The sequence below is a fragment of the Nuphar pumila genome, chromosome 16, assembly GCF_984573655.1.
Source record: "Nuphar pumila chromosome 16, dmNupPumi1.hap1.1, whole genome shotgun sequence".
Classification (NCBI taxonomy): domain Eukaryota; kingdom Viridiplantae; phylum Streptophyta; class Magnoliopsida; order Nymphaeales; family Nymphaeaceae; genus Nuphar; species Nuphar pumila.
Window position 1 is genome coordinate 77,110,829 of NC_143264.1, and position 72,089 is coordinate 77,182,917.

General features: G+C 36.6%; 2 protein-coding genes, 1 long non-coding RNA gene and 1 pseudogene across 6 annotated transcripts; 1 reads left to right on the plus strand and 3 right to left on the minus strand.

The window, feature by feature from the left end:
* Window positions 1–5,957: 5,957 nt before the first annotated feature.
* Window positions 5,958–6,505, plus strand: LOC149813702 (mitochondrial import receptor subunit TOM9-2 pseudogene; annotated as a pseudogene).
* Window positions 6,506–12,636: 6,131 nt separating this feature from the next.
* Window positions 12,637–19,639, minus strand: LOC149813703 (uncharacterized). 4 transcript variants are annotated; one of them, XR_016428251.1, is made up of 5 exons: window positions 18,709–19,639; window positions 17,881–18,053; window positions 17,649–17,810; window positions 14,500–14,613; window positions 12,637–12,823 (listed from the first exon to the last, which is right to left on the minus strand). XR_016428251.1 is itself a non-coding variant. In XM_089991456.1 (4 exons), the coding sequence occupies exons 1-3, from the start codon at window positions 19,576–19,578 to the stop codon at window positions 17,675–17,677; spliced, it is 1,179 nt and encodes a 392-aa protein (XP_089847582.1). In that variant the 5' UTR covers window positions 19,579–19,639; the 3' UTR covers window positions 12,637–12,823; window positions 17,649–17,674. The 4 variants fall into 4 exon arrangements, 2 of the variants coding, with proteins under 2 accessions (XP_089847582.1, XP_089847583.1); XR_016428252.1 differs by having other exon boundaries at window positions 12,637–12,875; XM_089991456.1 differs by lacking the exon at window positions 14,500–14,613.
* Window positions 19,640–30,608: 10,969 nt separating this feature from the next.
* LOC149813704 (pre-mRNA-processing factor 39-1-like) lies at window positions 30,609–48,397 on the minus strand. The gene is made up of 14 exons (XM_089991879.1): window positions 48,262–48,397; window positions 47,038–47,504; window positions 46,632–46,735; window positions 45,544–45,773; window positions 44,719–44,887; window positions 37,687–38,049; window positions 35,963–36,106; window positions 35,488–35,640; window positions 35,288–35,404; window positions 34,261–34,341; window positions 33,999–34,148; window positions 32,764–33,075; window positions 32,213–32,320; window positions 30,609–31,396 (listed from the first exon to the last, which is right to left on the minus strand). The coding sequence occupies exons 2-14, from the start codon at window positions 47,486–47,488 to the stop codon at window positions 31,313–31,315; spliced, it is 2,466 nt and encodes an 821-aa protein (XP_089848005.1). The 5' UTR covers window positions 47,489–47,504; window positions 48,262–48,397; the 3' UTR covers window positions 30,609–31,312.
* Window positions 48,398–64,648: 16,251 nt separating this feature from the next.
* On the minus strand, window positions 64,649–65,550 carry LOC149813705 (uncharacterized). Its single transcript, XR_016428358.1, has 2 exons — window positions 65,287–65,550; window positions 64,649–65,176 (listed from the first exon to the last, which is right to left on the minus strand). It is a non-coding gene; the product is annotated as an uncharacterized LOC149813705 (long non-coding RNA).
* Between the last annotated feature and the right edge of the window lie 6,539 nt (window positions 65,551–72,089).

A 72,089-nucleotide genomic window follows, 5' to 3' on the forward strand; every position in this document is an offset into this window, starting at 1 on the left:
GCCCTACTTTTTCGAACTTGTTAAGGCTCTTGACAACTTCGGTTCGAACAAGGGGGAGACCTACAACACCTGTGAACCTATTCTAGCAACCTTACCCATAACCGACTGCCTGTCTACCCCTCAAACCAATCAAAATCCAACAAACCAATTCGAGTCTACCATTCACAGCCACACTGAGCCACTTCCTTCAACTAATGTCCAAACCAATGAAGTTCAGACCGAACCAGAATACCCCACTAGACGTTCAAACCATACTATCAGAACCCCAGCAAGACTGAGTGACTTCTACATATACTTGGCCTCAACTTCAACCTCATACTCCATAGAAAACCAAGTCGATTTAAACAAATTGTCTCAAGCCTACCTGTCATGCCTATCCAAAGTATATTCTCAAACTGAACCATCATCCTACCAAGAAGCCCAACTCGACCCTCCATGGAGAGAAGCCATGCAAGAAGAATTCAAAGCCCTCGAGAAGAACCACACATAGAATATCGTGAAACTGCCTCAAGGAAAGAAGCATGTGGGATGTAAGTGGACATATAGAATAAAGTACCACAACAATGGAACCATAGAAAGATTCGAAGCTCATCTTGTAGCCAAGGGATACACTCAAGTGGAAGGAATTGACTATTCTGAAACATTTTCCCCGTACCAAAAATGAGCTACATCTGCATCCTTCTATCTGTAGCCACCAACCACTACAAGAAATTTGTGGATTAGCGATTGCTGCAATCCGTCGTTGTAGAGTTTAGCGACGGATTAGCGACGACTAACTTTTATCGCAAATTTCTAGTTGCTAATTAGCGATGAAACATATATGTCGCTACTTCCGTCGCTAAATTGTGATGAATTAGCGAATGCTATGATTCGTCGCAAGGCCGTTGTTAATCTACAAAGATTTGGGTTTGCGACAGATATGAATTCGTCGCTAATTTTGTCATTATTGTAACAACGGAATTGCGACATATTAAAATCCAACGCACAACATCAGCCGATTCAGTTTTAAGATGGTTAAATATCCATTCTTGATCCATCGCTAAATTGGAGGCCGATACTAATTAGCAACGAATAAAATTTGTCGCTAATCCGTCGCAAAAAATTAAAAAAAAATTAAAAAAAAATTGTTTAAAATATAAATATCGAGAAAAAAATCTTGTGATACAATTTACATATCGTGTGTAAAAAAAATAAAGTATATATAAAAAATACATATACAAAGCAACTAAAATAATTTATCGATCCACTATAATCCTCGCCAAGTTCTAATTATTTACAAGTGAACATTTACAAAGAGTTTCTTTTGAAACAACAAGAAGGTACAACAAATTCAACACATGAATCTAATCATCGTCAAGATTATGTGTGTCATCTTCTTCATTGTCTTGATCTGCCCCTTCAGCTCCTTTACGCTAATTATCTCCAGCATCCTACAAGAGAAAAGAAAGGTTAGTATTGATAAACAAAATATAATGAAATAAATTATATGCAATGCACCTAAGCTAAGGCAATCAATGTAACATGAGTGAATTACACAGTCTAGCTAGCAATAAAGTGAAGGATATTAATAGAATTCAGATGTGTTCTAAGGCTGACAAAAAAAATCATAATGATTCAATCATGCAAATATGTGTTCTAAGTTTGTCAAAAAAACTCTCATAGTGATTCAATCATGCATATATATGTTCTAAGGTAGTGAAAAAACTTTCATAGTGACGAAATCATGCTTATATGTGTTCTAATATAGTCAAAAAAATTTAATAGTGATGAAATCATGCAAATATGTGTTATAAGGCAGTCAAAAACTTTCATAGTGATGAAATCATGCTCATATGTGATGAAATCGTGTATATACTAGCTTGAAATCTAACGACATGAAACAAATAATATGAAACTTTCACACCTGACAGGCATCTGCAGACGAAGTTTCCCTGTCCCGAAAAAAGTTGCACAACTCATTACGGACAACGTCGGAAATTGCTTCATATAAATAGTCACGCATTGTGTCCTTAACAAGCTGGTGGACACCATCCCAAGAATTAGGCGGGTCAGTCGGATGCTTGAAGCTGATGCTCGCAGAAAAACTCTGAGAGTCGTGACTGAAGGAGGCAACAACTGGTGAGGTGTTCATATTGCTCCTAAACTCGAATACACGACCTTTTTTGGGTTCATCTGTTGCAGTCATTCATGCTGCAATATCAAAAGGCGGATGCTGAGTGGAGTCATCGTCATATCGCTCTACCATCTGTTGCTTGTATGACTCCTACAAAGTAATGATTGTAGTGTGGATTAATAATTAAGAATTCTAATGTTTATAATAACTTATATATTATAATGTTTATTAATACAATAAATACATACCGTTGTCGTTCTCGCCTTCTCTAATACGAACTCTCCTGTGGTCTTACGTTTATGTGTTTCAACAAATATATCATTGTATGGCACAATGCCTCCTTTTTTATGCTTCCTGTGAAGTTAAATGATAAAAAATTTATCAACAATACTTATAAATTTGACAATATATATTGATGAGTTACCATTTTCTTCATGTGGCTCCCAAAAGTCCTAGATCTACCTGTGTGTAGATGGGCATCGGGCATCTTTGCTCGGTTTTATGCAGCCTTCGTTGAGCGGTTTTTAAATTCATGTGTCGCCCACTTCTCGCACATTTCATCCTAAAAATCTGCCCTGATAGTAGGAGGGTCATGGCCCTCCCACTGCAGTGAATCATCTATCATGTCAGATGCTTTTCTTGTTGCAGTCTTCATATTGTGCAGCATATCTGCAAATCGATTGGTAGTCACCTTGTGCCACACATTTCTTGCGTTCTGCTTCTCTATCGTAGTTGCGAAGCAATTCGAAACCTACAAATAATTTCAAAAAGGTAGTAGACATGACTATAACAAAAAATTAAATATGAAACACATTAACTATAAGAAACGATTATATACCATGAATGAGGACCACAATCTGTCAAACACATCCTTCGAGTACTCTTTTCATTGAGTGACTGATCCTGGTAGATGTTGAACTAGTGACTGCCTAATCTCTCGTATTACTTCTTGTGTCTCGAACCTCGCATTGCACATGAATTGGTACACATTAACTATCAATATACAATATTTATAGGATAAGTATAGGATAAGTGAAAATGAAATACTTACGGTCGATTATCGATATACACTATTTGAATGAGTCATCGTGTGTCAGACTGAGAAGACCATGCATCCGACGTTGTCTCGAGAATTGTATGAATACCTGGTGTAGGTGGGTCATGTGTAGGCGAAACATTATCTATAGAAAAATGAGTTACAAATTCACACAATATGCATTTAAACTAATCATCCAGACCTTTCCAACGAACTAAAATTTGAAATTTTCTAAGTTTTCTATGAAGCTCTACAAATTTTGAATTTTAGAAATTGTATGAGTTATTGAATGAACTAAATTTTCCACTATTCTACAGCAGCAGCAAAGATTGATGTTTTTGAGATAGTTAAACGAAGATTCAGCTAAGACTCCGAACATGAAAGTTTTAGATATAGGTTATAGATTTCCACATAATCAAACAAAATAAATTTTCACACAGAGAAACTCCAGATAATTGAAAAATACCGAGCACCACTAGGAGTCTTCTGAAACAAACAAGTGACAGTGGATTCCTGTTAGTCTGAGACTTTTATAGCACTTTTCAGGGACTCAAACGGTCGATTCACTAAATGGCCTCAACTACAAAGTTATAGAAAATTGTTTTAGCTTTTTGGGAAGCTAAAAACGCTAAAAATTGACCAGTATTGAGGCCAATACGATTGTTTCTTTAAAGTCATTTCTGACAATTCGAGATTCAGGAATCCGAGTTATATAATAACCAATAAAACTAGATATTTTATGAATAATAAAATCACTTCTTAATGAAAATACTTCAAAATTTTATTTCAATCAAATAGCAAATGGTTTACTAACAACTTTCACGCAAATTGTAACAAAGGAGATAAAATAACACAAATGAAACATATGAACCAGTGAATAATATCTGAATGAATATGGTAATGGATGTTGTTGAGAAGCAGCCAACACTGGAATGACGATTCATAAACAGCCACTTGAATCAACCACCAACTTGAACCACGAACATTTGCTTCAGCTCGCAAGGTCGATCTTGACAAGATCACCTTCACGCCCAAGAAGAAAATCGATTTCTCTCCACCGAATTTTCAACCACACATGAAAATATTTTTTTTCAAATAAAGCAGCCCCCTCTCCCTTGGTCCACTCCCTCATCATAAAGGCTCTGGAGCATGGGGAAGAGCCACATTAAAGAGGCAAATGACCTTCTCAAGCCATGCTCCAAAATTGGGTTTGAATTATGCTAATTTTGGTCATGGGCATTAAAAGGTCCAACAACTATATTTGACTTGGACCAGTCAAGACTGATATTTTGAATGAGGTCCAAGATGATCCACTCCAAAATGGTGCCAACTGGGACCCTCTTTGAAAACGGATCTTGATTCAGATCCAAAACAGGCAGTGAACTGGATCTTGCACAAAACGCATTAAAAAATTACAAATACGAAAAAATAAAAACTACCCACATTCCCCATACACCCTCTAGTACCACAAAAGAATCTTAAAGGGCACCATAACTATCTGAGTCCGTAGAATCCGGCTTCTAAAAAAAAGATTACAAATAAAAACATATTTAACGTGATTCCTCACTTGCCAAAATGGAATTGAATAATAAAAATACAATATCTGAGAAAGATGCAAAATATCTCAAATATTGTAGCACGATAATCAAAATGGATCTGGATTAGCAGAGATCCAATTGAACCCTGATAGTCCTGTATGATTGGATTTGCCATGGATCGCATTCTGGATTGGATCTTGAGAATTGGATTTGGATCCAATTCGTCTTCAAAGCTCGGATATTCAGGATGCTATGCATCAATGGTAGTGCAACAGTACACTAAAAGTGTGCAATCACATCGCAGTGGACCTTCGAGGCTTTATCAGCAGAGACCTATGTTAGGACCCGTTGTGTTGACAACAATCCTTGTCACAGCCGATGCGAGTCGAGTTTTCCTTTGGTTTAGCCGTGCGCACACACACACAAAGCATGAAATATGAGTGGACAAGCTGGATCGAGGGTGGATCAGGTGTTGTGATTGCATACTTTTAGTGTACCGCAGCACCTGATCACCCTTCATCTTTTCTTGGGCCTCGCAACTGACAGGCCTTATCTCCAAGATGGAGGGTGATCATGTCCTCAAAATAAAAGTGTGCAATCACATTGCAACTGATCTTTTTTCAGCTAGACCTAGCATGTATGCAAAGTGCAATATGGACTCAACTAGCACATAGACCAACCAGATTCAATTTAAGATCCAAAATTAGCCTACTAATCCAGTTTCAAATATGCAGTTGAATCAATTCAGCTTGTTGGATGACTTGCATTGGATCATTCATGTAGGAAAAAGTACACTTATCCTAGACTCAGGAATATTACACCCGCAGGTAGGTTCGATCCATTTAGGCCATATATCTTGTGGGTCAGACTTGACTGGTTTGGATATCGGACCTTCCTACAGTACTGAACCCAGGCCTGAAATCTAAAGATCTTAATTTTGTACGTAGCCAAACTAGCTAACCCATCAGACACTTGAGTTTGAGCCCTATCCCAGGTCCACGCGATTCACTCATTTTGACTTGGTTCTAGCTTGACCTCAAGCCAAAAGTCAATCCAGTTTGCTACAAGCGAAAGGCTTTATTAGACTTTGAAGAAGCAAAAGCTATGGTCCGGTTGGAGCTTGATCATGTGTCCAAGCCAACCCAATCTGACTCGGACCCACTAGTTATGGTCCGGATCAGGGTTGAGATGACCAAACCGGACCACCCTTGCTGAGCCGACTACAAATAACCAGGTCCAGGTTGGGATGGAAAACTTTTGGTGCCCTAACGTTAACTGTTACAGAAGGAGGAGCGATGGCGCAGAGTCGACAGGGAGGAGGAGGGTCGAGGTTGAGCAGCCCGAACGAAGAAGGGGTGGTGGCGAAGGTCTCGGGATCGATACGCCGGTCGCCGGCGTTCCGGAGGGGGAAGGAAGCGTCGTGGAAGCTCCTTCGCAGCACCGGAAAGGCCGCGTGGATCGCTGGAACCACCTTCCTGGTCCTCGTCGTGCCGCTCATCATCGAGATGGATCGGGATCAGCAGATGAACGAGCTCGAGATGCAGCAGGCCAGCCTCCTCGGCACCCCTCCCCCTTCCTCCATCATGCTCCACCCCAATTGATCTCTCTCTGTCACTCTCTCTTTCTTCGGATCCCTCTCATAGGGTTTTGCTTTTTTTTTCCTTTTTCATAGGATTTAGGGTTTAGTTTGGTGAAGATGCTTTTTTGGTCTTTGGGTTTCTCGGGGTATAGGGTTTAATAAAGGCTAAAGCTTTGGAGAAAATGATATATGGGTTTATTGTATGGATACGATTGTTAAGACATGTTTGTTTCTGTTTCTTTAGTGAAAACATGCGATTGATCGTTTCTTCGAGGTTGTTTCTTTAGTGAAATCGTGCCAACGATCTGCCTCTTTAGTGAAATCATGCAATCGATCATTTCTTCCAAGTTTACCACTTTCCCTCCTCTTCTCTTTTTAATTATTTGGGGCATTCTGTTTGCTTTTTTTTTCAGGGCTCGGTTTTGATATGGAATTGTGGATGATGACAGATTAACTTGCTTATCTCATGGAATAGGTGTGATATGAATTGCTTGTGGATGTAACAAAGTCTCATACCAATTTGTGATTTCAAATGTGTCATGAAGTGCTGCGCTGTGCATTAGAAATGGTAGCAAGTTGAGGCAAATAGTAGTTCCGTAAAACATGACACATGATCATTGCTGTTCAATCCCGTTCCGCCTGCTACCATTGAGATTATTGATAGCTGCATTATTTTGAATCTATTGATAAAATTGATCTTGGCAGCTCATCAAATAGCTATCTGCAGGCAAACTTATAAGAGGTGTATTTCGATCTTTTGTCACACTGTAGATTAGAGAGAGAAAGAAGGGGGGGGGGGGGGGGGTAGTGCCCTATTTGAATCAACCACACCCTTGTTCATGATTACGCGATCCTGAAAGTCCCTTAGATTTTCTGGTATTCGAGCTCAAAAACAGTCTGTAGCTTTCTTTTGGATAATAAAGCTGGGGTAATGCTCTTCATATCAGTAATAAATCTTCAATTTCACATGTTACACTTTTGGATAAGAAATGCTAACCAATATAATGGACTCGTCCAAGCTGACCCACCTCCGGTATCATGGGCTACGTCGCAAACATCTCTTAGACTTTTGTTCTAAGGTTTTGGTGATAACCAAAAAAGTACCCGAGTTTTGAATATTATTAAAAACTCACATAAATTTATACCCTGGTAATCATAAACACATTTCCCTCATATTAACCTTGGTTATCATTAGCTCAAGTTGAGTTAATTGGTTAAAATGATTAAAATAACCTAAAATCTGCCTTTTCTCTTTACATTGACATTTTTTTTTTTGAAAGGCAAGTTGGGGTTAGGCGGACCCCATACCAGGACAACAACCGCCCCATTTTACAGAGGGATTCGGTCCTGGGCCTTCAGCTTGACACAGGACCTCGCTTACCACATGTCTAGTCAATTTTAAGGGGTCGTTATTCCATCACCTAAGCATGTTCCTCAACAGAGCACTTTAGAAAGTGAATCTCATTTAAACAGTACCCCAAAAGCAATCAAACATATAAAAAAAATGAGTTGATACATACCTCAAATGTGAGATTTAGAAAGTGAATCTCATTTGTGTCGTGAGGTCTCATGAGATTTGAAATCTCGTGGGATTTTGAAAGTGAATCTCATGTAAGTTCTTTGTGTGTAAAAAGGTAATTTTACTGTGCATTTGATAGCCCACTTGATGGAAAGAAAACTATGAAACTTTTTAATTAACCATAAAAAAATTAGTGAGATGTTCTTAATAAAATTCAAAACTTAAGTGTGTTTTTTATCATGGCCAAAACTTTAGGGGTGTTTTTGAAAATTTCCCTAGTTTTTTTAAATAAATGGTACACTAGTACATATTGGCTTATACATGTTCTTTGGGCTACTCGATGTGTGGACCAGTGACTAATTATTTGAGATGTGGATCCCACCAAAATATGAAGATAGTTTATCTCATTGGATTTCAAAGTTTGAGATGACTGCACTAGAGACCCGAAAAATCCCCATTGATGTGGCCACGGTTTACAATCAATACCATTCTGACTCCTGATGCAGGAGCCGAGCAATGCATATTCAGGTCCATTTCATTTATTGGATAATTAGAGATCCATATTATTTAGTTTAGGTATTTTAATATATATAGATCATTTTGTAATGGATCTCTTTTTAAGAGTTTATCAGTTTAAGTAGTTTAATTGGATTGAAATTTGGAAGACCTCGTCTATAAAATAATGGAAACCTTACGTAGTTCACATTTGAGAGTTAAAGTTGATTTGATACTATTAAATTGAGTTATTTCTTATTTTTCAGTTTTTTCTTAATAATTTTTTGCTTTTTTTTATTTTCGTGCATAGAAGTAGGGTAATGTAGTTTTATTATTTTTAGGTTCGCTTCATTTATTGGATCATTAGAGATCCCTATTATTTAGTTTAGATATTTTCATATTTATATTATTTTGTAATGGATCTTTGATCCAATACTTATATTTAATTAGATTAAGATAATTAAGATGAGTTTTATCTTTTTAAGAGTTTTATCAATTTAAGTAGTTTATTTGGATTGAAATTCGGAAGACCTCGTTTATAAAATAATGGAAACCCTTGTAGTTCACATTTGAGAGTTGAAGTTGATTTGATACCATTAAATTGAGTTATATATTATTTTTTAGTTCTTTCTCAATTATTTTCTGCTTTTTTCTGATTTTCGTGCATAAGAGTAAGGCAATGTAGTTTTATCATAAATCGAGCTCTCTCATATTACATGAACAAGAATCATGCTTGGGAAAGTAGTTGAGTTGCTAGGCCAATAGCTTTATATTCTCATTATTGTTGTTTTCTTGGGGTGTTGGGGGGATGTGACCCATTTTAAGGGGGCTGAAACAAACATTTTCATGAGAAATACGTTGTGGGCTCACATATTAAATTTAAAAAGACCTCTTTTCTATCAAAATGGGGGCACACCTCCCTTCATGGGAAAGCACTTGCCAGACTGAGCGTCCCTTTCTTAGGAAAGTTGCTTCTCACGGGTGGGGTTGTAAGTCATATCTGACACCACCAGAGTGCAAAACTTGATGAAGGGACAAAGAGTGTGTGTGTGTGCGCACATCATAGGTCGAACTATTGGCTTCTAAATTTGTACTTTGGTAGTTTCTGAACTAAGAATGCTATAATTTTAATTGTTATAACATAAACATTGATTTGTTTAGAAAGAAATATACTATATGAAGGATGATCTAATTTCCTATTTTCAAAGAGCAAAAACAAAAAAATTGCCTATTTTCAAGGAATGATGAGAAAAAAGAATGAGTAGTTTTAACAATTAGTTTCCTGTTTTAAATATTTAGTTGTCAGCTCAACTACGCTAATTTGTAAAATATATGCAGAGATCACAGCATGTCTGTGACATCAGGCTATATTTGACATCAGATAGAATATGACCAAGTTCGTGAACTGGATGGGTTTCTGCTAGTCTGGTGTCCCCTTGATGTGAACAGTGGCCCATAAGTAAAATTGTGAAATAAACAGCATTGGGAATTGTATATATGTCATTGTTTATAACAATGAAAAATCCTGTGATCGTACACAAAATGAAAGACAATATTTTTATGCTGGGTTTGTTTTTCATATTAAGTGAAAAGAATTTTATTTGGAGGTAAGTGTTGTGATTTTAGAGCCCGTGCCTAGGATCACACACTAGGTCGAATCTGATATTGATGTTATTAGAGACCACAAACAATAACAATAAAACCAACAAATAACCACAAGATAGGAGGATTTTATGTGGTTCGATAAAATCGTTTATATCCATGAGAAGAGTATCGAGAGTTTTTATTAATATAATTAATTATTAATACAATAAAGAATAAATAATGTCACAAAAAAGAACAATCGCACATGTTGTTCGACCCACCAAGAGTATCAATGCATGCAACACAAACCTTCATCTTTATCACAAAGAAGTCATCACATTCTCTCTCATACTTCTTTCAAAATTCAAAAGAAGCCCCACGCATCGAAGAACCACCAAGAGAATGAAACCACCATCTTTTTTTTTCTCTCTCTCAAGGCAAGAAGTACATTTTCACCTTACCAAAAAAAAGCACACCCTTTATTTATAATTCTCAAATGTAGAGTTCGTATTCATCAATGAACTTCATATGATTCATATTTTTCGTATTATATGATATTCTAAACAAAAGTCCAAAGGGGGCTTCTTTATGTAGCAAGGTAAGTTCTAGTCCAATAAGAACTCATTCAAGCCACAATCAATATTCTCCGATGCTTTTCAACAAACTTTTTTTAAACACCTTCTAAAGTTAGTTACTTGAGAAGATCTTTTATGCTCCACCTTCAATCAAGTTTCTTTTGTTTTTTCTTGCTTTATAAATATCATGTTAGATCAAGAGATCATTAACTCTTCTTTGTTATAATGCAAAGTCCTCTTTTACTATCAAATTTTTTTACCTCAAACTTAATATTCATAACCCTTGAGGTCATACCTGATCTTTTCTACAACCAATAGTTTTGATGCCACTTGTGATTTTGGGGCTTGTGCCTAAGATCACACTATGTCGAATTTGATATTGATGTAATTAGATAACATAAACAATAATAATAAAACTAGCAAAAAGCAAAATAACTAAAAGACAAGAGCATTTTACATTATTCGACAAAACCGCTTATATCTATGGGAGAGTATCAAAAGCTTTTATTAATATAATCAATTACCGATACAAAAGAGAATAAATAAAATCACAAATAAGAATAATTGCATGTGTTATTCGACCCACCAAGAAGATTGATGCATGCATCTCAAACCTTCCTCATTGTCACCAAGAAGTCATTACATTTTCTCTCACACTTCTCTTAAAATCTAAGAGAATCCTCAAGCATCGGAGAATTGTCCAAGAGAAGAAAACTATCATTTTTCAACACCAAACGAGAGACTATTTTTTCTTCATCTTTCAAGCCAAAAAGTATACCTCCACCTTTTCAAAAGACAACACATCATTTATTTGTAATTCTTAGAGGCAGAATTCTTATCCATCAAGAATCTTATATAATTTATATTTTTCATATCATATGAGATTCTAAACAATAGTCCAAAAAGAACTTTATGTGGCAAGGTAAGTCCTAATTCAATAAGAACTCATTCAAGTCATAATCTACAATAAGAACTCCCAATCAAAGTGATCTTCATGGGTTTTCATAGCTTGTTTCCAAAGCACATGCTTAGTAGAAATGGCAGTTCAAAAAAAGAAAGAGAACTGTCAATTTTGCAGTAGAATATCTCACAACTGCAAGTTCAAAATTTTGAATGCCCAAGAGCAAAGCCGACACATGACACAACTTATTAACAGAATTTATATTTACAAAAACTTCATCTTTTATTTAAACTGAATATTTGTGAAACCATATTTTTGGTTTGTGCATGTGAATATACATGATTTCATCATCAAATGTTTGACATTCGCTTTTAATATTCTTAAATCAATCAAATCTTAAAAAACAATTGATTAACATTTTTAATTATCAATTTCTCATTAAAACTATGAAAAATGTGAGCAACTCCAACAACCCTAAAGGCATGTTTGAAAGCAAGAAAGATGTAGGAAAAGTTATGCAAAATGAAAATTTCATACAAATTTTTTGACCCTTCCAAACGAAAGACTTTTTTATTGGGAGAGTTTTTCTAAAAAGTACATTTTTTTATAGGAAACATTCTTTCATGAGGTGTGGTGGAGAAATGTTTCATACTAAGAGAAAATTTATTTTTACATTCCCCCATCACCCATCTCACCACCATCATTAATTTCTATACTTTTTTCACCTATTTTATGATTTTGTCATGTACATAAGTTACCAACTTGTAAATATAATTTAGAGGGTTATAAATGAATGAGTTACATCACACTTCTGTTGCGTACTCTGATAAAATATTTACCCTCAAAGATTAATATTTATCCCCTCAAAAAAAATATTTATTTAAGTTTCAAGATCCTATAGTCAGGTCTGCCATATGAGGTCCCTAGCATGTGTCTAAGTTCTCGCATTACACTACAATTTTTCAAGTAATATTAAATCAAACAATCAAAACCAAGTTGGCTCATACTTACAGTAATGTTGGAGTGCTCGACGTGTCAAAAGTCACAACTTCTTTTCTTAAGCTTTGATATTAAGTCTATCTTTTCTAAAGACAATTTGGTATCCCCAAAAAATCTTAACCCTAAGCTCTTGTACCAAGTCTTCAACGCCCCAATTTTTTAAACCAAAAATTTAGAGAATTTTTTTTTAATCTCTTTACATGATTTTCAAGAAAAATAGAGAAAACTCTTTTTAAACACGATTCAAGTCTTGGGCGGGTTATAGTTTTCAACTCACACATGCAAGACTAGAAATAATTGAATCAAACCATGAACTGAATTGAAATAAATCAAAGTAATAGTCTCACTTAATCATAGTTTACAAGTTTAAAGAATTCAAATCATAATTAAAAAATATTTCAAGTTCTCTGAAAAGCTCTACAGGAATCTAACTCTCTTGATATCACCTCGAGCCTCTCATCATCATCAGTCAGCTTGCTCATTACTTGAAAATATTAAAAGTAGGGGCATTAACAACGGCTCTAGTAGAAAATACCCTACAATATAGGCATAGAAAGAATACAAACACATAAAGCATACATCTTTTCCCAAACAGATAATTCATAGCATGTCATTAATATAACATATAAGCACAACGAGGATCATGATTACAACAATGATAAATATAAGCATAAAGGATTTCACAATTAATCATTCTTACCATCAAGTAATAAACTTGCATATGCATCATTAGTAATCAAGATCACAACAAGACAAAGTCATATATGCCAACATATACATGAACTCAAAATCATACATGACATGCATAGACATTTTTGCCAACATTCAATGAAATACTTAAACACTTGTGAACTCCATCTAATGCATTATTACATTGTTACTTTTTTTTTATCATATAAAGGTACACTCTCAAGAACCTACTCAAACTCAACAATCAAATGATGGGCCCTCTCATCATTACCACCACCTACCATCTCGTCATCACTCACCACCATCACCACCCTCCTCCTCTTTCCAGTTTTTCACATTTTTCTACTTTGTTTTTTCCATGTTACACAAACAAGGGAAAAACTTTCTTTTTGAAAACTTCTCATGTCAAAAACTCTCGTAGGCAAAACTTTCTTTAATTATGAGAGTTTTACTCTCTTTCAAATAAAGTGAGAAACATATAAAAAAAGTGAAGCAAGGTTGAAAAAATGTAAGGTCTTTCTGACCTTTCCAAACCAGAAAAAATATTTCTCTATGAAACATTTTCTAAAAAGTATTGTTTTTATTGGAAAGATTCCTAACAAAAACTTTTTGAGCCGGGGCAAAGCCCTTCTCGGCCCTCTTATTTGTTTTTCTGCAACCACAGCGACCCAATGACCTTCCTCCTCTATCACTTGTTCCATGCTCGTTCGCTTTAAACTCAAAGCTCAAGGTAACCCAGGGACCTTCTTTCTCCATTTTCAGTTTTTTAGTAGATCTTTCATGTTCTTTTTGTTATGTTCTTGACCTGTCTTTTTTTAATTACTGTGATGGTTGAGATTCTTCTAGGTGTCTTCTTTTATTGATTGAAAGGGACTCTCCTGTTTTGAATCTGTATCTTGATGCAGTTTTAACATCTTGCTTCCTTTCGGTAAGGAAAATGATTGTAAGAGTATGGGTTTCTTTCGTAGATATGTGAATCTTTCCCTTTTCTTTGAAATTGAGGGGGACATGTGAACTCAAAATTTTGTGGATATGCAAATGCGTTTAGACAGACTTCTGAATGATATTCGTGGTAGCACACTGTTTTTGCAGAAACTCAAGGGTAATTTAGTAAGTCGAGAAAGTTGTCTTCTCCAAGGAGTCTGTACTGATTTTGCCCTTTGAGTTTAAATTTAGTTCTTAATAGTAAAGTTGCTCAGAGCTTGTGATTTTTTATGTATTTCTGTTAAGCATTATGCTTTTAATCAATTTGGGAAGGTAGGAATCGTGAAAAAGGTGAAGATTAATGAAAAAGCCAGTATTTGTAACTTTGTTGTTATTAAGCTTTTGCTACTTGAAAGGATCTTGTTTAACAAAAACCTAACATGCTCAAAGACATAAGATGAAATGAAACATGATGTTAACAAAAACCTACAAAGAGTGAATATAATTTCCAATGAGCAGAGCAACCGCAAAGCATCGATGGCTTACTGGGCTTTTATTGAGCATGCAGCCAAGTTTGAGCTCAGGTTGTTTATTGAGTAACAGGCTCAAACTGAAACATTTTTAAGCTGATGTTTATTAACTATCCATTCCAGTTTGTCCCTGCAATACAAAAATATAAATGTCTGCAATAAAAGACATTGTTGAAAATGAATGTCTGCATGAAATTGAGAATCAAGGGGCATGATCAAACAAAAACAAAGAAGAAACAAATTTTTCTTTTTATCTATGCTCACACAAAATACTCTTGGAACCAGTCATCCACAGCAATGTAGTAGGCAAGCCAACACACATTTAGTCAAAGTGATGACCAATAGGATTGTGGGCTGACAAGAAACAAGAAGCAAGATAGAGTAACAATGAAGAGCCTGCTCAAGAAAGAAGTTTTAGTGGTTTGTCAGAAAGGCGCCCCATGCAGAATGTGCTGCCACCTTAGGTAGTTCTTACAATCAAGGAGTTGCCAAAACCATTGACTTGGTACTGGTTGAGATGTGTATTGATAAATGTTTGTGGTTCTTAATCATAACCAGTGCATTATAAATGCAATAAGACATCCTTTTTTAAAAACATAAAATGATAAACTCTACAAATGACACGACTTTAACTTCAATGACTTGTACTTGATCTGTGTGAAGGCACAGATTCTATCTAAGTCACTGAGTATCTGAAAACAAGAAATAAGGCAACTGACTGAAGCTAACAACCACATACTACTACAAGAAAACTCGAGAAAAAGCAACTCCACTCAGAACGTGAAAAAAATACAAAAAAAACAGTAATTAGCTAGAATTGAAATTATTTCATGTTCAGAAACAACCACACTAATTATGAGAAAGGTAAAACAGAGCACAAGTTCCACTATTAAAGAAGTGTTAGATGCCCTATTAGACACCTCAAAGCCTTCTGACCTTATCCAGGATTTCTATTGATAAGGTTCTACTCCACTCATTTTGACATGAATGGTCAACTAAAAGAACCAACTAACATCCTATTGAGCTTTTGGATGCTACACGAAGTCCCGTAGGTAAGTACTGCCTTGTACATGCAAGTTATCCCAATATAACTGGATTCCTAGCATCATTTAGAAAAAACAGAGACCATTTGCAAGAATACACAAATCCTAGAGCTCATCCACCCAAAAAATAAGGAAGAAATATTCAATTGTCGACATGCATCATTGAGGAATGTCGTGGAGTGCACATTTGGTTTATTGAAAGCTCATTTTCCTATGCCTAAAACACCTCAACAATACAAGTATGAGACACAAGTAAATATTGTGCTTGTAGCGTACGTGCTTCACAATTTTATTCTTTAACAAGACCCAAATGCTAACCAATTTGAACCAGATGATGTCACAAGTAACAAAAACATAAGTCATCATCCCGATGAAGAAACTGAAATCATCTCACGAAGTGTCAAGCAAGGAAGCAACAAAGTTCTTCGTTTACGAATTGCAAACATGCTTTGGAGAGAATATTGTCGCTTTAAGTTACTTGATTTATAAGAAATACACTTATGAGAAACTATGATTGTAATGCTAAGACCATGGATGTTAAACTTTTATAATTGTCTAAGTTTGTATGACTATGATTTTAATGTTTGGACTACATATGTGCTATAGGATGAATTAGATATTTTTTTCTTTTCCATTTTTCTTCCACTTGGTTGGTGGGGTGAATTTTTGGATGATGGGTGGAGTTTCATTATTGCATGCAACCATCAAAATTTTATTAGTGCATATTTTGTTTTGTTAGCAATATTGTAGGAGAATAACTACCATTTGTTAGCACTTGATATAAGAGGAAAAAATTTTCATGCACCAACAAACAAGTGAAAAAAAAAATCTCGTATTATTTTCTCATGCTATACAAACAAGCGAAAACATTTCTAAAAGGAAAAGTTATCATATCAAAACTTCTCATAGGCAAAATTTTCTTTTCCTATGAGAGTTTTTCTTGCTTGCAAAAGTGCCCTAAATAATCAATTAAGAATTCTAATTTCTAAAACAAGCATAAGACATTTTATATTGTCGAAACATATTAATGCTGAGCTTAATAATGTTCTCTTTATTAATTCAATTCAGTCACATGCAATATTGAATCGCATAAATGCACTTCTGCAGGTATTCATATTTTTTCTATGATATTTTTTTTCGAGAGAGAATGAAATCTGGGGTTAGGCAGACCTCTACCAGTTATACAAGCATACCATTTGGGGTTCGAACTTGCAATGTCTCAACACAAGGTGATGTGCACTAACTGCTCCTGCCAGACAAGCGGAGCCCCTGTTGGTTTCTCTATGATAAAATTTATAGAAGAACACATCACCTTCTTCATGAATTAGTGAATGAATTCCAGTATATAGACTTAATGTGTACCCTGATGCATTGAATGTCATTCTTTGCAGTAATTAGGAGATTTTAAGGGAAGCCTTCATGACTAAAGATACAGAAGCACCCACCCCTACACTTTAAAACCTTAAGTTTCTTGTCAGCGGTGAAAGAAATTATCCATGCTAAATATAATTCATGGATTTGCTAATGCTTTATTACATTCTATCTAGAATATACTAGTTAGGTAGACCTTTTCATTTTGAAAGGACTGTGTCTTCTTCCTCAAAGGCATGTTTGGTGATCAAGGTTCTTCAATTGGCTTGGGTGATAAAACTGAATATGGCAACCAACATGTTGAAAATCAGCATGTTCAATTCTCCTATTTTTCTTCAAACACATGCAATTTCTAAATTTTTAATGGCCTCACAAGTTTATCACGCTATAATCGGTGCCATTTTATTTCTTTACTACTTCCATGTTTGATTGCCACATCTATGATACTGGTACTGACATGAGTGATTTCTATAAACTTGGCTCAGATGATTACCCATTCTCAAGTAAAATTCACAAAACACATTTAATTCTTCTGCAAATTTTGTCAAAAAGTAACTGTTACAATTACAAGGATAGAGCAAGAACTGGATGGCGATCCATTTACAAAAAACTCTGTCAATATCAAAACAGTAATTATTTCAACCATTTCTATTATGATTAGCACTAATTCAGGAGAAAACAGCCTTGCTAATTCAACTGAGTTGACGATCTAGGCAACCCAAAGAACAGGAAAAAAACTATGAAAACTCACGATTTCCCCCAGGGCAGAAGCCATGATCAAGTATTTGTAGAAGCAACTGCTGCTCCATGATAATTAGGCAATTGTGAGAAATCCTTCAACTGATGCTCCTCTTCCCCATCCCCACTCTCTTCAGTTTCCCACAGGAAGCTGGCATAAGCTGCAAGAACATGGCTGCGCTAACAAAAAAACTATCTTCAGTAAAAGATCAGAAATAAAAAAGAGAGGTGGAAATTTTACAAACCTATCTTCTGGAGCAGCTTGAACTGCTTGCTCGAAGTAGCTTTCTGCCCTGTCATGATTGTGATGGACCTCCCAGATTAATTTAGCATATTGTGAGAGGATTTCTCCATCCCCAGAATCTGCTAGTATCGCACGAGAGTAGAATTCATCAGCCTTCTGATAATCTCTCTTGGTCTGTTACCGAATCAGGAGAAAACATAGAAGTGATTTGGTAAGTCTGTTCCTTGTATGCATTGAAAGAAGAGAAAATGGAAAAGAAATTATACATCCAGGCTAGTTATTTTCCTGGATGACAATTGATTATTCTTGAGGAAAGTGTTATGTTTATTCATAAAGAAGTTCAAGAATGGCCTCAAATCTTCAAATTTGCCAGATATATGGCAAATCACCTTCGCAAACTTATCTGAGGTATCAGTCAAAGATAAACTGTAGCTAAGCCAACACCACCACTTGAGTGGCGTGGATTTGCACCTCATCTTTTTCCGTTTTTTGAGAGAACCAAACCATTGTAAGAAGGGAATGAGACGGTACCAAGGTTAGCGTTTTTCATAACTTTGCAATAACAAGTATGAGTTATTGTCCTATTAGCTTCAAAAATCTCCATCTAGTTTAATAAAAAATCAAAGAATCTCCCCCTAGTTTAAAGAAAAATCAGTCAAGGACGACTGAAAATTAATGGTGTAGAACTGTTACAGTGTAAACCAAACAAATTGCACGGCACAAGAATCCTAAAAGCTAAACAATCAACACAAACCAACAAAATTTTTCAAGCATTTTTGGTTAAAATTATTCAAATGATACTAAAAAAGACACCTGGTTGGGACCTCACTTTGTACAAATACTGAGCATAATTCCTCAAGAACAAAGGATTAGAAGGATTTTCAGCAAGCATTTTCTGGTAATATTTCTCAATGTCCCCCTCATCTCCACCACCACCACCACCGCCACCAGAGAGCGGCAGGCGAAAGTTGTTCCCATCATCTCCACCAGTCATTGCTGCAGCAGGATCACCAACTTCAATCCCCACTCCTTTAGTCAGAAACAGGGGTATAGCATCACTCCTTCCTTCCTTATCTTGCCCTTCCATGTACTGAACATGAGATGTCACCATAGGAGTCTTCTCACTTTCTATAACTTTATCGAACTCCTGATCCCCACTGGGAAAACTGAAACTTCCTTCAATAGACATAATTCCATGACCAAATGTTATGGTCCTATCTATAGAAGAAAAAACATGATCACCACCATCTCCTTCCTCCCCCTCCTCCTCTTCTTCTTCTTCTCCCATGTTTCCATTATTATAAGTCGAAAAGGAAAGAATTGGCTTCAATTTGGAACTGGGGCGTCTCCCTGACCTTAAGGATATGCAGTTATGGAAATCATCAGCCTCTCCTTCCATCCCCACAAGTCCCCGCAAGTTGCCATCCGATCGAGCACGCTGGACGCTTCTCCGGCCCCTCGTTTTGCCTTCGAACTCGCTGTCGCGGTCGGAGATCGGCCAATCCGCAGGATGGTTGATTGGGGAAGAGTTGCAGGAGAATCCATGGAAATTGTGGTGGCCACCACCATGGAAGGAGAGCTTCTTGAGGCCCTCTGAGCAAGAGTGCTTCATGGTGCTGCTGTCAAAAGCATCAGGACTAGCCGAAAAGGAAGATAAGAGGGATCCCAAGATGGGGGTGGAGGAGCTCCTAAGCAACATGGTGGTTTCAGTTTCTTGGATCTCTCACAGAGGAAGATCTGGAAGAAAACCAAACGAAAATGAGCTCAAAGTATCTGGATTTACCAAGAAAACAGGAACAAGTGGCAGAAAAGCGATAGGCTTTCATCACCGTCCATCTCAAGTGACCAACGGTCCAAATTTTGACATTTGGATACGTTGGTTCCTCAGCCTACAAGAAGGTCGCTTGACTTGAGAGTGCAAGCATCTCTTCCATGTGGCAGCAAAATCGAAAAATATTTTAATCTACCAAATGGGTCTGTCCGGGTCGAATTTCTCAGACCCAATTTCCTGTCAGGTTTAAAAATTAAGCCCAAACCCAAAACCAATATGAATCGGGTTCGGACTTGATTTCTATATCCCATTTATGTCAGACCCATATCTATCGTCGGGCTGGACAGTGGACAACATGAAAAAGAATTTTAACAAATGCCAGATTTAATGATATTGACAGCATTTTGTTTAACTTTATAAAATTAGGTATATGTTTCAGACTATAAGGTAGCAGCCTACACCAATCCATGCTCACCTCAGCCTACCAGTATTTTGAAAGGTTTTTTGATCTTTTTTCTTAAATCTGGATTGTACAGATGCTTTAGGAATCAACTCTTACATCATCAGATTCAGATGGGTGGATAAGTTTCTATGAGGTTTGAAAATCAAGGGTGTAAAATTTTTTATAAATATCATAAATATCCAAAGCTAAATAATCACATTTTTTTTATTAAAAACACTATCCAAGTGCCATTTTATAGCAAATCGACCATGTCAAATGCATCTGATAGGTAAGATTTACCGAAAACAATCTGAAACCCCTTCGCTCGCAGTAGACTGCAGTAGGCACGAAACGAAGTAGGTAGCTACCCTCTACTCTATGTTTGAACCTTAAATGGGATTAGATTGGTTTAGGAATAAATTGATTTGGTTTGGTTTTCTATCCTTTAGAGATTGAACTGGTTCAGGTTATCCTCCTGCTCGTGGGCCTCATTTTCCATTAATTCAAAACCGGATCTCAGAGGTCCTACCAAGACCTCACCAGGGCCCAGGTATGATATCCACCACTCGGCCAGGTCGCAGCATGACCACATAAACCAACGGCCCATAACCATATCGATGGGGCAGTATCGCTGCGGATCGCCCGAAATTTGGGTCCCTACACCACCCCGTGCAAGACTTTATCCATCACCAGCACATCACATCGCACGTGCCGCAGTGGTGTCTTGGTGACACGTGAGTTGCGCGTGGAGCCCGCACCCACGCAAACGCAGGACAGACAGGAAACTGCACTATGAGATACGTTTTGGTATCCAGGAAAGACCAGCCTTCTCCCAAACCTAGGCCCGAAGATGAAGCCCGTGTGCATCAAAGTAAAATTGAAAAATAACAAAAGAAAATAAATTAGTAGACTATGTTAACATAGAATTCAAATTGGTGTTTTATATATATAATTAAATCAAAAACATTAATACAAACCTTAATCAAAGAAAAAACTAATCAAATTAAATATAAAAACCCTAATTAAAAAAAAATTGATTCAAAGACCTAATCAAAGAAAATTCTTATTTTTTATATTTAATTCAAAGCCTAAATCAAAAGGCCCTAATTTGAAACCCTAAATAAAAAATCCCTAAATCAAAAGGCCTTAATTCAAAACCCTAAATAAAAAAGCCTTAATTAATAAGAGAAAGAAAGAACAAAGAAAAAGAAGAGAAAGAAAGAGAAACGAGAAAGAAGATTAAGAAAGAAAACAAAGGAGAGAGAGAGAGTTGGGGTATAACCCCTTGGCCCTGACCTTTTTTTTCAAAAGTTACGATCCCACCGTTATAAGGGGTGGTGTGGGAGTGAAACTCTTAAACAGCATTCTTAGATCGTCCAGTGTTTCGTGTGATGTGTTGAACTTGCCCTAAAGGATGGTGTAACGACTCCAACTCATACCCATGAAAAAATAGTTAATTTTTTTTTAAAAACAAGTGCGAAAACATTCTCAGAGACTCGAGGCCTTTACAGTTAAACACAACCACCACCACAAGGGATCTTATACTCATCTTTCAAACCAAACCAAACTTTATTTAATTAAATGCATAGAGTCTGAGACATAAGCAAAAAGAAGAGTCACGTTGTCCAAAAAAATCTGTCAGGCAGTCATATAGTCCTCTCATGACTTCTCTCAAAAGCAAGTCGCCTCACTAGGCATATGAGACTGCAAAAAACATAAAAGTAGGATATCAGAATTTAAAGAATCATGTGTATGAATTCCTATAATGAAACAAACAAGTAAAAAGAACATAAATAAGATTCGTGCAATATTTTAGAAGAATACAATTATAACAAATTCATAACTCAATTAACTATTCATGCAATAGGACACAATTATTTAGTAAGAGAGAACAATTTAATAAACAACAGAGACCACAAATTCAGTCATAAAGATATTTAACATGCATTAGGAAATAAATATCATGCATTCACCAATATATTATAATTAAGAAAATAAGTAATTATGCATGATCTAATGCATAGCAGGAATATGCATGATTTTAGTATAATGCAAGAATAAGTTATTATCTTTTATCAGAGTTTTCTTTGCATAAGCATGTCTCTATTAAATTCACATAATTTAATTTCTTTTTTTTAATTATCATTGCTCGCGGATACTCCAAACGGGTAAAATCTCCGAGGTCAAGTAGGGTTCACAGGATAACTTAGCACACAAGTTGTATTTTATTACTAGGTTTCAAATTTAGCTCTCGACCGAAACAGCCTTTGAAACATTAGACATTCAAATTTAATGTCGGGAACACCAGGGACATCCAAATCTACAAGTGTCTCTTTCTTGGTATACCAAAACAATATTTGTGTCTACGCACCACCCCAAAGCAAAGTGGTGGATTCTCCCTAAAACCGTGGCCAAGAAAAGAACCTCAATATCGGGTTCAGTGGTAACAGCAAATGCGCACGAAGTTTTAGTATCCTTACGGTTCCCCAAAATTGCTAAGCTCAAGATTCCCTTTCTACAAAAGGAACATCAAGGGAACGTAAATTATATTGTTCTTTTTATTTATCTTGTTATTAATATCAGTTTTCATTATTTGCAATTCACCCTACAAAATTAATAATATAAGTTTGCATATCCACATGCGAAGCTCTTCACGATCCACTCGTGACATCAATAGAACAATGTTGTTAGAATCACAATGTCAAATGACATCTTTGCAATGCATAAACAAGTAAAGTAAGGAGCACCTTGGCTCAAGGCTTCCACATCCCATGATGATCCATCTTAATCATCTATGCATTCATATGCAAAAATCTTAAGGAGCATGCCAATGCATTCTTTTCATATTACATGTCTTTCGATGCACAATCATGAATGCTAATTTAGAGATGTGCATGAAATAATAACATTCGTATGCATGAGCTCACATACTCATGTCAAATGCATGCTTTCATTCATGAATCATTTAAAACTAACACATGTGAACACTCATGCAATTGCATATTGGCAAAAATACATAATGCTTTCGGTATGCACAATTCACACATATATTAAACAAAGATGTGCATAGATAACACTTTCATAGGCGTCTACTTACATATTCATGCAAGATACATGTCTCTTTCATAAGTCCTTTCATGTCAAAATGCAAATGAACTTGTAATTGTATATAAGTAAAACAACCAAAAATTTGAAACCCTTGCACATGGCAGCAAGATGTACAAGTAGACAACATTACATTAGGGACATGGTCATGCATAACTAATTCCTCATAAGCATGCAAACAACAACATTCATACAACTATTTACATGCAAAAACATATTTATTTCATTTATGCTCATGCACATAAAAGCTACTCTGCAATTAATATTTTGATCAAACACAATGCATCCAGCCAAGCATGAGAAACCTTTCACTCTTAACGTGCATAGAACTAGATTTGTTATCTTGAGTAAATCTGAAAATTTGCAAACCAACTGAAAATATTTTTCTCCCCTTTTTTTTAAAAAAAACTGCTCAACTGATGCAGTCGGCTATGGCTAAACCAAAGGAATAACATCGCCCAAAAGATACAAGTTTGTCCAAGAGCAACAGTAAATGGCAGAAACAATAACCCAAGAGCCCAAGTAAATCGAAGGCCAACCGAGCTGACAACAACAAATTGAAAAAATATAAACTATGCATACCCTGACCAAGAGTACGCTGAAGTAGACAATAATGCTATATAATGAATGCAGGTCCCAAAAGCTAAGCAACATAAGATGTTTTAATAACATTACCAGTTGACTAGTAAGTAATTTGAGAATGGATAAAAGTATTAGAAAGTTTCCAACAGTGAAGGAAAGTGAAAAACTCAAATTTGATGGTGTAAATGATGATAAGTAGATGTCAACATTTCAATGAAAATTTGACTTCCAATAGGTGTGGTTACTCTATACCTTCCAAAAAAAATGATAGTTAAAAATACAATATGAATCATAATAAGAGGATGGAACAAGGCCTTGGAAAATATATACACCAAATAAGATCTTGCAAGGAATTCTAGGGTGGTGGTAGCTCAACTCATATAATTCCAGTGAAGGACACCCTTGTAAAACTTAAAGCGGCGCCAAGAACCAGAAATATTTAGAAACATTACTTGGGAGAATAATTGTGTCCATGAAACTAGAGAAACAAATATGGGTATCAATCATAGACAAAAAAATGAGTTATGAATCTAGTGAACATGCTATCCAGCAGAGTTCTTAATTTACCTGATAATTAATGAGAAAGGTTTTAAAGATAAAAACTAGGGGTTTTATAGTCTAAGGACGGCCATACAGTTTTTTTCTGTTTTAAATCTGCCCAGTTGACCTGCGCTCGTCTGTGCTTGACAGAATATGCATCTGCTCAGCAGAGCCACAGTTCGACTTGGCCTAAACAGGTTATGAATCGGCCCAGTAGACCAGCACTTGGATGGGCTTTAACGAGCTGAGAGTCTGCCCAGCCAACTGCAGGTCGGTTGGGCTTATTTGTGAATACAACTGCCCAGCTGATAGTGGCTCGGTTGGGCTTGACAGATTTTTAAAATTTGCCCAATCGATCTGCAGTCGGTTGGGCTCATCCAAAAGCCCCACTTGCTTATAAAGATCCCACCCTATTTTCTTTAAAACTCACAACGGATTAATCCCAGTCCAAGAAAGGCATTATAAACAGAAATCTGAAATAAAATCCAGCATATATGTGCATGCTTTGTGTATGAACATAACATCTTGTATATATATATATATATATATATATATATATATATATATATATATATATAGGCATTGACATACCTACGTACATATGTATATATATACATATATATCCATTGATTATGAATAACATATGATTTTATTATGACATCAAATTCTAAATCTGAAATACATAAACAACCTTTCATAAATCGATTTGTTCATAAGTTAAACATGGGAAAAACAAATTTGATTCATGGGTTCCTTAAAAAACATTACCTAAATCAAATTTAGGCTCTTTTTCTCATTCAAACCAAAAGAAAAACTTGTACCTCACGTGTAGATCGAAAAGAAATATGAATTTAATGGTGGAAACGACGGATGATTGAAGAATGTAGCATTTTCTTCTTCCTCGTCCTCTCTTTTCTTCTAATTTTTCCTCTTTCTCTCTCTTTCTCTCTTTTTTTCGTTCTCTTTCTCTTTCTTCTTTTTTTTATCTATTTATAGAGCTCTAGATGGGCTGGAGAAGAGAGTGCAGCCCCAGCTGAAACTCTCTTCTCTCTTAGAGTTCCAAAAATTTTGAAACTCTAAGTTGACTTTTTTTCAAAGTTTTATTTCATTTGGAACTCTATGTTTCTTAAACCTTCTTATATGCTTCTAGGTGTGTTTATGGGTTCTATTAAGAATCCTAAACACTTTAAATATATATATATATATATATATCAGAATTAATTAAATTTATTTATTTATTATTTATTTATTATTTATTAATAAATAAATAAATACCTAGAAGCTTCCAAAAATTATATTATTGAACTAAAACACTTATAAAGTAATTTTATATGGGTTTAAAGGCTCTACTTAGAGTCTTAAACAATTATCAAATTAAATTCTTATAATTAATTAATTAATTAATTAATATAAAAAATAAATAAATTTTAAGAAGCTTCCAAAAATTACCAAATTAACTTGGAAGGCTTCTTAACATTAATTAACTTCAATTTAAAGGTTTCAAATGAATTTAAAGTTGAAAAAAATCATTGGGCATGGATTTGGATCTGGATTCAAGATCCAAATTCATCTCAAAAATCTAGATGGGTCTTGAGTTGGATCAATACTAGATTAATATGAGTCTTGGATAGAGTCCAGATCCATATTAATTTGGATCAAATCTAGCAGACTCGGTCTGATCCAAATTCAGATCTGAACCGACAAATTGCTCAATTTTTTGAAAAAATGCAATTTTCCGGTCAACTGTAGCCCGAATCAAAGAAAATAAAATATTGTTATTCTCAAAATTTTGAGACGCATCCAACGATATATAACTTAAATTTTGCTTCCGAAATTCGTCCGAAAATAACTTGAATTTTGCTTGAATTTAAAGGTAAAAAGTAAAACTTTTTCTCACGTTTTGATTGGCTTGTTTAGGCCTTGACAATAAGACTTGGGCCCTGCCCAGTAAGTATCGGCCTAAAATAGAGAATCTAACAATTTTTCTTCTATACTTAGCCAAATTTTCAACAAAATTATAAAATGACTAAGCGTGAAAATACGCAATATTACAAATGGAGTGGCACATTTTTTTGATCCAATCACATTAAAATGTTCCTGGGCCTTTCTCAAAAAATTTCGCCAATTTTAACTTTTGATTTAAGAAAAATCTTGTTCAACCTAGTTGGCAGCACCAACATCATGGAACTTGAGTTTTGGGTTTTATGATGGATTTTGAAGAAATCAAAGGTAGTATTTTTTTTAAGGCAAGCTAGGGTTAGGGGGACCCTACTAGAACAACACTCGCCCCATGTGACAGAGGAATTCGATCCTAGGCCTTCAGCTTGATACAGGACCCCGCTTCCCACATGAGATACCACGTCAGTGGTTCAAAGGTGGGAAGTTGATCAAATTACGCTTCAAAATAAAATGGAGTTTGAGAACCAAGGCGTTCAAATGCACCCTAAATCGTATAAATCATATGATTCTAGTGGCATGAAATTTGGATCCCAAAAGATCACAACATTAACATCTCGACTAAACGATGCAAATGCTCAAAGCTTCGTTCGAGTCAGAGCCAAGCATGGAAAGGCCCCCTACATTCACTATTTTTTCTCCACACCATAATTGAAAGCCATTTGCATCATCTTCTTAAGTGTGTGACTTCTTAAGTGTGTGTTTGGATGAATCCCTCAATCTAGAAAAGTGGGATACGTTGTGATATTGAATTTGGGAAAAAAATCCCTCATATCCCACTTTTCTTTTTGCATTCAAATTTCAAACACCCTTCGATGAGATTACTCTTTTCATGAGATTTTCTTCAATAAACTAGAAATGAAATGCATAGAGAGACTTATGAAGGCTAACGAGCGAGAGAGTAAGGTTAAGTTTGGTTGCATCTCATGGGATTTGGAATCAAAAAGAGATTTATAAACTAGATCTCATTTGAACAGAACCCCAAAAGCTACAAACATAGCACAAACTTGATAAAAAGTGAGTTGTCACATAACCCCAAAGCTGAGGTTTAATGAGATTTTAAAAGGGAGTATATTCTTAAACAGTATTTTTCCTTTTCAAAACTACAACCAAACTTACCCTAACATCGACGGTGATTTCTCTTTCACTTCGTTTCCATGGGCAACGTGCAGGCGTGCCCTCTTACGTTGATCTTAAATGACTAAAATACCCCGAACGTCTATAAGCCACATTCACTTTGTTAGCTCTTAAATTTAAGTTATGCAGACATTACGGTAATTTTCTAAAACAAGAAGGGAGATCTTTCACTTGAATGTGTGACAAGAATGCCCTCACTATACGATAGTATTCCCCTGCTGCATGTATATTACAGCCAATGACTCGGTAAACTTGTCTGAAAACTGTAGCAAGTTAGCCCAGCAACCCTTGCCAGTTGACACGGACCTAGGGCGAACCCACTTCAGTCTATAGCCCCCACAAGGCTCGGCCTAGTTACTAGGCGCTTCGTGTCAAAATGGAACACGCTCCCATTCAGTTTAGTAATAAAAAGGAATTATTGAGGGTAATTTTGTCCTCTAAAGGTAAAGTGAAGGTTCCTAAACGAAGTCACGAGAATTATAATCAAAACTCCCGTGACTTCAGATAAGTGCTACCATCAAGATTCTCGTGCCGTTTCTTGACACATGTAAGGGTGAGCCCCGATGTTCCCATGATGAAACCTTCCCCATCAGATCTATATCACAAGGACACGGCTAAAAAGACACATGACCCATTAGACACAACACTAGGCACACATTGCTCTCTCTCTCTCTCTCTCTCTCTCTCTCTCTGGTGTCCCTTCACTAGGTGGATAACTTGAAGGAAAATTGCAGCACATTATCTCTGATGTGGAAATGAAAATAACCCTAAAAACTGACAAAATGTGCCAAACTTAGGGCATGTTTGCAATGCTCTTTGATTTTTTGTTCTTGTGATTGCAAATTACAATCACCATACCAATGTTGTCATTATCGGTATCGGCCCTGAATCATTTGGCCAACGATTCAGGTGAATATGCCAATACCGATTCTCAAGTGAATAATTAAGAATATTTTTTGTCAATCAAATCGTGACACATGTTAAAACCATTAGAATAATATTAAATATTAATTTTAAACATCTTTTATATTTATTAAAAAATATCCTATTCAGGTTTGGCCGATGGCCGATAGCTACAACATTGCACCATACTTTTGAGAAGGTTAGTGAAACATGAAAAAGTAGAAGTTATGATGCTGATTATTAGCAGTGATTGTTTTCGTCTTTTTTTGCCTTGAAACTTGTGAAAGTCTACTTTCTCAGCTTCTACTCTCAGTTTCTACTATCTAGCTTGGTCAGCGACTGTCAAACGGGCAGTCCAGGTTCGATTCCTGCAGGCATTATCCCCCTTGCATAAGCCGAAGCTAATGGCGCCCAGGTTTACACCTCTCTAGGGTGGTTTCCCTATCTCTAATGAAAAAAAAAAATGGAAGAGGGTAGATTAGCTCAAAGAAAGACAAAAATTGGAGAGACCCTGAATGCTCGGCTCAGCTGGTAGGGACAACTCATGAACACTAAGCTGAAGGAATGTTACAAGTTCAAAACCTGCAAGTGGGCATTCTTTGCTGCAAGGCTGAACAGCTATACTTCCTGGTGGGTAAAAAGATATGCAGCAGGCTCAAAGAAAAACAGAGGTAGAGAGAGAGAGAGAGAAAAGGTTGGTAGCCAGAGCAGATCAGGTCATACTGTATATAACCAATCATTGGTTATATTCAATCGCAACCATACATCGCATTTGGACATCGTAACAGTGAGGCCCAAGCTAAGCTCATCTCCATCAAGTGAGCTGCAGATTGAAAATAACGGATAAATTGGTGATATAGATGCTGCTCTCATTGGTGGCTTGTATGTCCTTAGCTGGCTTTCGACGCTGTTGACATTCATGAACAAACATTTTTTTCTTCCAATCTGGTCCCCATATCTGGCATTACCAAGAGATTGTGAATGTAAACCTATGGTAAGCAACTCGTTTACGTAGGTGTGTTTGAATGCTCAGACAGACCATGTACCTGCGATCCGTGCCACACAAATCCATGAATCTCTGAGCCAACCTCCAATCTCCACTCAAACGTAGGGATGTCAACCGCTTGGGTTTGGTTCAGACCCAGGTGGAACCAGACTTGGACTAGATTTTCGAGTATGATATCAGGTAAGAACCAGGGTCTAATCAGGTCTACTATAAGAGAAACCATACCCGAACCCGATAAGAACTACATGAACCAGACCGATACCATGCCCGGTAAAATAATATTTTTTTATCATTTTTACATTAAAAATTTATGGGTCTTAATCCGAACTCAGGTCAAGCCCTGGTATAAAATTTTACAAACTATACCTGGGTCCATGTATTAATCTGACCTTCAGATTCAGATCCAGACCCAGGTCTTAATCAGGTCTTATTTGTCACTATACCCGGACCCTTTAGGGTTTGGTCCAGGTTGGGTCCACATAAAAGGGACCCGTTGACACCCCCATGAACCACGTCATTTTGCGAAGGATTTGTTTTACCTCAGTTCTTAAGATGGGCACCAAGCCAGATGCAGGCTCGAGATATAAAATTACCCCATAAGTATTGTCTGCCCTCACAAACCAAGGGCAACTCGACCATTGATACCAGATAGTCATGTATAAACCATCAAGAAGGCCATCAAACCGCTCTTAGTTTTGAGCGCTAGGAACTGGCCTGATTCTCAGCGGCATCACCGCCTGAGGGGCACTAAAGGCTAAATGCAAGATTGAACAAAAGCTTACACCCAGCTAAATTGTGATTGGCATTGTAATCATCAAACAAGAGACGAAACATCACTAATACCTTGTGATGGGACATTGCAAGTTCGAACCCAAATGGCATGGTTGTATAACTGGTAAGGGTCGGGAGTAACCCCAGCTTTCTCTGTCGAAAAAACAAACTTCATATTTACATTTGAAACTTTGATGACCAAAGAATTACAGTATATCGTATTTTTTCCTTTTTAGCCATGACCATTTGGTTTCAACTTACACACTTTTTTCTTTTAACCAACACCAAAGATTCTGGGATTGTTCCTGATTCTCTGTCAATTTCAGGAGTACCGAGTGACTAGGCTACTGAAGAAACCTCCTTGAAAGTCTCCCAAAGACAATCTGCAGCACATTCCACGCTGCCCACACCGCTAGCTCCATGGTGCCAGACAACAAACAGGGACCAATAGGCTTAGTAAACAAAGTCTAGTCACATAGTTCACCGACGCTCATTTCATTGTTCTCTTTCCTCTTCTTTTCTGGTCCTCCCCTCGGGCAGTTTGAATCAAACACAAAACTCCCTCAGCCATTACACTATTCACCCAAAATCCAAGATGTACAAGGACTATTGTACAACCACATGAAGACCATCTATCTTGGTGTGCTAAACGCTGTAGGCTATTCAAAAAACGCTCACTCATGCAGGTACCGCCCCAAATCTAACATGTAAATCTTTCCAATTTGTATTGTTAGATATATTTAAGATCGTATTTTTCAAAGCTTGCCTGACCAAAAAAATGGTGATTGCAAAAGCGTCTGAAAGACAAAAGCATCTCATTCCACTGCCTGGGTAATATATAGCAGAAAAACTAAAATACTAACAATAAAAGAAGAAAAAAGGAACGGACCTGAGTCCCTGACAATACTAACCCTTCTGGAACAGCTCATGTGAACACCTTCCTACAGCTGGTAACAGAAGATTTTACATATAGTAGAACATCCCCTTAGAAAATAACCGAATCCGGCATCATGTCCAGATTAGAGAAATGGGGTCACCACTGATCCCCTCATCTTTTAGCTTTAAGTTCAAGAATGGGCAGCCAAAGAAACAAACTTGTTACCTCTGCTCCCATTTCACCTGCAAACCCCGACAACAAATTTCTCTGATTCGGTTACAGCCAGTCCCAATGAAGCATAATACACAAAGTGACAAAATTGGAACCAGCCAGTCTAACTAGCTCAGTAGTAACCACTATAGTATGCCTGAGGCGCTGGAGCAGCCTGCTGTGCCGGAGCAAACGCTGGTACAGGCTGCGTGTAGGCCTGCAAGCAAAATAATAGCAAATTTAGATCAGTGGTGGATCTGACAGAAAGTACGATGCAAGATTACGATATGAGAGGACCAAAATCCATGCATCCCAAACAATGCCAACTGAGATTCAAGCCACGCTATTGAGAGAATAAAATAAAATAAAACCAACAAAAGAAAGTTTCATTATTGTCATTTTAAACATGGATTTCAACAACTATCTAGTTATTTTGATTGCAAAATGAATACACAAGCAAAACAATGTGCAAGAGAGTTTCTAAAGAAAGGCGGACTATCATTTGAAATCTACAAAACTCTGACCATTTGAACAAAAGGTCATAAAGCAAATACAAAAAAAAATCAATGAAATGCAAAATATATTATTGAAATGACAGCTTAAAAGGATGAAACATAAAATTATATTTGCTTGACCCCTTGAGAACCCAGGTACATCAATCCCCATGTGTGTGTCTGTGCGTGTGTAATAACCTACAAAGTTATATCATCCATATTTGGTCAGCCATGTTACTTTTTCTCGTTTTCAAAGAGTGAGCACCTCCTCCCATTAGGGTACATTTGAAACCCATTGAAAAATTTGGCCTGTGAAGCTGTTTACCAGTTGGGAAGATGGGAGTGGTTTCACAGAAACACTTTCTCATATTTAAATCATTTTCCCTGATGAATGGTTAACATGTTTGCTAACTCCAAATTTTTCCTTTGAAACGGTTGAATTTCCCAGAGAAAGCACTTCACAAGGTTAGCAAAAATGCCCTTAAGAACTACATGCATGTTGTGAACTGAGCAATGTTGAGAGGAATATGAGCTGGTACCTGGGAAGGATAAGCCTGAGCATATGTACCATAGGCAGCCTGTTGTGGAGCTGATGCCACAGGTTGAGGATTGCTGTACGCATAACTACCATAACCAGCATAACCAGCCTGTCATCAAAATGTAGGTGTAACTAAACAGAAGCAAGAAGTCCCTTGTGGAGTATAATTTAGTGGAAACCCGAAATGTTTACTAGACCCACTTCTGCCTTGAAGCATCAAAGCCTCATACATCTAAAGAGAGTAATTTAACAGTCCATGACAAGCACAATACTTCCATCATAAGAGGGATACACAGAAATGCTGCTCCAGCTTCTCAGCATGAGAAATACCCAAACAAAGAACTAATCCTTCCCTTTAAAAGGAGAAAAACTTAAGCTAGAGCAAAATGATTAGGCATTCCTTCTTAAAAATTCTTCTACAGGCTTCAAAAGCTTTCATGGCTACCACCATAGAGGAACTCTGTTTTGGCATCCTTGAAGATTGGTTGCCAACTAAAAAGAAAAGAACAAAAAGGAAAAAGAAACGTGTGTGTGTGTGTGCATGCATCTTACTTGTGGAGCATAGCCAGGATTCCACTGATGTGCCTGTGTCTGAAGTCCTTGTGGCCAGCCTTGAGGTTGTGGACCATAACCCGCAGCCAACTGCTGCTGAGTATTTGGATAAGCACCCATTATGGATTGACCTGGTGAAGCAACCGCAGAAACACCAGCATATGTCTTCGGCAATTTTGTCTTGTCTGAAGCTAAAAAATCTTGAGCAGTCCGTTTTCTGGACTCTGCAGTACTCCTCGGTTGCGAAAAGAACTTGGTGTGCCTGTCTTCAGCCTTCTTAATTGCTTGAGTATCAGCAAAAAGGTCCAAGAACTACATGAAGTTGAGCAAGATCAGAAACATAAAGGAGGAAAAAATATGGATGTATATATAGTATTTTACATACTTATACACCCTAATATCGCAATTTTGGTGATCATGCAACATTACCTGGAATCTTCATGATAGCAACTACAAATTTAAGATTTTAAAAGCACATTTTCGATTAGTGGCATCCAAACATACTTATGGTGTAATACAAGTTACCATTGCAGTATTAGTGGCTTCTCTGCCTCATAAAATCTCAATGATGTACAGACATTCATTTCTAAATGGCAAGAAAATGAGCAACTATATAACAAAACTATCATTCGGAAAAAGAACACAGAACACAGCATAGTTCCTGATCTAACAAAATTAGTCAGACCTCACTTTCAAGCACAAAGTAACAGTGCAAAATTTATAAGACCAAGTCAGCTACCCTAATATCTAGACATTCTAGACTTTTCGAATAAACAAAACACTATTTAGAGTCATTCAATGAAACAGGTAATTATAGTGGTAACTGAGAGTTATATTTTCTTTAGACCTCTGATGGCTGCTGCAGTAAATCTTGTGTAGCTGCCCACATATGCATTAGAAGATGGAAGAGATAGGAGGAGAAAAGGAGAGGAAGAGCTCACAATTTGGAGACAAGTCCCAAGATGCCGTATTTTCAGCTTTCTCAAAAAAATAAAGGGGAGAGGGCATCAGGGCCTTTATTTCTATTTATATTAGAACTCTAAACCACCCCTTCGGGCAGATTACAAAAACACCTGATGATACATCACACATAAAAAATTACAAAAGTTGGATAAAAATAACTATTCTACACAAATTTGAAATTTAAAAAAATCAAAACACCACTGACAATTACCATAATGCCCCCCACTAACTCTGAGTATTTCCCACGGTAACCACATCCAACTAAATATTACCTCAAGAAATATACTGGATAAGTCTTCTCTGTCGGTAGCACTAACTGTGTTGGGATTCTCGAGGTTTGGAGTTATAAACTTCTCCACAAGGGAATCCAGATAGTCAATCCGCTTTGGAATAGACTGAATAGACTCCATATGGATAATGCCCTATACAAAGACAAAAAGATAATAGCTAAAATCCAATAGACACAAAAGGATGAGAACAGTTCCCTATGTTGAATAAGCAGCAAGCTGGGTGAGCCTAAGCAATAAGACCAACCTCCAAAAGTAGCTTTGACAGAGGAACCCGTTCAAGGGATTCACTTAGAACTTCCCCAGCTTTCTCCACATTGCCAGCAACCTATACGTAGCAGCAAAGATAACAAACTTAACCTTCATGCAACCAAACCTGCATTAAAACTTCATGGATGCAGATGAATAGAACAAACAACAAAAACATGTTTCCCTTTTTGTTATCCCAAGTTAAAACAAATTATTTGTAGTTGTCTGACAACAAAATAATTTGAAAAATGATTGCATTCAGAAATACAAGGTCATCATCAATCAATATTAAAGAAAAAGGACAATCATCAAACCCAATGATGTCTACCAAAATAATAATTTCCCATCTACTGGACACAAACATTGAAAAATTAATTTTAATTCAAAAGCAGCAAAATTAACAGTAAAAAGAACTATTTCCATCATGGCATGAGAGGAACCATTCAAGTTGGATTTCAGAAGTGGCCTTTCTAAAAGGTTTGTAAGAGAAGCAACCACTGACAACTAGTTATTCAAACTGATAAAAAAATATGCAACAAGAACAAAAGATATGTTAAGATCAAATAAATGTTATACAAAAAACAAACAAATTGCACTAGCATTTTTCACTAAATGACAAGGCTGCAAATTTTCATCAATGAAACATTTTAGCGATCACCATTGAAAAAAATCAAATATGAAATTCATTCTTGGGTAGAAAAAATACATTAGGATGGAAAAAAGAGAAAAAAAAAACATCTACATCAAAGGACATATCCGAGAACTGCAGACATACACATGCACCAAGACCAATTCCTCTAAGAAAGATTACGTAGAATATAAACATCTAAGTTGGATAGAATCCAAGGGGACACCAGCTCAAAAGCCTTGGTCAATCCATCTCAGGCAAAATGGAAATCACAAGTCAGAGTGCAGATCTTCTAAGAGCAAAAATGAAACTGTGCTTTTGCACAACTGGGTGCACGACATGCTGGAACTTAGATAAAATAAACATAAATAAAGATTGACATATGTGCACACCCTACCAGATATAGAAACCTAGAGTACTGAACTATCAGCATTGGCAGCATCTGAGACTGTTCATTTCCTTGTTCAGTAGCAATGGCCTCCTCATACACAGAAAAAGCGGATTCCGAGTGGCCCTGAAAACTCCAAATTAAGAATAAGAGAGCCTTGACTCTACTAGAAGCGTAGAACATAAGTAACAAATAGAAAATTCAATTACCAGCCTATATTCCATGTTTGCATGCTTAACTACTGCCTCAAGAAGTCCTGGTGCAATTTCTGAATGTATAAGACGGTATTCAGCACGAGCACCAGCTATATCTCCATTGTGTTCTTTAAATCTAGCAGCAAATAAATGAATCTCGGTTTGTCTCTGTAAAGAATATTTCAAGATAAAATATAAGCAGCACAGTAAAAAGCAGCAAGAAGAAATATGGAACAAAATATCAGAGAAAGCGAAAAGCAGACATCTGTAATCACAAATGATAGGCCATGCATGTGGTAGCCCAATGTAGATCACTATTGACAGATCCAATCCATCACACGTTCTATTAAAATTGAAGTTCACAATATGAAAGCAAACATACTCAAAATCCTACAAATAGTTAGAAACACCAAATGCATCACGATAAACTAGCTTATGGGAGTGCTCCCAATCAAAATTTAGGCCACCATATCAAAAATAAATATAATACCTTAACAAATACTTGAGTAGCCCGAGCAAGAGCATTATTTGCAAGCTCCATACTTCCACTGGCCTCCATACATAGAATGTATCGTATCCAAAACTCAGGGTAATTAGCACAAGCAATAAGGCATCTTTCATATAACTTTACGACCTGCACACATGAACAAAAATAACATAAAGTGCAGTGTTGTAAAGATTGCATATATAGAGAAAACTCTGGAAAAAATAAGGTAAAGGATGTTGACTTCTGAAAGTTATTATCACAACTCCAATTTAAAAAGATAATAGTCATTAGAAATAATTAGGAACTGCTAGTCACCGAAATAACAAGATTTGGAAGGAAAACATATTTAACGAGATATGTCTATAAGATGCGGACAAGCTTTTCTCTTTCATATAACGCAGAAAATGAAAAAGGGTTAACTAAAAGCAGATGAGCTGGGAACAAAAAAAGCAAATCCTATTAGAAAAATCTAAGACAGATGAAAAGGCTAAAATTGACAAAATGAAAAGACAAATAAGTCCAAAGAAACAAAGATTGAAACAAGTCAAGACGTTGGACTGAACCAAATACCATCAACCGAAAAGTTGATCAATATAGTCACAATAGGCACTCGACTAACAACTACTATAAAACAGACTCTAGTAAGGTCCCATATAGTGTTGTAATTGTCGTACTGCATCATACGGTACAATACATATCATATATATGACCAAACACGATATGATACACACTTTAAAAGGAGCTGTTTTTTTTTAGTTTTAGGTTTTAAAAAACCCCATAGTGTTGGTTTTCTCATTTTTTTAGAAACCATTGGAGAGAAATCCACACACCATAAGGATATATAGGGCACTTTATGGTGGTACACACTTGATTTACATAGATGCAAGCTCCAGAAGCAAAATCTAACCGTTGAATCATGTTTAGCTTAGTTTATTTGTCATTTTCATGTGTCAAAGTTGACACAAATATGATGATTTATGTCATTTTTAAATAACCCTTGTTTTCATGAATTGTCAGCCGTTGATTTTCAATGTCTCAAAAATGGAATCTTAAGGTGTATTAAACATGATAAAACTTTCTTTTATACTAAATAAATCATGCTAAACACATACGTATGGTTAGATTTACCATTTGGTGGCTAGAACTATGCAAACAAGAGGGTGTACCACCTTATGATATCATGGTACAGAACCACTATATTTTTTCCCATATATATATATATGAAAGAGATAAGTGCGTGCATTCAAAATTCTCAGTCTAAAGTAAAAAATCATGAATGTCATCTTAAGTGCAAATTCTTGAACACAAATTGCAAATCATTATATGATTAAACAACTTAAACAATAAATCGACAATGAAAAATGAAATGTAATGCAATCAATGACAAATTTTAACAGAAAAAACACTCTAGTAAATAAAAAATAAACAATCAAGATCATCACAGAAAATAAACAAAATTAAACATGTGTTACTGTCCATGAAGTGTCATAGTGTGTGTGGTGTCGTGTCCAGTATCATGTCAGTATAGGCCATGCATGTTAAGTGAAGTGCCTGTGGCTTGTAAAATAGGAACAACGGTGCATCCAAATGGGACATTAGCATAATATTGAAGTTTCAATTCAACCAAGGTATTCCAGATAGCATACTCAATTCTAATATATGTAACAAAACAAGGAAGAAACAAACTGTGGGATCACTGGAGATTACAAGATGTAGAGATCGAATACCTTGTTAAAATCATCCCCCCTTTCGATCAAATCAAGGTAGTTATGCCAATTAGTGAGCTGATGGTCCTCGAGAGGCCTGAAATGGTAGTATGGTCGCCTAATAGCTGCTTCAAAATCATGGATCTTAGAGTCATACTCTTTTGCTTTCTTATACATTTCCTCCCTAACACCAATATACCTCTCCAATTCTTCTGCCTCTGTTAAACCTGCAGTTACAGGTTTGGTAGATTGTTCCACCCCATCAGGATGGCCCTCATTGTCAACCCCCTGATCATTCCCCTCTGAACTGGCAGAAAACATTGCATCAGCTTCTTCTGCAGACCTTATCTCAGATAGAGGACGACTTCCAGCCAGTTCCTTAAAGCTGTAATTTTCACATAACATATAATTCAGAATCCAAAATAACATGTGAGAGATAAAGGATAAAAAAAACAGCTGCAATTATGAAAATTTACAAAAAGTTTTGCAGCTGAACAATCTACACAATTTGCAAAATGAGCAACTAGTCATAATTAAAACACTTCAACAGCAATACTCAATCAAGATCACTCCTATAGCCAAAACTAATGCAGAAATCATGTCTGGATGCATCACAAACACGAGAACACATGCACAATGAATAGAGTTCTAAAGCCGCAATGATATAGATTCCCTTTCCACACAAATTTTAAATGAACCAAATAAGGAACTTTGCAGCTGTCTCAATGAGATGACTTGTAGCAAAATGACACCGGCCAAATTCTAACTGCATCATAAATGAGGAACTTCAAGCGCTTAATCCACATCGTGCCACATGGCATTTTTCTTTCCACTTTATCAGTGTCCTAACTCCTAAACAAGTATCACGCTTAATGTAGCACACTTGGTGTACACTTTAAAAATAGGTTCCTCAACACAATATCCATGACTTGTCGGACAAGCAGAAAGGCTATGTCAGATCGATGCAGGTACAAGTGACATAAAAAAATTTGAAAAAGGACTGAAGGGGCGTTACTCAAATAGAAACATGTACATAAACATACAGGTTATGCACTTTGAGGTGCATTTGTTAGCCATAATATCTGTTAACCAATACATCATAAAGTCCTAGGGTGATTAAAGTGCATCAAATAAGACCCTTAAACCACCAAGTCCTAACAAATCACAAAGCAATGCAGCCGACTTCCTTGATGGCCCACTTTGGAATGGCTCTCACTCCAGCCTTAACTACAGGCAGCTATTGCCATCTTTTGGTGGCTCTCACTCTGGGTCCACATACCCCTTTTACTAGGATCCTTTTTCAGGCAATCAAACTTAAGATATGGATGTTGCTCTAATACCAAATGTTAAGTCCATAACCAATATACCATAAAGTCACAGGGTGATAAAAGTGTGTCAAGTAAGGCGCTTAAACCACCAAGATTCTAACAAATCGTGAAGTTACTCGAAACAACTCTTTTGACAAAATTAAAACGAGTTATTAAAGGAGAAAATTTTGAAAAATAAATGCTCATTGACATGCTACTAGCCTACTACCATAAAACATGCAATTTCGTCTTGGAGAAGGAAAAAGGGAAGACCTAGTGCACTGTTAAAACATATGTACTTAGGTATATATATATATATATATATATATATATATATATATATATATATATATATATATGTTACTTCATACCCGATAAGGGGTATTTCTGTAAATCTGTCCAATAGGGCAGTATTGTCATTTATTTTTGTTTTTTCCTTTTTCTTTATTTCTTTTTCTTTATTTCTTTTTCTTATTTTTAGTTTTATCTTTTTCCTTTTTTTTAATTAATGTATTGCATTGGGGGTCCAACGACTCCTAAGTTGAGCCCCCCAATGCTGTCTCCTTTTCAGCTCTGTCTCTCCCTTTTTCAGCTGTATAAATAGGGGTGTTCACCCCATTGTATTGTAGGCTTTTCTATGCCCTTTTGCTCAATAACATCCTTTGTTCATTTGTAAGCCCTTTGTTGGCTTTTGTATTTTGTCCCTTGTGGACTTGTTCATTGTGGTTACTCTTGTGGGTGTCCGTTATAGGACATTGGGTATGCTTTAGCATTCCCTATATCTATTTCAGCTTACTTTATTACATGGTATGAGAGCAAGGTTGTGCTCTTGATTCTTGATAAAGTTATATTTGTTTTTCGTATATCTCTTTTCTTGCTCCTCTCTCTTTATCACCATGGAGGGTGAACAAAAGATAGATCTTTCTTTCAAGTAAAATGGTTCAAACTATTTAGTATGAGCATCCGCTATGGAGAACAACCTCAAAGGCAAAAAGCTTTGGGGTTATGTGATGGGCACCGTTCTAGAACCTCAACTTCAACTTACCAAAATGGAAGGAGATCAAGAGAAGGCTTTAAAAGGAGGTGCACGAATCAAGGAGATTGAAGAATATCAATCCAAGATTGAGGATTGGGAGAGTAAACATGCAAAGATACTTGCATGGTTTATGAACAACGTGAAGTTAAAAATGTGTGCAAACATTGCCAAATTCTATAAAGCTAATGAGGCATGGTTCTTCATGAAAGGTATGTACACTCAAAAAGACCTCGCTAGACAATTCCTTCTTCAAGAAAAGATTCGCACCATTAAGCAAAGGGACATGTGTGTCCGCGACTACTTTAGTTCTCTTAGTCCCTTATGGGATGAGCTCGCTCTCCTAGAACCCAAGTGGGTAGCTAGTGAAGATAGAGAGCTTAGAAAAGAACAAATGGAAAAATAACACTTTTTTCAATTTTTACATGAGCTTAGGCCCGATTATGAGCAAGTTAGATCTTCTCTCCTCCATAGATCTAAGTCTCTTCCTCTAGAAGATGTGGTTGCCGAAATATGCCAAGAAGAAACTCGTCTTGGCATGATAAAAGGAGGAGATGAAGTCTTAGCCGTATCTAAATCCAGCAACCATGTTAAGCCCTACAAGCCTCCACATTTTGGGAGGCAAAATGGCTATAATGGTAACTATAAGAAGGCCATATGCCATCATTGTCAATAACCGAGACACATAAGGCCTAATTGTCCCAAGATAAATGAAGCTCCCAAACCTAGAGTTGCTTCCGTTGAAGAAACCACACCAAGGAAGAAAGATTCATCCAAAGAAAAAGATTTTTTTTCTCTTGCTCAACTATCGGAGGCACTTCAAATTCTACTCAAATCTCCATATCTACATCCGGTGCCGTCATTGCCTCTTTCTCTCCTCCAGATGTGTCTTCTTGGATCCTTGACTCAAGAGCTTCTTTTTATATGACACCGGTTGAAAATGGGTTATCCGACTTATGTTCTAATTCAAAAACCTCATACGTTTCAACTGTCGATGGAATATCTTTACAAATCAAAGGTGTTGGAACATTAAGCTCCTTTAAAAATTTTCTCATGTCAAATGTTAGAGTCGTTCCAAAACTAAATTTAAACCTTCTCTTTGTTTCTCAAATCTCTGATCATGGATGTAAAATCTCCTTCTCAACTAAGGGTTGCTTTGTGCAGGATCTCCGGTCCGGGAAGCAGATTGGGCAAGGCCATAGGAGGGGGATCTCTATTACATGAACTACTTGAAACTCCCCAACGACTCTTTTTTGTAATTATGTCCAAGATAAAAACTTTGAGATTTGGCACAAAAGACTTGGACATCCAAGTTTATCAAAAATGTATCATTTTCCCTTTGGGAAAAAATTTTGTAATGAGAAAAATTTTGTTTGTAAGGATTGTATTTTTGGAAAAATGAAATACACTCCTTTTCTCAATAGAACTTTTGTGTCTAAGAGGCCTTTTGAATTAGTTCATTCGGATGTACGGAGGTCTTCTCCTGTCATATCAAAATGAGGATATTCATATTATGTTACATTTATTGATGACTTTACTAGATATGTATGGATTTATTTTCTTAACTTAAAATTTGATGTCTTCTCGTTCTTTAAGAAATTTTATATGATTGTCAAAAATCAATTTTTAATCAATATCGCTATCCTTAGGTCCGATTAGGGTGGAGAGTACTTGTCAAAAGAATTTCAAAATTATCTTGAAACCAATGGAATGTGTCATAAAAAATCTTGTCCTAGAACTCCTAAACAAAATGGTTTAGCCGGAAGAAAACATAGACACATTTTGAAAACTACTCTTCTTATTTCAAAAGAAATTTCAAAAAGTTTTTTGGCCGAAGCCGCTCTAACATCTATTTATTTGATAAATCGAATGATCTCATCATCTTTGCAAAATATATCTCCCTATGAAAAACTATTTGAAAGAATACCCGATTTCAATAAGTTAAGAATTCTTGGTTGTAAATGTTTTGTTCTTTCACATAAAAGATTTAAATTATCACCCAAAGCTATTAAATGTGTATTCTTAGGTTATGAAGAAAATAAAAAAGGATTTAGATGCTTCGACTCTAAAAATAACAAACTATATGTATCTAAAGATGTAACCTTTTTAGAAAATGAAAATGGTTTTGAGAAAACTAAAGACATTAATGAAAGCGAATATGCCTTCTTGTTTGATCTTCTTCCTCACGAAGAAGAGATTCCTAATGAAAATTTGGTTAATGACCAAGAGGACACTCTTCTTAACAATATTGAAAATGAAAATGTTGATGAAAACGATGTCATTAATAGTAGACCAATTCAAACCTATATTCGGCATGATCAACAAGTTCCTATGAATGCATTGAAAAAATACTCCCGGAATTCTAGCATAGAGGAAACTTCACTTAGAAGATCCAGTCGTATCTCTAATCCCCCTAACAGGTTTGTTTCCTATGATTCCTTAACACCAAAATATAGGTCATGCCTAATTGTGTTACACTCATTCCATGAACCATCCCACTATAATGAGGCTAAGAATTTTCCCTGATGGGTTGAAGCCGTGAACTTAGAACTTAGAGCACTTGAAAAAGCAAAAACTTGAAAAATAACGGTGTTACCCATAGGGAAGAAATCTATAGGATGTAGGTGGGTCTATAAAGTAAAAACTAAGAGTGATGGGTCCTTAGAACGCTACAAAGCTAGGTTAGTAGCTAAAGGATACTCTCAAGAATATGGTATTGATTATGAGGAAACCTTCGCCCCAGTTGCTAGAATGACCAGTGTCAGGACCCTTATTGTTGTTGCTTCTATTAAAAAATGGCTTATTTATCAATTAGATGTTAAAAATGCATTCTTAAATGTGAATTAAATTAAAAGGTTTGCATGGATCCTCCGCCAGGGATATGTATTGGTAATGATAAAATTCTTAAACTTAACAAAGCTTTATATAGATTAAAACAAGCCACAAAAGCTTGGCATGATAAATTTAGCAATGTAATGACACGTTTGGGTTTTCTGACACTGCTCTTTCTGTGAAAAGTACATGGTTTTTTGTGGTTATTCTTCTGCTTTACGTAGATGATATGATTATCACTGGAAGTGATAAGCAGGGAATTAATGATATCAAGAAAGTTTTAAAAGAAAATTTTGACATGTCTGATCTTGGATTCTTAAGATATTTTTTAGGTATTGAAGTAGCGTACTCCCCTAGAGGGTACATTTTTTCTCAAATGAAACTTGCAGCTGACATTTGTTCGAAGTCTGGCATTTCCGACGACAAGAAGACAGAAACCCCTGAAGTTATCAATGCTAAATTGAGATTGGAGGATGGAACTCTTCTTGAAGATCCTACTCCCTATCGTCAACTTGTCAGATCCCTGACATACGTATCTATCACTCGGCCAAACATTGCTCATGCAGTTCATTCAGTCAGTCAGTTTCAACATGCGACTACAAGAGTGCACATGAGTGCAGTCTTAAGAGTCATCAGATACATTAAAAACACTATAACTAAAGGAGTTTTTATTTCCTCATCTTCGTCACTTGATTTAATTGCTTATACTGATACTGATTGGGGAAGAATAATGATAGTCTCAACTACCGGTTTTTGTGTGTTTTTTGGTGAATCTATGATTTTCTGAAGGTGCAAGAAGCAGCACAAAGTATCTTTGTCCTCAACAGAAGCTGAATATCGTGCAATGGCCACTACAACCATGGAGCTTGTATGGCTTCGCAGCCTTCTTAGTGATATAAGCATAATCATCTCTACACCTTCGAAGATGTGTTGTAACAATAAAAGCGTCATTTATATCGTAAGCAACCACACCTTCCACGAGCATACTAAACACATTGAGATGGATTGTCACTATGTACATGATGAATATCTAAGAGGGACTATCACATTGCCATACGTTTCATCCGAGTACCAGTTGGCGGACTTCTACACCAAAGCTCTTGCTGCTCCTCGCTTTATCTTTCTACTTAACTAGCTTTCGGTCATCTCCCCGTAAAGCTTGAGGGAGGGTGTTAAAACATATGTACTTAAGTATATATGTATATATATATGTTACTTCGTACCCAATAAGGGGTATTTCTGTAAATCTGTCCAATAGGGGCAGTATTGTCATTTATTTTTGTTTTTCTTTTTTCTTTATTTCTTTTTCTTATTTTTAGTTTTATCTTTTTCCTTTTTTTAATTAATGTATTGCATTGGGGGTCCCAACTAAGAGTCGTTGGGACCTATGACCATTGGGGGACCAACGACTCCTAAGTTGAGCCCCCAATGCTGTCTCCTTTTCAGCTCTCTCTCTATCTTTTTCAGCTGTATAAATAGGGGTGTTCACCCCATTGTATTGTAGGCTTTTCTAAGCCCTTTTGCTCAATAACATCCTTTGTTCATTTGTAAGCCCTTTGTTGGCTTTTGTATTTTGTCCCTTGTGGACTTGTTCATTGTGGTTACTCTTGTGGGTGTCCGTTATAGGACATTGGGTATGCTTTAGCATTCCCTATATCTATTTCCGCTTACTTTATTACATGCACATCTAAATGCAATGGACAATCAACTAAAAGCAATAAAAAGTAAGAAACCATCCAACAATTGGCTTCAAAATGATAGATGCACCAGGCAAAAACAATATTGAAAAAGAAAAATGGTTCATGGTAAATATCAACTTGGATTTACATTTTTACATATCAATAGAAAACACATGCATCAGTTAGGGAAATAGTATAATTTCCTGTTAAAGTATCGATCAAGTTGCTGGATAGGATGCTCAAGAATCCTTGTGTAGATTATAGCAAGGTTCATCCACTCCTGACGCGAATATTCGTATTCTATATATTTGTCCCAGAGAGGATATGAGAGGTAGTCTGTTCCAACATATGCCAAACCTCGCTCAAATAACCTGAAATAGCATTGACAAGAGGAGGAAAGAACATTATAATAAATGTATATAGGTACCATTTACCATGACGAAGCCATCCATTAAAGGCACTAATGCTGCTATGCACCCATATGTTGAATAAGAAGGAAAATCACTTTAACAGCATTTGACACTTCCAAAACTTAGGCTGCATTTACCTCCATGGGAAAACCATACAATGTCCGTGAAATGGAGCAAGCATATAGGCCATCTTAGCCATTAACTGAACGAGAGCTTCCCAGCAGCATTTTGTTATTGGTGCACCCATGATAGCCTCAAGAGTGTCAAAGTTAAAGATGGCAGTAATTCATAGAGATCTACATGACTACTACATAGACCTTTTGAAAAAGATATAGTGGAACGGTATAATGAGGTCACAGAATTAAAAATAAAACCAAATGAAACAGGAACTTCCACAGATTGGACCATTAGAACTATAAATGATTTCTAATGTGCAATCTGCACAAACCTTTTCCTCCATACACGCGATGTATCACTGCTGCAGGCATACCAGAAAAGATTAGAGAACAACACAAAGGCTAACCAATTTCCCATGACCACGAAAAGCAGACCATGTCTCTTCAAACAGAAAAAATGTATTCTGGAGCTTAAATTTATTTTTCAGAGCTATTTGGTACCTGCAAATGGTATCTGCATCTTCATAGGTTGATATTGCAAATGTACAGTAATGCAACCAAATGTCTACAGAATACGTAACAGCTAGAACTGCTCTTTCATACACCTCCACAATTTTGTCCACAGTACCTAAACGAGCCTCATGATCTGCATACTTCTTCCAATAGCCATAACACAAAGGAAACTCTGACAAAAATGCATCATAAACTCTGCGGATTTTCAGCAAGTTATCCTGCAAAAGAAGAGGAAAAAAAGGTATTTCTCTCAGGCAAGGGAAGATTATAATGCATAAATTGAAGGTTCAGGCTTCCAATTTTCACTATCTGCATAAATCTAAAATGGGATTTAACCTGCCCAAATGAATGTAGAGAACATAAAAGGATGAAGATTTCTATGTGAATTTTGACACATAAAAGCTTTATATTTGCTGCTTAAAAAAATCCAAAAATGAGTAAATGCACAAGTAGCATAACATGCACCAGATGGTTTATCCCAACAAACATGCTTCAATTTGAAATAAGAACATGAAAGTTGAAAACAATGAGGAAGCAAGAACACAGCAGCTGAGTTTAAAGAGAATATTTATTTACATATTTGAAAGGTATACTCTTGTAAACTGGAAAAACAAATGCAGTGACTTTAAGTGGTGGAGAAGATAATAGAGTGAACACTCTGCAGACTGCAAACTAATGACTTCATTGGCCTTGATTAATCATTTCATATATGGAGATTAATTCCTTTGATTAAGTGTTGCCTCTTCAGTGATGCAACAAGATCATCAGTATGTCAAAAGGTGTGGCGATAAGCACCATGTTAATTTGAAGACAACATCAAATTCATTGTAAGGAACTGTAAAATCATTGAAAAAGTGAACAGGCATAGACCTCAATTTCCAGGTTTATAATGCAGATGCAAATAAGCCGTACCACAATTTTGACAATGAGTTGAGGTATGGAGAAACAAATAAGACCTACAATGAAGTATGCGGCCTGTTTTGTAAATAATCCCTACCGCAATTTTGACAGTGAATTAACATAAAATGCTACTGAAACACTTTCTCATCATCGTAACGTGAGAACCCAGACAATACCTCAGCAACCTTCTCAGTCTCCTGAATAAGAGCGGTCCATGCGTTGAAGTCCAATGAATTAGCCTTCACTATGGTCCATAGTCGATCTTCTTCTGAAGAAATTGCTGTCATGAAGAAAATCATGCAATCAGCAATACCACCAACCAAAAAAAAAATCATAAAGCAGCCCTTTGCTAACAAATATAAAAAATCAGATAAGAATCAAAGGGACAAGCAGAACCACATTCTTTGATGCACAGATTGCTCAAATCCCCCAACAAGAAAGTATGGTCAAATAATAAAGAGCAATGTAACCAGCATGATATAGCGTTATCTTGCACGTCCTGTATAACAAAGAATAAAACAACGGAACAAAAATTAACACGAGCACATGACAAAGGCTTTATGAAATGATGATAACCAATACCAGTAGTCTCCTCGAACTGTTGCGCCACGACTCCCGCTTCCACCGTACCATTTCCATTCTCGCCACTGTGGATCACTTCAGTTTCGTGGTTTCTTATTTCACTGACACTCGTTCCATTTTCAAAACCATAAGCACCAACTTGTGCATGACTCGCCACAGAATTATCCTGACCCACAAATGTCTCAACAGTAGCAGCATCGGCAATATAAGCAGAATTAGATGCAGCTTGATGCATTAAATAACCTGGGTCTATGTTGGAAGTGCTTCCATCTGCTAGATTGGGTGCTTCTTGAAGCCCAGAAACGGTGTGGTAAGCTGAATTCATCTCTCCATCACTAGTGGGATCAGAAACAGCATTAGCTCCAGCAGACATGGACACCACGCCGGTATAGCCTGAAGCCGAATAATCAATATTTGTCGATTGATCGTGTGAGTGTTCAGCATCCCCCATTGCTGGTTTTTTTACCCTGAAACGATTTCATGCGCACACCAACATGTCAAACATCGCCAACGAAAAAAAATTAATAATAAAATAAAAAAATACACAGAATGCATCATCAAACAAACAACGTGGAAAGAAAGATGAAAAGTGTCAATAAAGAATGAGAGAAACCGAGAGCCAAACCAAGCAACTCTGAAGTCTGAACCCAACCCAAACCAAACCAAACTCCCAAAATAACTTCAACTTTTTTTTTCGATACCCGAAAAACGCTCTCAGATGAATGAAGAAAATAGGGTTACCATCTCCTCTAATGCCTCGAAAACGAAAATTCAAAACCCATACGAGTTGATACACGAGTGGAAAGCGTGTCTTGTTGCGTTTAGCTGCTACTCTGACACGAATCCCCGTGACAAGGACGCACGGTGTAAACCCCACTAGAATAATAACCAACTAACCATCACTCAGTCTAAACAAAAAAACCTAGATTGAAGCAATTAGGGTTTCACCTGAAAAAGCAAACTCTCACGGTTCAACCGAACCATCCAACCGACCATGAAGAGCTAAGAGAGAAGAAAAGACTCTGAACTCGACACCCACGACATCAACACAATTAGGGTTTTTCGAAATCCCTAGGACGGCGATAGGGGACGCATCCTGGGAGAGGGAAAACGAGGAAACCAAAAAAAAAAAAACTAACCCTAGAACAAAGAAACATAGTAGCAATTGAAAAGGAAAAAATAAAAAGAATCAGAGGAACTGAGGAAGGAGAAGACGACACTCACTGAAGGGTGAGACTTGAGAGCTCGGGAAGGGAACGAAGCTTGGATTCTTGGGATCGTGCTGGCGCCAAAAGGGGTTGAGAGAGAGAGAGGGAGCAGAGAAAGGGGTTAAGAGAGAGAGAATAAAAATTTATCTAGACCTGTACCAAAACCTATAGGGTCAGGGTTAGGGTTTGGTGATAAATAAGAATCGAATAGAATTTGGTCCAACCAAAGGGTCCGATTAATATAGGCAGCTTAAAATAGTTTGTGCCAGACACGACCCAAGGAGAGGCGTAGCGGGGGGGGGGCGCGGGCGGCTTAAAAAAAAAATTTAAAAAGCCGAGTCCTAGCTCAGCCCTGATTCCATATGAAATAGATTTTTATCCATTTTATGTAGCCGAGTCCTAACCCAGACGAATTGACTGCAGCAAATAGTTTAATTCATCCATATGAAATAGATTTTTATTAATAATTGCAGTCATTCTTAATTAGATGATGTATGTGATGCCAAATTAATGCACACATCATTTAAGTTATCACTTCTTAACTCTGCTGATACGACGCAGGCAGACGTTATCAGATCAGGACCATGACACAGAACATGTTTTACATACAGGGGTGACTTTAGCCTGGCCAGGTCCATTCACTTAGACGGGGTGAGGGACGTTAATACAAGAGAGATTTCCAACACCTTTCAACCTGATGCATCAGTTTTTTTCTCATAAATAATATAACATCTACGCTGCAGTCTAATGCATAAGCTTTTTTCCTAAAATCGTGGGAGGGGAGGAGCAACCTTCCGTGCTCGTAACAGACTTGCCCCACGAAGTTTTATATCATTTGCTACTCTCCCATCAAGTATCTTAGGTTTTAATGTCACATGATTACTTGATTACAATCTTACTTTTCATGCAACATTAACTGAAACTACTTAATGATCATGGATGCATTTTTATAAAGCATTGAAAATATTTGCTTAATACACTTATAACATAAACTTAGGCACATGCGAGGTAAGAATATCTTACTCATTTTTTATACACCATATAACACATGTGCAGAGAAAATACAATAGTAAACATGTATATGAACTTTATACACCATATGGCACATGTACAAGGCAAATACAATAAGAAACATGTATATGGACATCCTCATCAATAAAGCAATCATATCATCATGATAAGTAAGCATGCATGTAACCCACATATTTTTAGAAACAAAACATAAACTTGCATTCATTGGATCCTTAGACCCTTGACCTTAACTGTGTAGACTTTTATTAACAATCCCTGTCATAATCATATAAAATTTGCATAAGATCAAACCTGCATAATTATTCATGTATTGCATACTAATTCAATTAAGAAATCACATAAAAACATATCACACAACATTTTTTTTTTTGCTACACCCCTGTTTGCCCCCCCCCTCACATCAATCCTAGCTATGCCACTGGACCCAAGTTTTTATTAAGATCCAAAAATTTCCAATATAAATATATATATATATCACTTTAAATGGTATGGTGCAGGTTTGGTTCATGTAATGCTTATAGGATCCAAGTATGGTTTCTTTTATAGTGGGTTCGATCAAACTCTTATCCAAACTCAGTATTATCATCTCAGGTCTAGGTTTGGTGGGTCTAATTTCACTTGAGTCCAAACCAAACCTGACCCATTGACACCCAACTTTGTTGTTCCAAGATTCAGACCTACTGGGCTTGACCCAATGTTGTTTGGGCTCGGACTCACTTGATGCGATCTACTCTCACTAGGCCAATGAGGTACGTGTGCCTATGCTCCAATATCACAAATGGCGCTTCTCAGATTAAAAAAAAAACTTGTGATTGATTAAAACTTTGCCTACATGTGGGGTTTGTAAACAAGTTGAACTCATGCTATTCAGGCTGGGTTCATTAAGGTTGAACCCTTGCTCAGTCTCGGTTCATGAGTTCATCACAAGTTGACTCGTTCTTAAAAAAAAATTTGTTTTCAAGTGTTTTTCAGTGGGGATTAGTTACCTACCAAAGTTAAGAGCTTGTAGTGAGTGAACAGAGGGGTTTCAAGCAAATTTGTAGCCGATAGATGTGTTTAGCATGCTCTATTTAGTAGGAATCGACTCTTTAATTGTATTTTTGTATGATGAAGAACCCTCGCCAAATCGAGAAAAACACCAACTGAGGCCCCACAACCACCCTACTTAACATGACACACTAGTGGTCCAGTGGAGCTTGAATTGATGCCTTAATTTGAGCACTCTCACAACCATCCCACTAGCCAGGTGCAGAGGCACACCCAGGGGCGTAGCTAGGATTCATGTGAGGGGGGGGAGCAAAAAAAAAAATTGTGTGATAGTCTGGGGTTCGGGGCAGCGCCCACGAAAAAAATTTGAGATAAAATAAAAATTGGCTACAATTATTAATAAAAATCTATTTCATATGGACAAATCAAACTATTTGCTGAAGTTCTCAGCCTCAACTGAAAGTTCTTAAACATTATCTAATGGCAATATATAACACTGGTGAGATAATTTGAAGTTCATAACAATGCATAAATTTTATTTATGACAAAATAAATCAAAATACAGCCCAAAACCCTAATTCCCAAATACACCCAAAATCTTTCTCTTTCTTATCGGTATCCAAATTTGATTTCAGAAACCAATTAGGTCACATACAATTATCTCGAGATCATTATCGCCTACATCTAAACCAAATCCAACCCGTTTATTAATTCTTTGGAATATCATCACGATCCATCATGATCGTTCATTGTGCAAACATTAGGGCCCGCCACAATGAGGCTCATGATGTCATCATCAGCGGCCCCACCGATTGTCGTAGATTGTCACAATCACAGTGATTTGGCATATCACCCGATCTCTTCCTTCATGCCTCCAAAAGTGGAGTCGTATCTTGGTCCAACCTTATTGGATTGACCACTTATTAAAGATCTGGACCTGTGTCGGTTGTTTCTGGCAAGATCTTTATTTGGGCAAGAACTGCACCAACTTAGCAAGGGTCCAGCTAGTAAGCCACTGCCCCACCAACCCAATAGCCCTACTGGACCCAGTTGGCCTTATCCAGGATTTGGATCCTACCACAAGGTCAGGCCCGACCAAATTTACAGAGAAAAATCAGTAGTAATATTGAACTTGGAATCATTTCCAGAGAGGCCAAGTTCAACAGTAAATCAAGGTACTTGGCTTAGTACTGAAAGTGGATTTTACCACTCCCAATGGGATCCATGACCAGACACCACCAAAGCCCTCATCCTGTAGCATTGACTAGACCATGTAACCATCTTTGTAAACAAACTAGAGAGAGAAAGAGAAGCAAACATAGCTATGCTTGATATAGTGTCTTAGGTTCATTGGCTTGGGGGCAAGGAACCTGGAGAGAGAGAGAGAGATGTAAAACGGTTCAGATTTGGATGGGATGTTGCTAAACATATTCAAATTTGGATTTGGATTTGAATGGTAAAAAGCTCATACCAGATCCACATTTTTACATGTAAACAGATTCTGGTATCCATCAAATTTGGATATTTGTTGGATTCAATAGCAAAAAAAGGCAAATCCATATCCACATCTAATTATAATCAGACATGATTATGGTTACTAAATGCAACTGAACAGAATCTATTTTGGTCAAATACCGAATGAAACCCAATTCATTGACATCTCTAGAGAGACCAAAGGGTATGATATAAGTATCTTGGGATATGTGGATTCCGGCAATATTAAGGATTATATAGAAAATGAAACGAGAGAGATTAAGGCTGTTTGGAAATTGTTAGCTGGGATAGAAGTTGATGCTAGGACTGGGCTTTAAAAAAAAATTAACTGGGCCGGGAGGCAGGACTGGGCTGCCGCCTTTGGGCACACTCAAATTGTGGCCACACAGGTTACCCCCGGGATGGTGTTCAACCATGTTTTTTCGACAAAAAAAGCATGTTTTTATGAAATGAGAAAATAGATGCATTCATATTTGTTGATTTTTGGATTGTTGAAAAAAACTTGTATACAAGTCAGATTCCAATGATCTAATGGCGGGTTTTCTGATCAATAAAACCTGTAGATCACATTTATAGTGTTGAATGTGAGAAAAAAAATACCAAAAAATGGGCTTTGCTCATTTGTTAGGTATTGTAGCATATATATATATATATATATGGAAAATTTTAAAAAAATGTAGCTAAAGTTTGGGCATTAATCAAAAACACCCAATTTTGGGGTATTTAAAAAATGCACCTAAAAAATACTGTGGTTAATTAAAAAGGCAAGGAGTTTACCTCCCACGAGTTTGCCGTGATGCAAAATTACTATTTTACCCTCAACATCATTTTTTCAAAAAAATCGCATAACTTTTATTAATACTAAAAAACACACCTAAGTTATGGAAATGTATAAAAAACGCACCCAAGTTTTACTATTGGTGTTGTCGGCTCATGTTGCCAAAAACACCCATACATGATACATGAAAGCCAAGATCTGCACAGTTTTTGTGTAGTTGTACCTCTGAAAAGTTGTACCAAGAACTTATATTGCAGTGAATATGTTTGCGCCATGAGCAGAATTGATATAGGTCATGCCAATTTTGACAGAAATACTGTTGCTAACTTTTTGTAAAGACGTTAAATCTGATGACTGTGTAAACTAACAGATTCAATTGTCGGCATGTTGCCACTCACACATTTTTGTGGTATTATAAAGAGTATGAACTGTAAATATTTACTCAATAGCATTAGTCTTTCTCTCTCTCTCATTCACTTGATTCTTTTGGACAATCTCCACTTTTTTATGCAATAGCAGTAAGGTCATCTCTGCTTTGAACTATTCAAGATGGCACCGGCCATTGGAAGATTCAGCATCGAGCACGTCATCCCATCTTCACCAAGTTTGTGGCAAAACTCGGCACCCTCCAAAGAAGCTAGAAATACCTCTGGACGTCCATGTTAGAACGATACTCTATCTCAGTCACGATAATGTCTATTGTGACTGAGATAAGAATAAGCACTAGGTGAGGATAACTTTATCGTTATCCTCAACTAATTTCGTGGATTTAGACTTTATGTATTTGTATAAATATGGTTCTTGTGTATAGTAATTTGAATAAACTATGATTCTCCCTTTTAGTCTGCAGTATTTTTCCTCTAAGACGACTTCTTCAAACAAAATTACTGATTTTAATATGGTATCAAAGCTTCAAGTTTGATCCACCTTTGTTTTTTGTTTTTTGTAGCATATTGTCTGCAGAAGAAAGATTAGTGGTGCTACTTTTGTACCCTTGTCTACAACAGTCGCAGGTTCACTTTTACTCTGTCTTATTTCTCTGTAGCTCCTGCACACCATCTTTTACATGTTATTGTGGTTGTAATTTGTAGGTTCAGTCATGACCTGCACATCTTCTTTTGTTGTGTTATTGTAGCTGCAGTTTGTAGACGTTGCACTTGCAATCGTAGTCACACACGCAGAACTCGCTACAACCAGCCCTCTCTGTGTACGCGCCCTTCTCTGCGCCAAAGCCTGCACGACCCCGCACACTTACTCCTTCACACCGCATCTCAGCGCCTGTGCATTTCTATTCGTTGAAGCCATAGCGCACTTGCTTCTCGTTTTCATTTTTGGGGGTCACCTCAAACCCTTTTGGATGCATTTTTTCTTCCACTAGCACTCGCCAAAAAACTATTCCACATAGAAACGGGCCATGTGCATGGACTTAAGTGCCAAAAATAAGTTAGGGTTCATTGATGGAGTAGTTTTAAAATCGGATATTCACTCAACCCTATTTGCGGGATGTTAAAGATGCAATGACATGGTTCTTTCGTGGATTTTGAACTTGATCCATAAGGACTTGTCTTCAAGTGTTAAATATTTCAACACTGGTTTTGATGTTTAGAATGAGCTTCACGAGTGATTCTCTCAAACAAATGTACCACGCATTTATTAAATTCAATTTGATATAATCAATCACAAACAACATCATTCATTCATTGTCGTTTATTATACAAAGCTTAAAGAAATGTGGGATGAGTTAGCTTCATATGTCTCATACCTGAATTGCTCTTGTAGAGCAATAAAAGCAATCCAAGACATGAAAAAAAATGACCACCTTATACAATTTTTGATGGGGCTCAATGACAGTTATAGCTCTATCCAAAGTTAAATCCGCTTGATCGAGTCTATGCCTTCTGTCTCAAAGGCATATGCTCTCATCATTCAAGAAAAGATGCAGAGAGATACAAGTTATTTCTTCGTCATCAAATGAACACCACATGCTGGATGCCACTATTGAGTGTAAGAACGATAAGAGTGTGAATTCAAGAGTTTCTCAACTAAGATCGTGTCCAAATCACCCAAGACCCAAGTGTGACCATTGTGGTAAGTTGGGTCACGTCAAGGCAAGATTCTATCAACTTCATGGTTACCCAAATTCTAGTGTAAGGGTGAATTCGACGATGCCAAGGGAAGAGACTGCCCCACCACAACTCACACTTGAATAGTATAAACATCTCATAACCCTCATGTCACAAGGTAAATCGGAACCCAAAGCCAATCTAGCAGGCAAAATTCTAGCTTTTCTATCTTTTTCTTCCTGTTGGATAATAGATACTAGGGCTACTGACAACATAGCTTCTAGCCTGAATTTACTAAATTCTTCACAATCTATCATTTGTCCACCAATAGGATTACCCACCATATTACGTGTTCCAGTCACTCACATTGACAGTGCAAACATAAATTCACAAATATCTCTCATTAATGTCTTATGTGTTTTCAGTTTTAAGTACAATTTGATATTTGTTAACAAGTTGACCAAAGATTTATAGTGTGATATCATTTTTACTAATGACTCTTGTACTTTTCAGGGCCGTCACTCAAAGCAGACGATTGGAGTGGGTAAGATGCAAAATGGACTTTATATGAATGAAGTTCAGAGTAGAGTTGCTCTTTTTAATTTCAGTCCCGGTCATCTTTGGCATTATCGACTTGGGCATATTTCAAATTTCCATTTTCAATATCTCGTTAATTCTAATAAATTGAATTCTTACAAATTTGATGGAATATGTTTAATTTATCCTTTGGCTAAACAATCATGTCTTCTTTTTTTTAACGAAGCCATCAATTCAACATTAACTTTTGAATTCATCCATATTGATTTATAGAGCAAATATCAAACTTCATCCCTATTTGGTGCATATTATTTTCTAACCATCGTAGACGATTACTCTCGCTCTACTTTGGTATACCTCAAGCGTTATAAATCTAAAACATTTTTTCTTATCCAAGACTTTTTTTTTCATGATTAAAACTTAATTCAAAACTCAACTCCAAAAGGTTAGAAATGATAATGGGAGTGGATTTTTTTTAACCAATATGTAGACATTCTTTCAAAATCACGATATAGTTCACCAACACAATTGTATATATACCCCTCAAAAAAATAGAGTGGTGGAACGCAAGCACCGAGATCTTCTTAGTATAGCCCAGGCATTGCACTTTCAAGTCAATCTCCCTATAAATTTTTTTGGGGAAAGTATTATGATTGCCGCAAACCTCATAAATCGTGTTTCCAACGCAACCCTTCATGAGAAAACCTCACATGACATTTTATATCATAAAAGACCTAATTACCGAAACCTCAAAGTTTTCGAATGCTTGTGCTATGCTCATAATATTCATCACTCCCACAAAGTTGATAGTAGAGCAAGAAAATGCATCTTCCTTGGATATCCATATGGCCAAGTTGCTTACCATTTATATTGTTTTGAGTCTCACGTTATTTTCACCAGCAGAGATATGGTTTTTCATGAACACATTTTTTCTTTCCAATCTACTTCATGTGCGCCATCTAACTCTTGAGATGTTATTTTACCCATCTCATCTTCTGATTCTCCATCAGATGTCCCTCATTCACTCCCCACAATTGATACTCAAGATAATATACCGATTTTCCAAACTTGTCCATGTCCATCACCACCTATTTCTATCCCTTCTTCTACTCTGAGTCCTCCTTTGGCACTCTCCGGATTTGCTATCCCTGTTCGACATTCCTCTAGGATAAAGGCTTCACCTGCTCATCTTCGAGATTATAAATGTTATGGTGCATTTTGCTTGCCTTTATCAGATGCTCAAAGTACTCACCCGAAAGGTATAATATATCATCTTTCTCATTACCTTATGATATTTTTTCTCTATCTCACTGTGCCTTCTTAGTAGCTCTTACCAAAAATCCTGAGCTTAGGACCTTTACCCAAGCCATTAGGTGTGATCATTGGAGGGCAGCCATGGCGGCCGAAATTCACAAACTTGAAGACAACCATACATGGACGATTACACACCTTCCACCAGGTAAACGACTAATCGATTACAAATGGGTCTATAAAGTGAAGTACAAATCAAATGGGTCAGTTGAGCGTTACAAAGTATGTCTTGTTGCGAAAGGTTATACACAGGTTGAAGGTCTTGACTATCACGAGACATTCACTGTTTTGTGACTCTTGGTTGTAGCTGCCGTCAAATATTAGGACCTCCAACAATTTGATGTCAATAATGTGTTTTTACACAGTGATCTTAATGAAGAAATCAATATGACATCCCTCATGGTTTTCGTCGATAGGGAGAGCAATGAGTTTGTCGGCTTAACAAATCCATCTATGGACTCAAACAGTTAGCTTGAAATTGGTTTGCAAAATTTTCAAATTTTCTTAAAGGGATTGGTTTTACTCAGTCTAGGGTGGATTATTCATTGTTTTCTTGCTTCATAAAGCATGAATACATATTTGTTCTCATATATGCTAACAATATCATTATTGTTGGAGATGACATTTCAACAATCAGCCAATTAAAGGTACTTCTAAATAATATTTTTTACATCAAGGATCTAGGAGTACTCAAATATTCATTGGAAATCGAAGTTGCAAGAACCAGTAAAGGCATTTTCTTATCACAAAACAAATACGCATTGGACATCATTGGAGATCACTGGTACTTGAGAGCAAAGCCATGAGATTTTCCCATGGAACAATACAAAAAACTTAATTCAAAGGAAGGAAAGCCATTGAATGATCCAACTTATTATCGAAGACTAGTGGGTCTATTGATATATCTCACCATTATAAGGCCTGACATAGTTTATTATGTCAATATTTAAAACCAATTTATACATACACAAGGAGGCCACATCTTGAGGCTCCAGAGAGGGTTTTGGGCTATCTTAAGTTCATGCTAGGTCAAGGCATACTGTTGTCATCTGTAAAACCTACAAAATTTCAGTAATTATTGGAATAAATTCTTTAAAATAAATACGATAGTATCATATAGATTTGATCCAAATGGATCTTGATTCCGAATAAGGTCAAATGAAACTAGTAATTGGATTCAGTTAGGGCGAGTGGAATCAGATCTTTGATGGATCTGAAATTCAATTAGAATTCAATTGGATCTCAATGGATACAAATACGATCGAATCTCAATCAAGATCCAAAAATCTAGTTAGTGAGTTCAGAAGATCTAAAGTGTATTTTAGATCCAAGTTGGATTTGAGATTCGAATCCCAACCCAATTGCAATTGGATTTTGATGGATCCAAATATCTTCTGGTCCCTATTCGAGAACTGAAGAACAATTAAGGAAGTTTCGTAGGTGTGTAAGAAAAGTTGGGAGAATCCACTTGGGAAAGGTGAAGCCGTTTAGAGAAAACGCCAAACAAGCATTTATCTAAATTGATTCAAACAAAACTTACAATGAAATGGAATGTGGCGTAGTGGAGAGGCTCGTTACCTCTTAGGGATTTGACGCAAGTTTAAATCTCACCATGCTCACATACACGATTTTGAAAAAAATATATTCTCTTTTTGACAAAAACTCATAGAGGCTTAGACGCGCATAAATAGTTTAAAAGATACACTAATTGCAACGAAACAAAATATAGTGCAGTAGAGAGGTTTGTTGCCTCTTTGGGGTTAGACTCTAGTTCAAACCCCCCCCATCACATGGACTTTTATATTTTTGCATGAGTTTAGGAAGAGCTTGTACCACAAGTATAGGAAGGGCACACCAAAAAGGGGGGAAACGGTTTTGAAAGACCAACGTATACGAAGGGAGAGGGGCAATATCATACATTTGGTTTAGAGCTTAGAAAAAAAGAGAAGACGTAAATAAGGGGATGGTTTCTATTTTTTTTTAAATGCTTAAATGAAGGAGATTAAATAGGGCTCTCATATCCAAAATCGTGAAACACGATCTGGACTCTCTCTCTCTCTCTCTCTCTCTCTCTCTCTCAGCCCTCCAAAGAACCTCTATTTTTGTTGTGTGGGTTCTCTTTCTCACCTTACGTGGCGCCTCCAACTGGAATTGAAGAAAGAAATACCATTTTTGGGGCATATAGTTCTTCAAATTGAGGTAAGGACATAACTTCTCTATGTGTGTGCGTAGTGCCGTGAGGCACATATATGCATTTGGCCATGCGAATATATGTACTGTGATACATGTATTTCAGTAAGTAGCCATAAAAATAAAGGAATCTACATATTTTTACATATGTAATTCTAAATTCACGTATCCACGTGAATCTTAGTGTTTCTGCATTTTTCCTTTTGAAATGTGCTTATACCAAAACTGTTGATTATTGATATGCGTAAAGTACTATTAATCATGTGAAGTCACACACATAAACCATGAAATGAGATTATCCTGTTCATAGGTAATTGTTGTATCATATTACTGTGCATATGGAAGTATTGATTTACTCACTGGAGCTGCACACATCACTTTGATATGGTCCAAATATCATTCTGACATATAGATGGATCCTATGTTTCCTGCATTATGTTTTTTTCTGTATAAAATATCTCTGCAATACGCATGCACCTAATTTATTCCATGGAGTTTATTCATGATGTTTAGCAAGGGTGTCACATAGGGTTAGAAATATGTCTGATATGGTTGTTATGTTGTTGTTTTTTAAGCACATATGAATCAATATCACGAAGTCACGGTTATGCACGAAGATAAAATTTTCTTATTTACCATTGGTCCAGTCCCTTGTAATAATTATATATTTGGTTTAGTTAAGGGATTATTATGCGTGAAGGTTATCATCATGGTCGTGAAGTGTAGAGATCCAGATGTGGTATGACCATTTAGTTACAACCATAGCTGTGATCTATGGAAGTTCAAATATAAGGTTTATTTTAAAAAAAAAGTTTGTTTAAAATGTGGGATGTTGTAGATCTATTGGTTATTTAGGATTTAGTGTTCAAAATTTTGATTAATGATTAATACATTTATGCAAGTTTGTATATATATTTCTTGTTTATGTGAACTATGAGTATGCGGTTTCAACCTATGTTTATGTGTATTGATTGTGACTGCAGTTAGTTTATAGTATATGTGTTCAAGTGGGTGTGAGTGAGCAAGAGTCTGCACGACCCTAGTTCTGGCCTCGTCAGTTAGACCAAGCCAGATTGGTCTGTATGACTGGATCTGTCACACCCTGGTCCATTGCCCGGTTGGTTGCAGCTACTGACTGCCATACACAGCAGGTCATCGAACACCCTGCTGGGCCTGGTCACCCGGGGTCTACACACCTCCAAGTGGTTGTTGCTCCCTTGTTGCACAACCTACTGAGCACAAACTTTGTGTCTAGCCCTGTCGACCTGAGTGGCCTGTCACAACTTCTAGTACATGTCACCTTGCGTTGGGACGTTGTAAGTCCAAATCACCATATCTACTTGTAAAAGAGGTAAGTGTCTACTTGAGTTATTAGGTCATGGAGCCCTATGAAAACCACTTATCTAAATGGCATGCATAGTCTGGTATAGACCAAAAAAATGTTGGTTAGCAGATTTTGCTAAGTCTTGATTTACGCATATGGGGTGGTATACATAGAAGTGTTGAATAGGTTTTGGCAGGCTTGAATATTGAAGGCATGACCAGCTATGTTGCCACATGGGCAGATCGACTATGGGTATGGGGCTGCCATCAAGTTTATGACCCTAACCCATCAGTGTATGCCAAGTGGCTAGGGATACGAATCTGCGATTGACAGCCACAGTGCCCCGTATGCAAATTTTTCTAATCTATTCAAGCATAATATTGAAACCACTATAGTCGCACAAGAACATATATGGGTTGTGTTTGAACATGAAGATGCCATGGATTATCGGCTTGTCAATGACTCATTGCGACCCGACTGTAGTCTCAAGAGTATACATACATACATACATACATATATACATACATGCATATATACATACATACATACATACATATATGTGTGTATGTATTAAAACCTTTTTAGAGACAAAGGGTTGGCACGATTTTTAAATGTTAAATGCTCGAATTTGCAAAACCTCAAATTTTATACATAGCCTCATTTTATTCGATAATCTAAAGAAAAATCGAAAATTCAGGTTGTTTTGACCATTATAGGGTACGCAAATACACATTTACAAAAGTTGCATTTTTGCACTATTTGTTTCTAAAATGAATGTTTATCTCATTCCCTAGTTGCAAAATGCCAATTATACTTGTTATTTTCCATACAAATGAAATGTGTGTTACATTCGAGATTCATTATTATGCACATACTCAGAGTAGGTCTGAAACTCACAGGATGCGCATATACATTGGTTTTGGCAAAAGCTCACTTTAGTGCACATGTTTAAATAACATGATGATTTTATTATATGCTTATGAGGAGAATGTTATATGTTAATGAATATGGCATATGAATGAGGTATCAATGACATATTGTTGACATGATTTTTGTAAGTGATTGACATACGAAGGATGTGACCAATGTTTTAATGCATGAATTGCCTGTTACTAAATGCATATTTTTGTTATAATTGCATAAATAAGAAAAAAACTACAAAGACACGATAGTACAAATTGAAATTGAGCATGTCAAATCTTGTAGTGTCATGTGGGCATATATGATGCTAAGTGAATTGCATATAATTGAATCATGATTGCATGTGAATGTTATGACATGTTTTTATGCTAGTTGATCTATGTTTGTTCTGCAAAAGTTTGCATAATAAAGGATATTTTTTTTCATTTCATGATCATGTGAAAGCTCAAAACCAAGCTTGTTGTCTTGCGGAACCAATGTAGTGCCATACAAGCACATATGAAAAGTTGTACTTGAGACATGCCATATGAGTGCATGGTCAGTGGGGTACAAAAGGTACACTCGAGCTAAAAAATGAAACTTTAAAATGATGTAAGTAAAAGTACTTGGCTTAGAGTTGAGCCAAAATTCTGAGAAATTATGGTTGGTGCCTATTGAGCATTTGACGGGTAATGTGCATACACTAAGATCACTCCGAGTGTGGGTTGGGATTTTGAAAATCCTCTGTGGTGCAATGATTTGCATACAAAAACAAACAAGAATGAAAAATATGCACACATAACCTAAATGTGAGATTCCGGGTATATCTGAAAGACGATATATGTTACCGATTTCCCGAGATACTGGGTATACCTGAAAATGGTATATGTCACTGGTTTCCCAGATCTCTGGGTACACCTAAAAGACGGTGTATATTACCAGACCCATGGTCTATCTTGAAAAGGGTAGATGATATAAGTTCCGTGGAACAATTACGTTTTTATGAGAGCTAGGCGTCTCACCTGGTCCTCAGTCCTCGAAGTTAAGGGGTCAGAACTACTAATGCGTCCTAGGTAGTAGATCCAAATCTTCTGCAGAAGTTACAGGGTGCATCCTAATTGTAGTTTTAATCATTGGAGATTATTCTCTCGATCACGGACCGTCCCCTTTGGACCTTTGTACGACTAGTCATACTGGGTATAAAAAAAAGGCATAACAAACCTCTGTGTGGTCTCGGTCCATTACAATGTCGAATGCATGTGCGTACCCAGAGGGTAATTAACAAGAGAAACATAAAGTCAGTATACTTTTGAAAGTCTTCAAGTATATACACAATACTTGATGTTGCATTTGTTATGGTATGTTTGTGTTTCACTCATCTGATGCATAGCTTAGCAATATTTTTCTTTACATTCAAATGTGATAACCTAAATGTGATTTATTCATATGATATGTCATTCATTAATGTCTTGCCTTTATGTAATAAATCATGAAATGCTTGAATTTAGTAATTTGTATATTCAAAACTTGTTTAAATATTTATCATTTCTTATATCCATGTGTTGTACATATACTTGTACATATGACACTAAGCACATTCATATAGATATTATGCTTCTTACTCAGACGGGGTAGTTTGACCCCTTTTGAATTAATATTTTCATGAAATAAATAAAGATAGGCAATTGCAGTCATCATTGCGGACGGGCCATGAGACCATATCTTCTTTGGATGTCCTGAGGAACTTTGACTTTCAAAAATTCTATAAATTTGTCATTTATGACTTGTAAAATTCCAAGGCAAGATTTTAATATGCCTAAATGTTATTGAGTTAATGCTATCACCTGTAACCTACCTAAATTATTTGGCTGAGGGACTAATAAAACATTTTCGCTGTGGTTTTAGAAAAAAAATTATTCCAAAATTTTCGAGTTAAAAATTTGGGGCGTTACATCATCTGATAGCAAACTTCAATTGTTTGTCTATTGTGATTCAGATTAGGCATCATGTTCAGAAATTTGAAGATCTACCTCAGGTTATTGTACCATATTGGGAAAGAGTCCAATATATTGAAGAACAAAGAAGCAAACAACAATATCAAGATCGTCAGTTGAAGCAGAATATAGATCGATGGCACTTGCGGGTTATGAATTAACATGGTTAAAATATTTATTAACAAATTTGGGAATCAAGCATCCCTAGCCTAGGTTGATGTTCTGTGTCAACCAGGCAGCATTGCATATTGCAGCAAATCCAGTGTTCCATAAATGTACTAAACATATAAAGATTGACTATCATGTTATAAGAAAAAAAAAATCAAAACGGTTAAATCAAAACTCAATTTGTTCCGACAAACTTACAGTACGTATATATGTTTACCAAGCCACTGGGACGAGATCAATTTCTTCAACTCAAGAGCAAGTTGGACGTTATCAATCTCCACGCTCCAACTTGAGGGGAAGCATGTTAGAACAAAACTCTATCTCAATTACGATAATGTCTATCATGACTGAGATAAGGATAAGCACACAACTAATTCCTTAGATTTAAACTCTATGTATTTGTATAAATATGGCTCTTGTGTATCTATGTAAGTGATTTGAATAAATTATGATTTCCTCTTGTTACTTTTTCCTTTAAGACGTCTTCTTCAAACAGTATTACCGATTTTAATAGTCCATCCTATGCCTGGATTTGATGGCCACTCCTTCCATGGACCTCATCCAGAATATTTAGTATTGTTAAAAGAAAACAATCACCTGAATGCTGCAGCTTAAATTTCATCAAACTCCAGGGAAAGGGGGGTTGTAGCCCATGATAGAGAGATTTCACTGACCATAGAATGAATGGGATTTTGAAATTTTCAAGATAAGAGTGGTAAATGCTTACAGTTCTTAATTTTGAGGGGACAGTTTTAAATTTTATTTGAGATAAGATAGTAGTTTAGGAGAGATTAGAGTTACAGAAGAGATAAAGCTGTTGTGTTGGATAAAGTAGAAGTTTATATGAAGTTTTGTTGATAAAGATTTTTATCCACATTAAGGTTTGAAGTCTATGTGTATGCAGGTGTTGTAATTTAGAGTTGGTCAGTTTATCAGAAGTTCAAAATAATGATTCTAAGTCAGCTACCACAGGTAGTGCACAGTTGACCTAATAAAGGTAGAAGGTGTAACTATACAGAGCATAATATTGCTGGACCTGGGTGAAAACCTGGTTATACCCAAAAGGCCAAAACCCTGTTTCATGAAACTGGTTTTTAGGTGTCATCCAAACATAACCTAAAGCATCAATTGGATTGGTTAATTTACCAAATAACCAGATTCTATTTTCTGTTCCAACTTTTTAACTCAATCTTTGTCTTGATTTCTTAATCCCAAACAATATGAAAGCCTACTGACAAATAACTAAAAGCTTGTTTTGCTTAGCAATTTGTCAAAAAAAATAAATTCATTGAGCACAAAAAAAATGTATCTATGTCATGGGGTAATGTAACATTTTTAAACATATAGTTGCCATTAACTTCAAGAATAAAACACTCGTGGTAAACATAGCAAAAAACGCCCCCAATATATTGAAAATACCGTGATTTTTACTGCAATATTTTTCAATACGTGATATTATGCCAAAATGTAATAATATTTTCAACAAATTGCCTGCTGTGAAAGTATCTTGTTTTAACGTGAGTTTAACACCATAAAGTTCAGTATTTGCAGTATTTTCATATTATTTATATGTTTTCCATATTATTTTACTTATCAATGGCAGTATATTGCCAAAAAGGAAGCCATTCTTACAAAATGACACTTTCTTTTATGATACAGGACGTGCAGAATCATTGATACATCTGCAAAGAGCGTGTAATAACACCTGGGGTGAAACAACAAGTGGCGCATAAACAATGTCAAATAACAGGAATTGAACCAGTGGAGTTTCATGCAAGCCAGACTAGAGAAACTAACGAACAGAAAAAACACTGAAAAAAAAAAACAGACCATCCTCTGAAGAACCCACGAAAATTAGAAATCACACTTCAGCAAGAGACTGTGATCTTTGCACGTGGAGACATTCTGGGCATCTCTAGCAATGATGCAGTGATCTTATTTAACAGGTCAGCGTTTTTATCTTTGATATTGATGTGAAAGGATTCAAGTGCACATGCATTCTCAAGAATCATTGCTACAAAGTGCATTTCAACATCCTCTTGTTGAAAATCTTCCATCTCGACCCTCTTGAGATGATGGGTCAGGCAACTAGGATAATCATGTGTTCTCCAAAACTCTTTTTGATCGAGATCCTGGGGCTCAATCAGAGGACCCTAAAAAGCAGAAACAAGTGATAAACTCGAGATGGAATTTCTCTCTGAAAACAAACCAAAATGCTAAGAAAAAGAAAAACTAAAAAAAAGAGAAGTTCAAGGGAGAGTACATGAACCAAGAGATTCTGAAGACAACGGCATCTTGTTAGTAAGAACCACAAACCAATCCACTGCATGCCTCCGTAGGCTACCACTCTGAGCTTCACCAAATTGTAGAACTGGTCGGGCAGAGCCTCCTTTATGGACTCACTGTCTGGAAGTGTGAGATTCTAGCAGAGGAGAAGAGTAAGTGTCCTTGTGAATAACTTCCTATTGTTTTACTGATACTGAAAAGAAAAAACAGGGCAATCTTTTTTAACATGCAGGAAAGGGAAACCATCATCGGAATCAGAGATCTAAGTGCTGGCTAAGCCTGCCATACTTACAGTTGCTGTCGCGATGGTGTAAACCTATGGCTCACCTCTTGCCACCAAAGAGTCGCCCGGATTAAGCTGAGCAAGGCTTATCCTTATCCTCATTAATGCAAAGGACTGACGCTCATGGGGATTGAATCCTGACCACCCGTCTAGTGGCTTAGAGCCCCTTCCACTGCTTCAAACCCCTTGGGGCAAATAAAAAAATAAGGGCAATTGAGACTTACAAAAAGAACATTTGTATCGACTTCCAATGACTTTACGTGAGCAAGATTTCCAAGCAGCATTGCCACATCGTCTCCTCCCGTCTCTGCTTCAATAAAACGAATCCTAGCAATCTCCAGTGTTGGTACATGCATTTGTTTGATCAATAATGCATAGCCTTCGAACTCGAAGGAGTGGAGATTAGGTGCATCAATGCCCAACCATTCCCAGACATCACATAACACCATTCTAAAACTCTTGAGCCGCAGATCCGGACCACCACGGATCGTTACAACGCACGAATCTTCCTGTGAAGTGTTGCCGCATGCTTCCAGTCTCAGATCCTCGAGAAACAAGTAATTGCAAACCAAGCACTTGATTAAATCTTCCGATATGTATGTAGCGGAGATCTACGACTTTGAGGGAACCAAAAGCCTTGAAATCAGAAAGAATGGGAAGCTTGGCCACATCAAAATCGAAATACCAGGCATTGTTTGAATCATCGGTTACTGCATTGAATAGGTTTTCAAAAACAATTTTGAGGATCAATGCTGATAATATCCAAAAAATTGTAAAAAAAGAAGAAGAGGAATCAAAGTAAGGTCCGATTCTGATAATATTGAACTACCAGCCTTCTTCTCCATAGAAATCGAGCCGAAGAACATGGAGGTCCTCCCTATAGAAGACACGCTGAATCCATCTCTCAAGAGCTTGAGCATGTCCCATGTCTGGGTCGAACCCAAGTTGCGGGAATCATCTATCGACCATCGCATTTAATTCCTTTTGATTCGCCGATTTGTGACTCGCTGGTTCCAGCTTCTGGAGAGTCTCGCTGAAGGCGATCTCCTCCAAGTCCAAGTTTAATTTTTGTATTGTTTTTAATACGCCTAACAACAAACTGCTTGCATTACCCCCACAAAGTACGGATATGAACATCTCTAAAGGTACGCCACAAACATGGATACGACACGAAGTATGTGTTCACACAGGCATAGACAATGAGTTTTTTTTTTTAATGTTAGATCAATAAGTATTTTTTATATTGTAGTGATACGAAAATAAATTTGCTAAAAATATTATAAAAACATAAAAAATAAAACAATGTTTTTACATGTCATGGTGTGTCAGTCTGTAAATGGCTTGCCTGTGTGACAAAACTCCAAGTCCAAACCCACCATTAAACCAGACCAAGGACTCCAAAGTAGGGATGCAAAAGCGTTGGATCCTGGATCAGAGTTTTGAAAATTTTGGTTGTTCCAGATCCGGTTCTGATTCTGAATCTCAAGTATTTAGCTGTTTCGGATGGAAACTGTTTGCATCCCTACTCCAAAGATTGGCAAGATGTCTGTCTGGGAAGTTGGTCCGAGCAAACCTGTACCGGATCGGAACTATCCTATCCACAAAGCTGTAAAACACTTTCATGTTTCATGAACCACACCATCAGCCATATCTTGCCGAACTTGGTCTAGCTTGCATTGCAAACAACGGGTCAGCAACAAGCTCCTATGAAATCAAGAAGCCTCACAAACAGAATCCAAACCCAAGTTATTGTATTTTTTTTTTTTATTTCTACTTGGGGAAACTGCCCCAAGATCAGAGACCTAGTCGTCCTGGCTCTGCCTGTACGGTCGCTGTCCTGACAACATACAACTCTGAGGGTTGGACCTAGTCGTGCTACCTCTGCCTATACAATCGCTGTCCTGACAACATACAACTCGTAGGGCTGGACCTAGTCGTGCTGGCTCTGCGTATACGGTCGCTGTCCTGACAACATACAACTCCGAGCCCAAGGAGGAAGCAGATCAGGTCATGCTGAAAATGAGTGTTTTTGCTCATGTGGACATTGTGGCCCTCTGTTTGTATTTTGGATGAATGCCACATGGTTTTGTTGACTTTTGAGCTTCTTAAAATACAAATCGGATGGCCACGATGTCAGCATGAGCAAAAACGCTCATTTTCAGCATGACCTGATCTGCTTCCCCCCAAGGAGGTGTTACGCTTTGGCTGCCGCAGGAGGTGACACCAATGAGATTTGAACTTAGACCACCCACCTAGTGTTCTTGCCCACATCCCATTGCGCCAAACCCTTTGGGGCTAAGCTAATGTATTTACACAAAATCAGTAAAAAGAAGTTACGGCGCTATTTCTAAATTAGGCCAAAACAAGTTGGGTGCCTGCTATATATATCTCGATATTGGTTCCAAACCCTAACCCAACAAGTCCAGAGTCCGTACCCCATTAAACTAATATTTAACACTTCCAAATATTAGCTCAAATCCTAATCGAACTCTTGTTTGAACTTTTTTTTTTGGATAACCTAAGAAAAAAAACTCACATTGGCTGACTTCTAGTTGATAAAACCCTTGACCTCTCACCTACCTACCAGGGAGTTACACCTAGCTTCGACTTTGTGGCAAGCAATGCCACTTGTGGGTTTTGAACTTATGAGTCACACATACTAGATGAGCCAAGCCCTTATGGGACAACTCCTTTTTCTTTTTCTTTTTTTGATAGAAAAGCTGGGTTAGGCAGACCCTACCAATAATTTAACTCCTTTGAATAAAAAAACTATATATGTGTACAAAATCACCCAAGCGTGATTGGGTTTCAATACGGGCGCCTATCCTTCCTGGATTAATTTAGTCCCCCCCCCCCCCCCCCCCCCTCTGCCAATCGGGCAAGCACTCTACTCAAAAATAAGATTTACACAATTGAAATCTGACCTATATGCTCTCAAAACTATACAACTTTCCTACTAAAGGCGTGGGGATGGTGTAGCTGTGAGCTCGTCCCTCCAAAGCCTGCTGAATCACTCTGGCCACGTCCACTCTACCTGTTTTTTCGATCACCCTTCTTGTTACTCTCGTCTCCTGTATAATGTCCATTCCTTGTATGTGATAACCCTCTGCTGAAACAACTAACTTGTTGAATGTTCCCTTCATGTGTGAGCAATGTGGAGAGGGTGTTGTGTGTTCTCCTCCGAAGATAGATTTGTGTATTCCAGTGTGTACGGAGGAATATCTTAGGACCCATGACAAGAGTGCATCATTGCTAGAGTCTCTAAGAATCAGCCTCAGTTCGAGAAAAATGATGCAGTGGGTTGCCATTACTAATGAGCTTGTTTGCTTGGAGAGGATGTATCCTCAGCTGCACATAGAATCACTTTGTAGCAGAAAATGAACTCGACGATGAATGATATGGATCCATTTGACAACACATCATCTGCTATAACAGGAGCTCCCTTTGACGACGCACTCATTGTCGTCATCTGTTGTTGCCGGAGCACACTTTGTCGTCGTCTGATGTCATCGGAGTACCCTTTACCATCATCTATTGTCGCCAGAGCACCATTTATCGTCATTTGCTTGTAAGGAATAGTTGAACTACCAAAAGAATCAATATTTTATCTATTGTTCATCATGATACTAGGGCACAAGCATCGAACTGAGTAGACAGATAGTAGCGATTTACAACAGAGATAATTGTGACAGTGTCGAACTGAGTAAACAAAGAACAATGATTTACAACAAAGATCATATCAGAGAGCAACGATTTACAGTAAAAAACAGACCAGAGAGTAGTGATTTACAATAGAAATCAAATCAAAGAGTGATGGTTTACAATAAAAATCGGATCAGAGAGTAACGATTTATAATAAAAAACAGATCAGAAAATAGCGATTTACAATAGAAATCAGATCAGAGAGTATCGATTGACAATATAAATCAGATCAGAGAGTAGCGGTTTACAGTATAAATCAGATCAGAGAGTAGCGATTCAAATCAGAGAATAATGATTTACAGTAGAAATCAGATCAGAGAGTAGTGATTTACTGTAGAAATCAAACTTATGCAGACTTTTCTAACTGAGGTATTTTTTATTTGGTGTGTTTTTCTTTGCTACTAAGCTTCGCTTTCAACCGGCTTAGCAACAAATAGGGGCATCTGTAAACACTTCAAAAATTTCAAATCCACTACGGACATTTCCTCCACAAATGCCAAACCCCTGCAGGACAATAATCGAGTCTCACTCCTAGGATTATCCCAGTCTAGAGATCAGTCTACCCTTACTTCGTCAATAAAATTATCATTTTACCCCTAAGTCACCCTTAGTCTTTCGTTTGTCAGACATAGCCAAGCTCATTCTAAGTTCAGAAAAGTTAGAATGTTAGACATTTCTAGCTCCACTGAGCTCACGATGAGCAGTGTCAGTCCATTTCAGCAACAATTAGTTTATTTATCGCGATTTAAGCTCATTTTTAGCTTGAATTTTAGCGAAATTGTCCCCAAGTCAGCCAAATTTAGTAGATCCTATCTTCAAGAGTCTAACCTAAGTTCATCAAGAGTTTGAAAGGTCTAGTTATAGTTCGAAATCACTTTTTACACACTTGGACCTTCGTTTTAACTCATTTCATCTTATTTTAGCTTGTTTAAGCTCAATTCAGTCCAAACTAAGCTGACTCCAACTGGTTGAGCTAGTGTTTTACCTTTGAGTTTAGTTCATTTGAGTATAACTGTCTTCAGATTCAGTTCATTCTAAACCAGCCTAGTTCAAATTAGTTCAACCCAGTCTAGTACCATGTTTTTGCCCCTGCAGGGCAAAGACCAAAAAAATAAAAATTACCTGAGACACTGTTTCCAACAATGTTTGAGCAAGAACAAGCCACAAATTTGGACTCAGATCAATTCTTTTATCTAATATTTCATCAATATCCGAGATCCAATCCATTTTAGTTCAGATAGGTGATCCAATGCTGGATCTGGTGTCCAAATTTTATTCTGGACCTGAATTTCTCGTATGATTTATTCTATGATCCATATCCAGAGTCCAATTTATTCTTTGAACCTAAAATATATCATCGGATATCTAGGATCCAATTAATCATTTTGGATCCATTTTAGTCTAGATCTATCTTCTGATCTATTCAGAAGGTCAATTGATTCAATTTCTAAACTCAGACTAATCTAACAGAGCTGAGATTCAATATCAATTCTTGGATTCTGATCCAGATCCAAGATTTAGTTCTATTCTCTGAGCTGGATCTAAGATCAATCTGAGTTGGTTTGATCCTTCAAAAAAATCAGGATTCAGACCCTGTCATTTGGCCTCGCCTTAATTTGACCCGAAATTAGACCAACTTTTTTAGTGATTTCTCCCTAATCAGATATGATTTCTCAAATATGTAAAAAGGGATGTCTCCAACATTGAGTCTAGTTTGTTCATGGAAAATTTCATCAATTTCTATGTTATTTTTATGCCCGATTGTGGTTAAAAACTGCAACCCTGTTATACTGTGTCACTTTTAAGGTCTAGTGTTTAACCCATTTTGTCAGAATCATATCTCTCTAATGGAAGATCATTTTTGAAATATGTAAAAGGTCTTTTTTTACCTGAATGTCTAGTTCATCTCAGTAAAATTTAATCCAATTCTATGCAAGCTTTCTATTTCTTTTACATTTTAAGTTAAAACCTTGTCTGTTTGCAATCTCGGGCATTGCTGAGGCCCAAGATCAACTTGTTGCATTCGTATCTCTCTAATGGGAGATCATTTTTTAAATTTGTATAAAGGAGTTTTCTCATTAAAATGTCTAGTTTATGCATGCCAATTTCCATAAACTTTCATCAACTTCTCATATGTCATTTGAATAAAAAGCTAAAACCCTATTGATTTTATTTCACATGTTTTTCATAGGTTTTGATCTGAATTGTTTAGATTGAATCTCCCAATGGGAGATCATTTTCTATATTTGTAAATTGGAGATTTCTTTTCTAAATGTCTAGTTTATCTCCATACATTTTCAACAATTTCTATAAAGTTTTCATATTTGATTCTGATAAAAAATTGTAACATTGTCATTTTGCCTCATTAAGCATTTCTTAAATTTTATTTTAATTTGTTTGGATGTGTCCTCTTTAATGAAAATTCATTTTCAATTATAAAAAAGATTTTCTTTCATTTTAAGTCTAGTTCATCCATATAAAATTTCATAAATTTCTATGGTCATTTGACCGTTCATTCATTTCATTTTCCAAAACTTATTTTGCAAAAGACATCTTCTTTGTTAAAATGAAGTTAAATTGGGCATTTTAATAACTTTAAATTCAATTCTCAAATACAATTCATGTATTTCATGAATTAAAAATAATTTTTATCAAGTTAGAATGCCTTAACTTCATTTTAAACAAATTTTTTAGTTTATTTGCTTTTTATTTTAATCATTTTTAATGTATTTTCATTAAAATATCAATTTCAAGGTTAAATTCTTTTTGAATTCAAGTTTTAAAATGAATTTATA

Coding starts and splice junctions, on each gene's coding strand:
- LOC149813703 (XM_089991456.1), bottom strand. CDS start 19,578: ATGTTGCTTAGGAGCTCCTCCACCCCCATCTTGGGATCCCTCTTATCT. Junction 18,054..18,708: donor ATGCTCAGTATTTGTACAAA/GTGAGGTCCCAA, acceptor ATTCGGTAACAG/ACCAAGAGAGATTATCAGAA. Junction 17,811..17,880: donor CAAGCTGCTCCAGAAGATAG/GTTTGTAAAATT, acceptor TTGTTAGCGCAG/CCATGTTCTTGCAGCTTATG.
- LOC149813704 (XM_089991879.1), bottom strand. CDS start 47,488: ATGGGGGATGCTGAACACTCACACGATCAATCGACAAATATTGATTAT. Junction 35,405..35,487: donor CAAACATGGAATATAGGCTG/GTAATTGAATTT, acceptor TGGAGTTTTCAG/GGCCACTCGGAATCCGCTTT. Junction 32,321..32,763: donor ATCCTGGCTATGCTCCACAA/GTAAGATGCATG, acceptor TTTTGATGACAG/GCTGGTTATGCTGGTTATGG.